Source organism: Pollicipes pollicipes, unplaced genomic scaffold (genome assembly GCF_011947565.3).
Source record: "Pollicipes pollicipes isolate AB1234 unplaced genomic scaffold, Ppol_2.1 Scaffold_3447;HRSCAF=4054_pilon_pilon_pilon, whole genome shotgun sequence".
NCBI classification, from domain to species: Eukaryota; Metazoa; Arthropoda; class Thecostraca; order Pollicipedomorpha; family Pollicipedidae; genus Pollicipes; species Pollicipes pollicipes.
The window spans coordinates 20,642,354-20,713,242 of record NW_023596297.1 but is presented as its reverse complement, the minus strand read 5'-3'; the positions used below and the strand labels follow the sequence as shown (position 1 = coordinate 20,713,242).

The 70,889-nt window shown below is 56.3% G+C and overlaps 2 protein-coding genes across 2 annotated transcripts; one reads left to right on the top strand and one right to left on the bottom strand.

Moving 5' to 3' along the window:
* The first annotated feature begins 10,335 nt into the window (after positions 1–10,335).
* LOC119092270 (uncharacterized) lies at positions 10,336–35,169 on the top strand. Its single transcript, XM_037215241.1, has 12 exons — positions 10,336–10,348; positions 10,776–10,932; positions 11,425–11,615; positions 14,747–14,938; positions 15,725–15,834; positions 21,394–21,707; positions 21,950–22,017; positions 25,544–25,624; positions 28,575–28,742; positions 33,632–33,835; positions 34,575–34,621; positions 35,107–35,169. The coding sequence occupies exons 1-12, from the start codon at positions 10,336–10,338 to the stop codon at positions 35,167–35,169; spliced, it is 1,608 nt and encodes a 535-aa protein (XP_037071136.1).
* A 2,395-nt stretch (positions 35,170–37,564) lies between these two features.
* On the bottom strand, positions 37,565–42,275 carry LOC119092269 (suppressor of hairless protein-like). The gene is made up of 9 exons (XM_037215240.1): positions 42,189–42,275; positions 41,574–41,862; positions 40,988–41,162; positions 40,579–40,716; positions 39,842–40,095; positions 38,947–39,102; positions 38,404–38,589; positions 37,970–38,052; positions 37,565–37,583 (listed from the first exon to the last, which is right to left on the bottom strand). Exons 1-9 carry the CDS (start codon positions 42,191–42,193, stop codon positions 37,565–37,567), a joined length of 1,305 nt encoding a protein of 434 aa, XP_037071135.1. The 5' UTR covers positions 42,194–42,275.
* Between the last annotated feature and the right edge of the window lie 28,614 nt (positions 42,276–70,889).

Here is a 70,889-nt window from a genome sequence, read left to right as displayed (position 1 = left end):
CGTTTCATCATAAAAGCTTGTTGCTCATCTGTGAGGGTGACAGGTGGCGACGGCTCCCCATACCCATTACTTGGTGATGCTGAGCCTATGTCAACATGACCTGCTTTTCACACGCCTCCCGTTCGTTTGAGAGTACCGCCCTGTTGCAGCTCACTGCCACTGCCCGTCGCGCATATATACGAACGTCTCGCATTCCTTCACGTGATGGTGGGACCAGGGTTACCGGAAGTCAAGTACCTTCTTCTGATGGAAGTGTGCCATTATGTCCATGTTGATCGGTGGTGAGATGCAATACTTAATTTCGAGATGAACGTCCTTTGGACGTATGTCACGACCGTTTCCAATGTCTTTTCGGACGTTTGTCACGACCGTTTCCAATGTGAAGGCTCGTCAACCAACGAACAAAGGTCATACAACGGGGACTCGTCTAACATGTTAACTGCGCTCTGCCCCTCCCCATTTTACCGTCAGCGTTTCTTCCCCCCCGCCCCAACCCACCCCCACCCACCCCAACCACCCCAACCACCCAACCGAGGCAAGCATTGCTCAAATCTGGTCCCTGATTGGGGGGAGGGGGGAGGGGGAGCAAGCAAAGCCGCATAGCAGCAATTGATTACGTAGCGATTTACATAGTCACCCAAAGTGCGATTTCCTTAGATGAGTCACCGCTGCCCAATTACCCGATAAAGCAGCGTGGGAAAGACGAGTGCACGCTGCTAACAGCCTCAACGATCGCCCTTCCGCCCGCCGTTAGTCAGAACCGCTGTATCATTTGCCTATCATTACCGTTGCCCGTACCATCTGTTGTTGAATGTAGCAATGATGCACTTGAGGCGATTTCAGTTGCTGAGAGGATCCAGCCTGGCAAGTCAGTTCCACCGCGCTGAACCATGTGCATATCATTGAAGCCACGTGCGAACGCTCTCCGAGCACAGCCCGCGAGTAGCGACCGCTCAAAGTCGTTTAGTAATTTTGGATATTTTTTGCCGCTCGGATATCTTTTGCCGCTTGTGACGATGGGTCAGCTGATCATAAATGATCTCATCGCAAAAATTGATAGTTAGTGCTAGCGGGGTCTCGGCCAGTGAAAGGAGGCCCTTGTGTATATATTAGTCTAACAAATATAAAACGCCATGGCAATCGTATTTTGTGAAGCACGTTGTGCGAGTTGCGGCATCTTCATAAAGAGGCATTCGCGCAAGAGAGGGTGGAGGCGGCGCTGCGAACTTTTTGAGGTAAGCTGGTCAGTCTCCTCCGTGACCCCGATATGACCTACATCTCCTGCCGATCAGGACATGGCCTCCTCGTGAATGCCATTGTCATTAGTTGTTCTTTCAGTTGCGACGGAAGCCTGCTCCTAGTTATAAAGGGGGTGTTTTGGCAGTCCGAAGAGTGCCTCCTGCCCTACCGCTCTAGGACCACACTCGACATGGCGGGGATGGGTCTCCTCTTGTGTCACGGACCTCTAGACCAGGACATGTTTAGGGCTCCCCTCGGTCGTGACACAGGCCCCGTACCGTACTTGGCTCTCCATCGCACCAGATCCTTGCCGTACCGGGTCCCTCCCGTTGCTCGTGACCCGTCCGGTCCCCTTCTGGATAGTAATGGTACGTCAGCTTTTCGTCAAAACAGGGGTACATTGGTTGTGCAGGGGATTGACACCATTATGTTTATGTGCATGACTGAGCCGTTTACTCTGCTAGGTTGTAGCCTCCCCGTGGTCACGGCATCGGCCGTACATTGGCTGTCAGCCAAATACGATCCTTGTGTTATTGGGGCCCGCTCGTTCATGGCAGGGACCTCTTACAGTACGTCCACTCCCGACGAGACTGGACCCATTCGTGGCTGACGCTTCCTCTTGATCATTACAGCGTTACGTTGTTGCTCATGGCCATTGGCCAGACCTGATCCCATGGTTGCCGCCGATCATGCACATTATTAGACCTATCATGGCTTTCGGGGTCTCCCTAAAATTTAAGGGTGGGCGAGAAGATATGCTCGCGCATCCGGTAGTGTTGCTCCTGATCACTAAAGGATGTTTACCTGACAGAGCGGCGCTCGAATAAGCGATCAAAAGTGTCGTAGAAGTCGCCTTCTAAACGTCGACTGATCTCGTTAACTGGGTCAGCTTGTCGCTCCTGCCGTCGTCTTGGAAGATGATTATATTGACCGTAGCGTGTCCCGCTGCCCTCCTAACAGGCAGCTGGCGGCAGCGGATCTAGATGCCTCCGGCTCCTAGCTGGCATCGCGGCACCTTGACGTTAATGTGCACGACCATATGAGACCCAGCCTTGCATGCTGGCATGTAGACCACGCGACCCCGGGCCTCACGCTGGCGCTGCGGCGGATTGGGCGCCCCGCCACAGGCCAGGACTGGTTGCCTTGGCTTCCACGCAGACACGGCACCGAACCACCCCCATTTCGTCTTTCATCAGTAGCGTAGCCAAGGTGGTAGATTTTGGGTCATGTCCCCACCCCTGGAGGTGGCGGGAGGCCCTGGTTCTGGAGCCATCAGCACTTTTGGCAGATTGATAACACCCGAAGGCTTCTAAAATCGCAAAATGGCCATCAAAATAGAATGCCGAGCCTGAAAGCCCGGGTTTGATACGTAGTTCGTGGTGACCGTGGACCGTGGGCTCCACAACTGGGCCACATACCGCCAGATGACACACCCGGGCTGACGTTTTGCAGGCCCATTTAGAACGGGACCTGTTTCCTGCTTCGCGCTGTGTTGCAGGGCGCGCTTCAATGGCGCGCAGGGCGTCATTGACCAGCGGGGCATTCAGCGCTCGCCCTGCGAATTTCCTGACCCCGCTCTGTATGCTGAATACTAATGACCAATCAGATAAAAACTGCGAGCGTGAAGTATGCGCTGATGTGTGATCCGCCGGGGCTGGAGGAAATTAGCCCCTGAATTAATTTATCTTGGTCGGTGCATTCGATCGATCAGTAGGTATTAGGTACAACTCGCGCTTGGCAGAACACCAGGCCACCAGACCAGGAGTGCAGCCTTCTATTCAGCTGGGATTTGGCACCTCTTAATTACATAAGAAAGTGCTCGAGATAGGAGATATAGGATATAGATAAGAGATAGGAGATAGATAGGAGAAGTTCTTTGGTGCGTATTTTGCGAGTAGGTTCAGTTATGTTGCCATGCTTAATCCCCCTTGACGTGTCTTGCGAAATGACGCTCCATGCACCAGACGTCACGATTCCACCGCGCACCTTTTTCAGGGTTTAGTGTCCCGCCGTTGGTCGTTGCAGTTGCAGATCAATGTTCTAAAGAATCTGGATAATGGCCGACGTTTATCTCGTAGCAGAATAGCTGGCAAACACATTCCTACGGCAGGAAGTAAGAGCCTTCCATCCTCTCGTGTGATACATACTCCAGTCGTACTAGGAGATCACCGACTTCAGCATCCTGCTGGTTTCCATTCCATTAGGTTTCAGTTTGCCTGCACATTTCCAAGTTGTGCCCCGTTCAGTCCCGTCACCAATCTAGGTGCGGTCCAGGCTAGGCTCTTGACGTCTCTGGGCAGGCAAGCCCTGAATCAAGTAATTCAGCAGCTTCAGTGAAGACACGAATTGCTGCGGATATAGTTGGGCCATGTCCGCCGCTTGTGCAGAACAGGCCAGGAAATTGTAGCCCTCTCCCGCCCTTATATGGATCGTTTGCACCCCAGCGTAGGGTTATGTGAGTTGTCGCTGCTCACCGCGCGGTCACTCTGGAGGCGCCAAAAGATCTACACTGTTTGATGGTATTGAATCGGCGTCTTCAGACCTAGCCGCATGCATTTCCCTTGCATTTCGCAACAGCTTCGAGATGCGCTTTCGCGAACCGCTGGCCACTAGGAAGTCTGGCCGCACTGGATTGCTTTATTAGCGTGTGAATTTGTCTTTAAAGAGAATGTTTCACACTTGAGGACATTAAAGCAAGCATCATATATGATGAAACAAGCTCATTTATAACTATTGGTACCATTTTTAAGTGGAGAAGACTGCCCTAGATAGCACAATTCTCTGTTTAGTAAATGTGCTCTTCACTTCGTCATGGTTTGATCACGTCATCACTTTGCACAACATTGGTTGAAAGCCTATTGACGGCCGTTGTATTTGAAAACCGTGCTCACGGACGCCAGCTATGGATGCCTCGATTATTATATTTTGTTTGGCCTTGATCGACGCATGGCTTATGGAATGGCACGATTTGAATGACGTTATCATGAGATCAACAATGTCAAGGTGACTTGAAATACTCTCCCCGAAATAATCTCCCCATTTTTGCGGGCGTGTAGCTCAGAAACTAGACAGGCTTAGGTATTAAGAAGGGCAGTGTTGTTAACAGCACCGTAAGGCCTTCAAGATGACTATTTCATTTCAAAACCCCATATAAGTGTGGAATACTCCCTTTCAGATTTCTGTGAATATTCAAATTCATGTTTTGAAGAAAAAAAAACATCTGTAAGCATGCATCTAAACGTAACTCGCTTGTTTGTGGCCAATTGTACGTGTCCAAGATAAAATTCAGATTTACATGTGAACCACGCCACCATAGATTTTTTTCCCCAAAGGTTTCCGTATAGCAGAACCGCGACAACCCTGCTTAACCGACCAGGTCAGCAGCTGGACGTTGATATTTCCCCAAGTTTCTATAAATGAAACTCACGGCCACAAGCCCTGCACCCGACTTGGGACAGATGTAAAATTAGAACGATGCGATGTGGCAACGCCTGGAACAAAACGAACTCACTCGCCACGAGACACCCCTAGCAGAATGTGGCAGAAAAGTCAGGGCCCTACACCCTTAAACCTGAGTGCTTATATAGTCCCCTCAGCCGACGGTCTCAATGTCTCGCCACAAATTAGAAAATAACAATAGATCCGCCACGCAAACCTCTCATGGTAGGATTGCATAACCGGCGTGAACCTCTGGCGATGTGCACCCTCGACGAAGGATTCTCTTGCGGTGTCAGCTTTAGTGTCGCCGTGTGAAGTTCCGATGATGTGGAACGCGGCTACGCTTCGTAAAACTCTGATGATGCGTAACTCAACCACCCAGTGGGAATCTCTTGCGGTGCGAGCTTTAGTCTCTCTGCGTAAATTTCTGGTGCGGAACTCAGCCACGCTGCGAGAAATTCTGATGGTGTGACTCAGCATCGTGTGAATTTTTGGTGGTGTGAACCTTAGTCTCGTCATGCGAACCTCTAGTGATGCGGACTTCGGCCTCGTCGTGTGAACCTCTGGTGATCCGACCCTCAGCCTTGTCAAGCCTTGTCATGCAAACCTCTGATGATCCGAGCCCTAGCATCGTCATGTGAACCTCTGGTGATGCGGGCCTCAGCCTCGTCGTGTGAACCTCTGGCGATGCGGGCCTCAGCCTCTTCATATGAACCTCTGGTGATGCGGGCCTCAGCCTCGTCATATGAACCCCTGGTGATGCGGGCCTCAGCCTCGTCATATGAACCTCTGGTGATGCAGGCCTCAGCCTCGTCATATGAACCTCTGGTGATGTGGGCCTCAGCCTCGTCATATGAACCTCTGGTGATGCAGGCCTCAGCCTCGTCATATGAACCCCTGGTGATGCGGGCCTCAGCCTCGTCATATGAACCCCTGGTGATGCGGGCCTCAGCCTCGTCGTGTGAACCCCTGATGATGCGGGCCTCAGCCTCGTCGTGTGAACCTCTGGCGATGCGGGCCTCAGCCTCTTCATATGAACCTCTGGTGATGCGGGCCTCAGCCTCGTCATATGACCCCTGGTGATGCGGGCCTCAGCCTCGTCATATGAACCTCTGGTGATGCAGGCCTCAGCCTCGTCATATGAACCTCCGGTGATGCGGGCCTCAGCCTCGTCGGTCTTGTGAACCTCCGGGCGATGCGGGCCTCAGCCTCTTCATATGAACCTCTGGTGATGTGGGCCTCAGCCTCGTCGTGTGAACCTCCGGCGATGCGGGCCTCAGCCTCTTCATATGAACCTCTGGTGATGTGGGCCTCAGCCTCGGTCGTGTGAAACCTCCGGCGATGCGGGGCTCAGCCTCGTCATATGAACCCCTGATGATGCGGGCCTCAAGCCTCGTCGTGTAACCCCTGATGATGCGGGCCTCAGCCTCGTCGTGTGAACCTCTGGTGATGCGGGCCTCAGCCTCGTCATATGAACCCCTGATGATGCGGGCCTCAGCCTCGTCGTGTGAACCCCTGATGATGCAGGCCTCAGCCTCGTCGTGTGAACCTCCGGTGATGCGGGCCTCAGCCTCGTCGTGTGAACCTCCGGCGATGCGGGCCTCAGCCTCTTCATATGAACCCCTGGTGATGTGGGCCTCAGCCTCGTCGTGTGAACCTCCGGCGATGCGGGCCTCAGCCTCGTCATATGAACCCCTGATGATGCGGGCCTCAGCCTCGTCGTGTGAACCCCTGATGATGTGGGCCTCAGCCTCGTCGTGTGAACCTCCGGCGATGCGGGCCTCAGCCTCGTCATATGAACCCCTGATGATGCGGACCTCAGCCTCGTCGTGTGAACCTCTGGTGATGCGGGCCTCAGCCTCGTCGCGCGAGCCTCTGGTGATGCGGGCCTCAGCCTCGTCGTGTGAACCCCTGATGATGCGGGCCTCAGCCTCGTCGTGTGAACCTCCGGTGATGTGGGCCTCAGCCTCGTCGTGTGAACCTCTGGCGATGCGGACCTCAGCCTCGTCGTGTGAACCCCTGATGATGCGGGCCTCAGCCTCGTCGTGTGAACCTCTGGTGATGCGGGCCTCAGCCTCGTCATATGAACCCCTGGTGATGTGGGCCTCAGCCTCGTCGTGTGAACCTCTGGCGATGCGGGCCTCAGCCTCGTCGTGTGAACCTCTGATGATGCGGGCCTCAGCCTCTTCATATGAACCCCTGATGATGCGGGCCTCAGCCTCGTCGTGTGAACCTCTGGTGATGCGGGCCTCAGCCTCTGGTGATGCGGACGTTTGTCTCGTCGGTGCCTCCGGCGGCGGCCAAGATTCGCCGGAGCGTGGTCTGGTCGCGCCTGGCGTCCATTTCAGCCGACGTCCAATCTGTCAGGCCATTGGGCCGTAATGGACGGGCGCCGGGGCCGCCAGAGTTCAGGCTTCGGTCAGATGACGGCCACGGCTCGGCCCCAGCAGTGGACGGAGCGCTGCGCGCGCCGGTCCGCAGCGGCTGACAGGGCAGGCTCTGTGTCCGCCCAGCGATCCAGCAGGTCTCGATGTCTTACCGACTGACCCAACGGGCGGGACGGCACGTCCATCAGCCAGTCCGGCCGGGCATTTTCCGAGTATTTCGAGATCCAAGACCATGTAGTTGGTTTGGACTTCAGTTGGGCCGAATCTGTTTGTACTCAAGTTAATATTGGCTGGCTGTCAGGAATTACACCGTGTGTCATCTTCTGCGGCACTGCAATGGAATTGACGGGCGGCGAAGGCTTTAGAAATAGCGGACTTCCTGCGGTAAAAGGGTGGTCGCGAATGACTGGGGCCATGAGCAACGCGACCGTTGCGCGTTAGGCTTCCTCAACGCCGGGGGACTTTTTGTGGACTTACGGATGTCTGCTTGACCAGCAGAGAGTAACGTTTCAAAACGTGCTGGTGAAGGAAGCCCCTAGGTGTTATTCAACACCCGACACCCCTGCTGTCCGCCGGGTGGATAATCTGCACGAAGTTTAGGGGCGAAATCTGCACTCGTGTGTTTTAACCTTGTTCGGCTGGAAATGGCTTCATCAACACCATATCCTCTTTTTGCTACTGAAAGTTTAGTCCGAGATTGAATATGCCTGCGAGCTTGGCTTCAAGGGTATGAGAAGATAACGGTTTTTATCGCGTGTTCTCTGTCCAGGACGGTATTGCAGTAAAAACGCTTGATAACATTTAATACCATATTGATGTTAGGACGCACTTAAAGCCGCGTCCCTTTAATTGAATAGAAATACATAGATCTGTGAAATCTGCCCGAATAGACCCCCGCAACCTCACACATACACAACCTCACGTTTAGCGCACATACACGCCCTGGCCACAACAGTTCGAGTTCCCCGCCGTGGGCTCTGGCCGGCTGGGCGAGGGAGCAGCACGCACCCGCACCGCGGCGACACCGGCCGGTGAGCGAGGGCCCGTGAGCGTGCCGGGCGCCGGGCCCGCTGCCACCTGACACGGTCGGGCCGTCACCGGTCGCGCCCCGGCACCGGACGCGGCGCAGCAGCCGGCCCGGCCGCCGCCGGCCGCCCACCTGACGATTGAATCAGTGGCCGCCGATATGTACGGGCCAGCCATTGTTCGGTCGCGAAGGACTGTAATCTCCGGCTCATTACCGCGCTGGTGCGGCTGAACAATGATGATGTCCGCCCGGTGGCGGCGGTCGCCAGCCCGTAGGTGTGATACAGCACTCCCATGGAGGCCGGCCCGGCTCCGATGGGGGTGCGCTGGACGGGGCCGGAGACGATCCCGGCACGCCGCGGCGCGGGGCGGCTGCACACGCGCGGGTGACCTCCCTTGGTCCTGGTCAGGTCAGGCGAGCTGTTGCGGGATCCGCTACCGCCCGGGGCCGGGAAATGCTCCGAACTGGCTGTCAGATGGGTGGCGACGGCGAATGTCCGCTGACTTGTTTAGATCGTTTCTGGTAGTCACTTCGTAATTTAGTGCGACGATTACCACCCCGAGGTCTGGACGAACGACTCGGGCGGCCAGAAACAGACAACCTGATGGCATTGACTGGTGTGTGACAGATGGCGATAGTCAGGGTCCAATAGCTGTGATGGTTGCCGCTGATGTAAACTGTCACGTTAGACTGTAACGGCTCGGTCTGTCGGACGGACGGGCTGTCCTCGCGCGGCACCGCCGCTGCCGCCGCCGCCGGCCCGGCTCGCGCCGACCGCCAGCTGGCCAGTGGGGCGGCGTCATTAGAGGTCGGCCTTCCGGTCGGCCGCCGCCGCCGTCGGCCCGGAACAAAAACGGGCCGCATCCGCTGATCGGTCATCGCCGGCGCGGGCGCCCGGCAAATTGTGGCGCCACGGTGCGGCGCCGGGGGCGCGTGAGGCGCGCGCCCCGGCGACAGGGGAGGGGAGGGGCGGGTCTCCCGCTGACCGCTACGGTGGCCTCTGAGGGCAGGTGGCGGACAAAGGGTACCGTTGGCCCGGATCGGCCGGCCGTGGTGCGACACTTCTACTGACATGCCAGGAACCTGAGGTTATGGTCAGCCCAGCGTGTTTTGGGAAGCTCAAAAGACGATCCGGCGAAATCGGCCTCGGCTCTCGAGATGTGTGCGCCAGCTGTAGCTAAATTTAATCTGAGTGTACCAGAATCTAACACGTATGCTCCCAAAACAAACCTTGTTAGACAATGTTGCTCTCATCGTGACATTTCTGTAAACTCCGTACCTTTACGAAGGAGCACACCTACCTGTCGGAAAGCTCTGATTGTTATGCTTGTCATGTTTATCTTATCACGCACCGCGTCGATTCCGCACACCGCCGGAACACTGAACCGGTGGCGAGAACGCACGTCGAGTCGGCGCGTCTGGCGGTAAGATGACCCGTCCAGCGGCCGGAGATGGTCGGCGGCCGCGATGACAACTCCGCGGGGCCGTGCTGAGCACCTGCATCATGCTGACGGGCGAGCGGACGCACCCCTCCCCCCCCTTCCCTTTCCGGCGGCCGGCAACCGTATGGACGTGACGTGGGCGTGACGTGACGCACGCTGTTGGTAAGCGGGCGAACGCTTGTGGCGAGGGCGACACCACCACTAATCATGTTCTGATGATGCGTGCCACCAGCTAATGAGCCGCCTGGTGTCCGCGCCGCCGCCGCGCAAGCGTTTACAGCCGCGATGTGGCTGCCGCCGCGGGCGTAAGACAGGTGGCCGGGAGAGGCCCTTATCGAGACGGCAAGGCCGCGGTGCAGCCGATGATCCGTGACCTGCGTGACCCTTCCGTCTCGGGCCTAGCTGGTCGGGAGGTCCGCTTAGTGGCCCGGCGAGCAGAGGACGGGCCATGTCGCGGTGTACCGTGCTGGTGCCGCGCGTAACTGTGACACGGCGAGCAGAGGACGGGTCCATGCCGCGGTGTATCGTGCTTGTGCCGCGGATGACCGTGACACGGCGAGCAGAGCACGGGTCCATGCCGCGGTGTACTGTGCTGGTGCCGCGCGTGACCGTGACACGGCGAGTCTCTGGTACAACTGACCCGAACGTCGCTGACCGTCACTGGCGTAGCGGCAGCGGCAGACGGCGCCGGTATTGACGTAGGACTGGCGGGCGCCAATGCTCCAGTATTTAGCGCTTATCCGAAACTCAGCCATGCAAATCATAGCCCTAGTTCAGGGTCACTGCTCCCATGAACGCCGGCATGGCGGCGCCCTGTATGTGCTGTGTGGTAGGCCGAGCTGCAGGTGTAGTGATATATGTGCCGTGTGGTAGGCAGGGCCGCAGGTGTAGTGATATATGTGCTTTGCGGTAGGTGGAACTGCAGGTGTAGTAGTATGTGTGCCGTGTGGTAGGCAGGGCTCCAGCTGTAGTAACATTTCACTACTGGCAAAATTGCTTTGCATCGTATTCTATGCATTTTTAAGAAGCACAATAAGAAGACTGCGATACATTTTTAGTCTTGTCCACGTTCCGCCTTTCGCAAAGGATCGTGTCTCATCGCCAACCTTTCCCAGCTGCCCGAACCCGACGAATTCATGCCTCATGAGGTCCCGCTGGTCCTGGGCGGCCCACAAAAGGCAGGCCCAGCTGCCGCCACTCGTCCTCGTCCGGCTCGCTGTTGTAACTGCTGTTTTGTTACAGGCCTCGGCGAATGCTACTTTCCATTTGAATACCACGGAACTTACGCAGTGCAAAGTGCGCGAAACCAATACTCGGAAGTACTGATAGAAATCAACAGGATTCTGCCTTATGGTGTGTGTCACAGAAGAGTTGGCAACAACCTAATTCTGCGTGATGGGTAAGTCGTGACTATATTTTCTCCGTCCTCGTCCGTACATCGTAACAGGCATCATCAAGGGATTTTCTACGCGACTTACGTTGGTTGCATTTCGCCCCCCCCCCCCCCTCTACCGTTTTACGATTGACAATTCCCCACGTGAATCCAGTTTGGAATCAGTTTTTGGGTATTTTGTCTGCATAACGCTTGCACGGTTGCCTCAGCTGATGCAGTCAAACTGCATCCCTCACCAGCGATGGCGTAGTTGCAATGCCAAGCGTGCCGAAAAAGTCATGCCGGCAACGGGTCTTACTGGACTAACAGCGCGTGTTGGTTAAAAGGGTACCACAGTATCATGCAAATATCGAGTTCGGTCTAGACGATGACCTCTTGTTTGCCATTCCCGCTCTTCGTGACTACTAAACCCCAGCCGGCCGGCCAGTCCGCACCGAGCGCTGCGGAAGCAGGGCCGGGCCGCGCCCCGCTCTGACCTCTGCCCTCCGCGGCCGCCAGGAGTAACGGCTGCCTGCGCTGCTTCCACCTGGCCATCCGCTCCGCCAACGTGCTGCAGCTGCACACGCGGGACCCGCAGAGCAGCTGCGCCACCAACAGCAACGCCACGCTCCGGCTGTGTCCGACGCCGGACGAGCTGCGCTCCGCAGAGCGCATGCAGCGGGGCCGCATCCACGAGCTCATGATGTACAGTAAGTGACGTCATCGCGGGTGAGCAGTGATGTCACAGACAGGTGATGTCTGATACGTGATGTCGCGAGCTGAAAATGTGGCCGGTCGTGACGTGATGGTGTACGGTGAGTGATGTGATCAATGCTCATTATGCGAATTAGTGAGTTGATGACGCGCGGTAATGTGATGCGATGATGCAGTAAGCGGCGGTGGTTCGGCCGCAGCGTGATGTTCTAAGCGTGATAGCATGAGCCAGCTATGCTGAGCAACTGACGTCTCGAACCCATTGCATGCAGTAAATAATGCCGTGAGGTCATAAGGTACGACATGTGACGTGACCAGCTTGCGGATACAGCAGACGACGTCACGTGCAGTGTGGCCGAGTGCACGAGGCGATGATTGGTGGGGACCTCCGTCAGATACGGATCAGTGTCTACTCGCCCGTAAGCTGAGGACGTGCATCGGATGAAATTACCGTTCTAGCGCCCGTGTTCACTCGCTGGTGACGCCTGGAGACCGACTCACAGGCTGCCGGTGTTCAGTGTCTCGAGTGCGGCGCGGTGAAAGGTCTGGTTGCCGGTGTTCGGTGTGTCGAGTCCGGCGCGGTAGAAGGGTCCAGCTGCCGGTGTTCAATGTGTCGATTCCGGAGCAGTGAAAGGTTCGGCTGGCGGCGATCCGGGTCGCCAAAGTAGACCCGGTCGGCCGCATCGCGACGTTTACGACCCGCTGAGTTCGGCGGCGGAAGTGGAGGACGGAGAGCCGGTAATCCCGCCGACAGGCGAGCGCGCGCCAGCGGCCCGACCTCCCGTTAGCCAGACAGTAAAATGTGATTCGTGACTTCCGCTGACCGACCGCCTTTCGGTGTACGCCGCGCCTCTGCTGCGGGCGCCTCTGCTGCGGGAGCCTCAGCTCCGGGCGCCTGCTACTCTGGGCGCCGGCTACTCCTGGCGCCGGCTACTCCCGGCGCCGGCTGCTCCGGGCGCCGGCTGCTCCGGGTGCCGGCTACTCTGGGCGCCGGCTGCTCCGGGTGCCGGCTACTCCGGGCGCCGGCTACTCCGGGCGCCGGCTACTCCGGGCGCCGGCTGCTCCGGGTGCCGGCTACCCTGGGCGCCGGCTGCTCCGGGTGCCGGCCACTCCTGGCGCCAGCTACTCCGGGCGCCGGCGGCTCCGGGCGCCAGTTACTCTGGACGCCCGGGGCAGAGGCAGCCTATGCGGCCCGGTAACTCGTGCTTTCACAACGGCTCACACCAAAGCTGGAGTGTCTAGGAATGTGGCCGAAATGCGTTTCCCTTCGTCGATGATCCGGCCAAAAAGTTGCGGCCGTCTGCAGGCTACTATGGAATCACAACACAACTACTCAACCGGGTTCGCAAAAAAATCGTCGTCTCCTGGGCTAGTCATTAATATGCCCGGCTTCAGATTTGCAGCTGTCTTTGATGCACACTGTTGTATATCATCCTCCTGGACAGAATCGGTAGGTGCATCATTCTCGTTTTTTTATCGCCGGCTGGGTGCCACACTCGGCCCCCGCCCGGTTCCCGCGGTAGGTTCCTGACACGCGTCAACGGTTCCGAAGAGAGAGAGAGAGAGAGAGAGAGAGAGAGAGAGAGATAGAGAGAGAGAGAGAGAGAGAGAGAGAGAGAGAGAGAGAGAGAGAGAGAGAGGGGGGGGGGGAGGAGAGGATAGGAGAGAGGGAGAGAGAGGGAGAGGGAGATTGGAAGAGTAGAGGGAGGGGGGGGGGAGAGGAGGGAGGCGGAGAGATATGAAGAGATAGAGAGAGGAGAGGTGAGAGAGGAGGCGAGATGAGAGAGAGAGCGAGATGGAGAGGGAGGACACAAACACAGACATAGAGGCAAGTGGGAGACGGGGAGGGAGACGGAGAGAGACACCGGAGAGGTGCCGGATAGACCGAAGATACCGGAGAGACCGGAGGAGAGACCGGTGGAGACCAAAGACTTTGGACTACCGCCAGCGCAAGTGACAGCATGGCTCAGAGGGTGTGATGCGAGGCTTCGTGAGGCCCGTCTGTGAAGGTTGTTTTCATTAGTGTCGTCCGCCCAGAGCTGCGGTCGGCTGTCAGGGATGCGTGGAGACCGCCCCAGCCCTCACCGCTGGCAGTTCCGTCCCGCAGCTTCATAGTTAGACAGCAGGAATCTGAGGGTGGTCTCAGCTTCCGCCAGCGTCAGCCCCGTCCTGGAGCTCGAAGCTCGGCTGACTGAGACCTCCAGGGACTGTCTCAGCCCTCACCATCAGAACAGCCTCACCAGTGAAGCCCCGTTAGAGTTGCGGACCGCGGTCGGCTGACTGATACCGAATGCCCAGTGCGAGAACTCGTCACTCCCTGTCGTCATTGAGCTGCGCTGCATCATGTCTGACCAACCCAGTCCTGGTCATAGGGCTGCACTAAAGCCTGCTGGCGGTGAAATGTTGAGGAAGGGACTTGACGTCATAATCAACATGAAGCAATTATTCGCAGCTTGTTGCCGCTGCAAATGATCGCCCGCCGTCCGTTTTACGAGTCATCGCAGCGGGTTTATGAACAGGCCGCTGAATGAGTGGAAGTGCAGGTCGGTCAACAGATGAACACCCGGCCGCTTGGCCACGCCGCACGCACGGCCGTGCCCGCCCGCGCGGTCACGGTGCACGCTGCACGCCGTACGCGGCCGTGCAGCCGTGCGAACCCGGCCGAAGGCGCTCGACCTTCCCGACCGGTCGGCCCGACGTGGGCTGGGCCCGGCCCGCCGAACGCTAGACACCCTTCGGCGGCTACTTAAGCGTCGGGTATTGAGCGCCGCCAGAAGATGGACGAGCGCCTCGAGTCACGCTCTGTCGAGCGGGGTCGGGGGTCACCGATTCAGGCTGCAGCGGTAGCGGATGCGTCTTCGTGAGAACGGAGGATTCCCAGAACGGCGGCAGGAGGAGCGCCGCTGTCAGCCCGGCAACGCGAGAGGATGGCCCCGCGAACAGGCAACGGCCGGCCTGATTTAATGACGGTCATTTAGTATCCTACATTACCGTCTGTCGGCTGCAGGCTACCGGCGTGATACAGTTGGCCGGGTTACCGGTGCTGCTGAGCCCGCCCCACAGCCCGCTCCTGGCGCGCGCGCCGCGCCCCTGACGCGCGCCTCAGCCGTCCCTCGCTCCCTTTCAGAGACGAAGACGCGCACGGCGGAGCCGCACGCCCACCAGGTGTACTGCCCGATCAGCGGCCGCTTCTCCTTCTCGTACGAAGCGGACGAGGCGGGCGGCGCGTGTCGCGGCGCCGCCTCGGAGCTCTCCAACTGTCCGTACGGCTTCGGGCTGCACCTGCACTTCCGAGCCTGCTCGTTTCGGCAGCAGCGCAGTAAGTGGTGTCGGTCGGCGGGGCCGGCGCGGCGGTAACGTGCTGTCGCCGGCCTTCCCGGTAGCCGCCCAGTCAAACTCCACACCTGACTCGATCATCCAGTCCCCGTACAGCTTGCACTCAAGCCCCCAACTCGGGACAGTATGATATCGTTTGGAGCCAGACTGGGTGGCGGCCGGACCGGACGCGGCGCCGCCCCCCCCCCCCCCCCCCCCCACTCCCGGCCGGACGGCGTCTGCCGGCGGCGGCGGGCCGCCATCGAGCCCCGCCGCCGCCGGCAGTGACCTCAGTTCCAGGGACTGGCCGGACGGCAGCTCCCCTTGACGACGCGGCGAGCGCGTTGCATTCCTGCGGCCGGCGGTCGCACGCCGCCCCGCGCGCGCCGGCCGACCGCCGGCCGGCCCGACCGCGGTGGGAAACGCCGGTGCACCTGGTCTGCCAGCCGTCTGCAATGGGCTGTGAACGGGACTATGCTTTTGCGAGTGGCCTGTGTTGTAGCGCCTATCTGCGCCTACCAATTGCAGAACGATGCAAACCCATAACAACTGCAAGACATGTGTTGCTGCTACGTACCAATAACTTAAAACGTCGGCCGAGCAGAACGAAGTTATGCACAGACTGGCGTGTTTTGAGCGACGGCTCCTGCTCGTGTGCGGTACTACCACACCTCCGCCCGCCGTCCGCGAGCCTCAGGTGCGCCCCGCGTGACGACACGGCAGGACGAGCATCACGCGGAGCGTCACGCAGAGCGTCACGTAACACAGGACTCGCCGCCTGCGCCGCCAGACATGACGCTGCAGTGCCTGGCCGACTGGACGGACGCCGACGGCCGACACTTCGTCGCGCTGATGGACGTGACGGCTTCGGAGAGCGATCGGCCCCGGTATCGCTGCGCGGTGAGTCCTGGCCGAGACGCGCTGACGCTGCGCGGTGAGTCCTGGCCGAGCCGTGCTACCGCTGCGCGGTGAGTCCTGGCCGGGCCGTGCTACCGCTGCGCGGTGAGTCCTGGCCGAGACGCGCTGCCGCTGCGCGGTGAGTCCTGGCCGAGCCGTGCTACCGCTGCGCAGTGAGTCCTGGCCGAGCCGTGCTGCCGCTGCGCGGTGAGTCCTGGCCGAGACGCGCTGCCGCTGCGCGGTGAGTCCTGGCCGAGCCGTGCTACCGCTGCGCAGTGAGTCCTGGCCGAGCCGTGCTGCCGCTGCGCAGTGAGTCCTGGCCGAGCCGTGCTGCCGCTGCGCGGTGAGTCCTGGGCGGACCGCGCTGCTGCTGCGCGGTGAGTCCTGGCCGGGCCGTGCTGCCGCTGCGAGCGCGGGTGGCACGCGTGAGCTGCCGAGTTGGTGTGCGGGCGGCGGTTTGTCGAACCAGTGTATCTGTGAGTGGGCGTTGTCGAGGCGGTTTGTGTGCGTGTGGGCTACGAGTCAGCCACGTGCAGACTCGGTGGGGTCGACTCGACAGTGGTGTGTGCGTGAACATTGCCGAGTCGCTGTGGGTGCGTTGGTGGTCAGCATGCGTGCGTGAGTTTGCTTGCATTCATTGTTTGCTTTCGCGAGGTGTACGGTCGGCGTGCCTGCGTGTCACTTACCGAGTGACCGTGTGTGCACGTTAGTGGTGGTGGTGGTGATTTGGTTTTTGAGGGCGCGTCAGCATCGGGGCCATTTTGCGCACGTTAGTGGCCACGTCAACGTGTTTGTACTTGTAACTTACGCGCCATGTGTGTGAGCTCCACGCATGGGCGCGTGGATGAATGCTGTGAGTCGCGTGTGCGTGCGCCGGTGAGCTCCGAGGGCTGCGGCCAGCAGCGAGCCGGCCGGACGACCTGACCGGACGACCCGGCCGGACGCCGCCTGCGCCGCTGATCGGCGCCGTGCCCGGTCCCGGCGTGCACCCCCGGCGGCAGCGGCGTGATTTACTGGCCGGGCCTCAGAACGGCGCGCCGTCCGCCGGCATTCTCGCACGCAGGCCGGCCAGCCGACGGCGCGCCGGTGGGACGGGTCCCCGCGCGCCGGCCGCGCCAGGCTCGCCGCTCGCCGAGCGGCCAGCGGGCCGGTCTCGGGGGGGGGGGGGGGCTGGTGTTGGCTCAGGGAGGAGTACCGACGGACGAGGAACGCTCCGGGCCGCGATGTGCCGCGACACGGCGCCAGTGATGGGCAGGTTTAAGAGAAATAATGTGTTTATATTCGGTAGCTCTGAACAGGTTGTAGTTGTTTACTATTCACGAGCCGTCGGCCAGTGATACTATAGACAGTCACCAGTTTTTTAGCTCATAAAATGTGGTTTTAAATAACTTGTTCAGTTCACAGGACGGCTGTCCAAACTTTGTTTCACTTGACTTAATGTACACCTGATTGGTACTAAAGACGCAGGCACGTACCCTGAATTTTCGTCAGGCCGGGGCTAAATGTCAAATTTTCTCATAGCTCCTACGAATTCCGTCAGAGTTCCTACGAAATCGCTTAGTATCTTCTGTGTGAAACTCTTCACTCAGGGGGGGGGGGGTCATGTCCCCCGGTCGTACGTGGTCCGAAAAAAGCAACTTTCGTGGGTCACTGAGCTATGGCCTGGCAGAATGCCTAAGGGATACTCCAGGCTTGAAACCGTCAGCTGAAACAAAAGGATCACGCACTATCACGCATCAACGGCCGGTGCAGACATGCGCATGTAAATCCTAGAATTGGCAGCGATTAAACACTCACTTCTGACCTGGATATCCCAGCCCAAACGCACAGCGGGGCAGAAACACAACTCCTCTTCCAACTGACTGGTACAGCCTCACCGCAGGGCAGTGAGCCGCTCCGTGCCGCGACGCCTCCAGCCCTGTCCCCACGCCGGCCGGGTGAACGGCCCACGATCACGACACCCCGCCTGCCACAAGAAGCGGCGGTGGCGGCACGCAGTCCGCTACTGCATTCCGCTAATGTAGCGGTCACGGCCGCGGCCGCCGCTGGGACGTCGGCGGCTGCCGCAGGCTGTGATGAGAACCGGCCTGCCAAAGCTGCCGGGTAGCCCCCGTCGAGCGGCCGCAGCATGGCGCGATGCGCCCCTGGCTGGCACCCAGCCCGCCTCGCACGAACTCGCACGCTCCATAAGCCCGTGATGAGTTTGTGACGGCGTGTCTGCTGTGACCATCAGCGTCGCGGTCTGGTGCGCCGGCCGGGCCTGGGTTGGCTGACGTGCCGCTGCTGATGGGCAGTATTTAACAAATAGTTGCGCCTTGCCACTGCGCTGCGCCAAGGACGGGATGACGCGCTCATGGCTGACGATCGGCTGATTGGCTTTATTTGACTGACGAATGCTGTACTCGATTGGCAAAGCTCGCCATGGCTGCGGTAGAAGGCCTCACACTTCAGTGACTACCTTGGCCATAAAATATTGACGGGAGACGCTTTGCCGTGGTCATCCAGGATCATACTCGGTGGAGATACTGAGACGTATTATAGCCACATGTATTTTACCTACGTCCGGGGTAATATTCTGCTGTCTCCTTGGCGTGAACTAGCCGCGACGACGACACAAAGGAACAGGTAGGCGAAAAGGATCGATACTGCGCCCCTGCATGTTGCGTTGAGTGACGCCTGAGAGCGGAGCCATTGGCTCCAAGGCCAGCGTGACGGCCGTCATCGGCGTCACCTGGCGGACCGCCGTCACACACTGCCACAGTGCCGGCGTCAAGCACTGGTCAACATGCGCTACACCGCCACACACCGTCACAGTGCCGGCGTCAGGCCCGGTCAACACGCGCCATACTACCGCATACGGTCACAGTGTCGGCATCAGACCCCGGTCAACACACACCATCACAGTGCGGGCGTCAGACCCTGGTCAGTACGCGTCATACTGCAACACACCATCACAGTGCCCCCGTCAAACGCTGGTTCAGTACGCGTCATACTGCCACCCACCATCACGGTGCCGGCTTCAGACCCTGGTCAACACACTGCTCTCCTGGGCGTCTGCGGGCCAGGGGAGCCGCACCGCCGGTGGCCGACTCTGGCCGTCGCTGTTGACGCCCGGCCGTTTGCTCGGACCCGGGGCCGCGTGCACCGACGTGTCTGCGAGAGGTGCCGCGTCAGCTGGCCGTCACAGGCGCCGAGCACGCTCCCGTCGGCAGACTGGACCCGCCCCTCGGAGCCCGTCACAGGCCACCGACGCCGCCCACTGAATATCAGGACCGGCGGTCGAGCAGCGCGTTTGTGTGTGTGGGGGGGGGGGCGGGGGGGGGGGGGGTGGTGTTTTGTGTGTGGTTGTAACGGGAGGGGGGTGTTTGCACGGGCGTGGCCGACGCGTCGACAGGAAGCCGGCCCTGAAATCCGCCGCGCGGCCCCCAATTACGGCGGCCTGTCCGCGGCATACCGGCGCGGATTGAGGCTGGCAGTGGCGGAAGAAAGGGAGGGGATGGGGGTGAGGTTGGATCTGTGCCGGACCGCCGCACCGCGCCGCCGCCTCTGCCGGCCTAAGCGGCGCCCTCGACAAATGGGGCTGCGCTGTCGTGGGAATGTGGCGTTTCGTTGAGAAGAGACCGTTATGTGCTGGCTTTGCAATGTTGTATTACTTGATGGCCGTGATGTGTATTTTTACTGCATAAAGTGAGCATTTGCAAAAGCTAGACCGGAATGGGCAAATGCAACCGAGTGTAGTGTACTGTGCGCAAATGATCAGGCGGAATAGTTTTTGAAGAGCGTTTCTAAAAGCGGATGAGTCATGTATGATCATGCGGTCGGCTTGTGGTTCACAATCAGCTGCAGGAATTGCAAGTAACTGAAGGCTCGCCGTGCATCCCTGCCACATGGCGTCTCGCGTAAAGAGCAGGTCCAGAATCATTTAAACTATTTCCATTACAGTCGTGCAATCACTTCCATAGCAACTGTACCGGTGCTCTAAAAAAAAGAACGGTTGCTTTGGGTACTGGTAGGAGTTGGACTCACTGTTACCCGCGCTTGCGTCCCCAGATGTACCGAGAGGAGTTGGGTTCACTGTTACCCCGCACGTCCCCAGATGTACCGAGAGGAATTGGGCTCACTGTTACCCCGCGCGTCCCCAGATGTACGGGGAGGAGTTGGGCTCACTGTTACCCGCGCGTCCCCAGATGTACCGGGAGAAGTTGGGCTCACTGTTACCCCGCGCGTCCCCAGATGTACCGGGGGGAGTTGGGCTCACTGTTACCCCGCGCGTCCTCAGATGTACGGGAAGGAGTTGGGCTCACTGTTACCCGCGCGTCCCCAGGTGTACCGGGAGGAGTTGGGCTCACTGTTACCCCGCGCGTCCTCAGATGTACCGGGAGGAGTTGGGCTCACTGTTACCCGCGCGTCCCCAGATGTACGGGGGGGGGGGGGAATTGGGCTCACTGTTACCTTGCGCGTCCCCAGATGTACCGGGAGGAGTTGGGCTCACTGATACCCGCTCGTCCCCAGATGTACCGGGAGGAGTTGGGCTCACTGTTACCCTTGCGTCCCCAGATGTACCGGGAGGAGTTGGGCTCACTGTTACCCTTGCGTCCCCAGATGTACCGGGAGGAGTTGGGCTCACTGTTACCCCCGCGCGTCCTCAGATGTACGGGAAGGAGTTGGGCTCACTGTTACCCGCGCGTCCCCCGATGTACCGGGAGGAGTTGGACTCACTGTTACCCGCGCGTCCCCAGATGTACCGGGAGGAGTTGGGCTCACTGTTACTCCGCGCGTCCCCAGATGTACGGGGGGGGGGGGGGAATTGGGCTCACTGTTACCTTGCGCGTCCCCAGATGTACCGGGAGGAGTTGGGCTCACTGATACCCGCGCGTCCCCAGATGTACCGGGAGGAGTTGGGCTCACTGTTACCCTTGCGTCCCCAGATGTACCGGGAGGAGTTGGGCTCACTGTTACCTGCGCGTCCCCAGGTGTACCGGGAGGAGTTGGGCTCACTGTTACCCCGCGCGTCCTCAGATGTACGGGGAGGAGTTGGGCTCACTGTTACCCGCGCGTCCCCAGGTGTACCGGGAGGAGTTGGGCTCACTGTTACCCGCGCGTCCCCAGATGTACGGGGAGGAGTTGGGCTCACTGTTACCCGCGCGTCCCCAGATGTACCGGGAGAAGTTGGGCTCACTGTTACCCCGCGCGTCCCCAGATGTACCGGGGGGAGTTGGGCTCACTGTTACCCCGCGCGTCCCCAGATGTACCGGGAGGAGTTGGGCTCACTGTTACCCTTGCGTCCCCAGATGTACCGGGAGGAGCTGGGCTCACTGTTACCCGCGCGTCCCCAGATGTGTCGGGAGGAGTTGGGCTCACTGTTACCCCGTGCGTCCCCAGATGTACCGGGGGAGTTGGGCTCACTGTTACCTTGCGCGTCCCCAGATGTACCGGGAGGAGTTGGGCTCACTGTTACCCTTGCGTCCCCAGATGTACCGGGAGGAGCTGGGCTCACTGCTACCCGCGCGTCCCCAAATGTGCCGGGAGGAGTTGGGCTCACTGTTACCCGCGCGTTCTCAGATGTACCGGGAGGAGTTGGGCTCCGGCCGCATCTTCTTGGCGTTCTCGTCGGACTCCTCCTGCCACCGTCAGCTGGTGAACGCCACGCACGGCCACGAACGGCTGGTGCTGTACGCGGCCGTCTCGCACCCGTGGCCTCCTGCCGTGCGCCGCGCCACCTGCACGTTCCCAGACTGGGCGCAGGGACACTGGCAGCACGCGCACGTGGACGGCAACACCATCGTCTACAAGGACGTCGCCAACTTCAAGAGCTACACGGCGCGCTGCATCGGCGGCCAGCACGAGAAGTTCGTCATCTACTCCCGCTCGCACTGGTGGGTGCGGCCTGGCTTCGGTGGAAGTATGCGCGTATGAGGTGTCTCCCCGGTACACGTGCCGTTGACGCCGGGCCGCGCGGCCTGGACCCCTGCCGCGGTGCTGTCCAGCGTTCCGCTGAGCCTCCCACGACGGGAGGGCGATCGTCAGTTCCCATCAGCGCCACCAGGGCTTTGCCTGGCCGAGTAAGTCAGCTTCCGTGCGGTCTTCTGGGCACTGACCTTGCGGTGTGCCTCCGCAGCGGCGAGGAGATGTACAACTGCATCTGGCTGAAGGAGCGGGCGGTGAACGTCATGGAGTTTCAGCTGGGTGAGTGCGGCGCCGGCGGTGGCGATGAAGGCCCATCTGAAGCCGCGATTGGCAACGGTGTTGTGCGGCTGGCCGGCCTCCAGCCTGCATGCCGGACCTCTATAATTGCCGACCGCTGATGGTATCTGGCCGCGCGGAGGTGATTTCTGCACGTGTTGGAGTGGCCTGCCCGGTAATTTCCGGCGCGCCACGTGACCCCGGAGCGGCTTGGAATGTGCGGTTATGGCGGCGCGGGTCAGACCCGGTGGCGTCGCACTGCTGCCAGCCGTGAAACGCTCGCGCTCCGACAGAGCGAGCGCAGCGGGCCTCCCACAGAGCGACTCTCAGGTCATCGACGGCCGAGTTAACGCGGATCGTGTACGCATAAAAAATGAGTGTCTCGTGCAGACGCGGATTTCCTGAGCTGGCCGATCTTCAGGCGTTCAGCTAGATTCCAAGGGAGACAACGTCCATCTGCCCACTGCCAATCGCGCGGCCTATTGCAACAGTTTATCTTAATAACACGGAGATGTTACCTCACGCAAGAACGGAGTGCAGCTCTTGGTCTTGTCCGTGAGTTGTGCCTGCGCAGTGCGAGACTATTAGTATAATTAGTATTAGTTTCACTAGTAGCAGCAGCAACACCGTTTTTTCATCCGTTATGTTAGCATTATTATTATTATATATTTTGTTATTAGGATGTTTCTCATCGGTGGTAGCCGCCGTAAACCAGATTTCCATATGTTAAACGAGTCATTCAACAAACAAAGCGGGTCTCAAGAAAAGATTAACCTTCTTTTGCTCAATCGCCATAAGGTTTTTCCGGGCCGCCGGAATGCCCGAGCCGATGCCGAGCTTTCGGGCTGATATGCCCGAAGTGCTTCTTTTGCGGATCTGCCTTTTGAAAGGTGCTTCTTCGCTGTGAACGAGCAGTAGCACGTGCAAATCTAGATTACCTTCCTCGCGTCGGGATGCGGTGCGGCAGCGGTCACAGAACGTGTGCCGGCGCCCAGGTCGCACAAACATCCGGCCAGAACCGCAGCGTGCCATACCTCAGACCGCCGATACTCGCCGCGCGCGGCGAGCGGCCGGGCCCGCCTCCACCGGCGCACACGGCACGCGCTCGCATCACGGCTGGAGCAGCGCGCCACAGGCACGCCTCTGGACTGGCCGTAGTCGGGGCAGCGTCGCGCGCCGTGGCGCTGGTTTCGTGTAGTCGCCGGAGCCAACACGGCGCCCTTTCCTATCAGACGCAACGGGAGGCACGGCGCTACCATCGTACCGCGTGGCCTTTCACATGGATGCGTATGAAATGCCATGTTGTTTACTGTCTCCTTGGTTTGCATTCCAAAGCTTTGAATGAAGGCGAGGTGAAGGAATCGCTGACCTGTGCTCTTTTGGAGCGTCCGCTGCTCACAGCTTGCACGGCGTGCAATATCACAACCGCAAGATTAGCATCGTTGCAGCGCGGATACCTGTGTCGTTGATACCAACGGCGCAGCCCGCTCGCCTGCGCGGCGGATATCAATCACGAACGCATAAAGCTCCGGTGTGCGACCTTGGCCCGGTAATGACCTGTTGTCGGCGCGCCAATGGCGAGCGGGCCTCCATCAGCGGGCCGGCTGCGCGTGGGACCCGGCCGGCCAGCGGCCCGCCGGTGCCGCGGCACGTCCGGGCGCTGCGGCCGCGGGCGCGCTGTTGTGCCGACTGCGTCCGCCAGCGAGCCCTGTTGCACGCGGGCGGCGCCCCGGAGCGGCGCCCGCGCTGCAGACGGCATCCGGCGGCGGGCTCTGGGCTCTGTTGTGTGTAAACAGCGCGCGCTAGGGGAGGTTTTGCCGTCCCGACGGTGGCCTGGAGCGCTTTCGCACGGGTTCGGAGATCTTTGATGAATGGACTGTGTTGGGCGAGAGGGGCCTGTCGCAGTTCAATGTCCCGGAAAGAGCTGTGTAATGCAGGCCGTGTCTGTACTACTCAGGAAGCCACCGTCGGCTGTCCTGTGTGTGCGGGCATAGAGCGTGCTGTGCAGACCAGTCCGGCGAGAGCTCGCTCTGCTTTGGTGCGCTGTGCTCAAAGCGAGTTTTTGTACAGGCTGTATCCCAGAAAGGTGGTTGTCATACAGATCTTGGGGGATTATCTATCGCCGACACCGTTTCCCTGCGTACTGGGATAATGTATTGAATGACTGCATCTGAGAGGGAATGCCCTTTTTAAGACATCTTCTCAACCAAGGGAGTAACATTCGTGCGACAGTACGCGTGCCCGCCGAGCAGCTACGCCATTTTTTGGAATTTTTCATTTGTAATGGCAAAACCATGCTGAATCAGCTTTCAGCCACGCATGAGTTAACAAGTGGGAAAACGCGGATGCAGCCAGTGATAAATGAGGCCAATGCACCAGCGGATTGGGAAGGCGGTGTAATCGGGTGCGATGATTTGCAGCTTTCTGGCGGCCGGCCTCGGGCTGAGCAGTTTGCCTCTATTTTTTCATCAACGAATTGTAAGCGGATGTCTCCAGTGCAGCAGCGTTGTCCAAACAGTCGTCAGACTTCACAGCCTGGATTTGTTCGACTTTTTGGACTAGAGTAGCTCGTTAGACAAGCCCAGAATTGACGCAGCTTCGTTAGTTCAACTCCCAGCGTTCGCAGCTCTGCTCGGCGGCTAGTACTGTCAAAGCTACGTTTAGTCAGCTCCGAGATGCCACAGTTCCGTGAGATTAGCTTGGGCCCATCACAGGCCCGTTAAACCTGCCACAAATCCTCAAAGCGTTGTTATGTTATCTCCCAGAGGCTACAACAGCGTAAGATCAGCCGCACCTGTCACAAAGTTGTTCCATCAGCTCGGAACTGTTGGAACTTTGTTATGTTAGCTCCGATATGTCACAGTTCGAATGGATCATGTCTGACGTTTCCCATGGCTTCAACTCTCGAAGCTTCGTTGAATCAGTTGGTATCTGTCATACGCTCGTCAGCCCAGCAGCGGGGTGTCCAAGCTCCGCTAGATCAGATCCGATGTCTGAGTCCCGTCACATCAGTCCCGAGAGGTCGAGGTTCAGCTCGATCGGCTCGTAGATGACGAGCCCCGTCACATCAGTCCCGAGAGGTCGAGGTTCAGCTCAATCGGATCCGATGTCTGAGTCCCGTCACATCAGTCCCGAGAGGTCGAGGTTCAGCTCGATCGGCTCGTAGATGACGAGCCCCGTCACATCAGTCCCGAGAGGTCGAGGTTCAGCTCAATCGGATCCGATGTCTGAGCCCCGTCACATCAGTCCCGAGAGGTCAAGGTTCAGCTCGATCGGCTCGTAGATGACGAGCCCCGTCACATCAGTCCCGAGAGGTCAAGGTTCAGCTCAATCGGATCCGATGTCTGAGTCCCGTCACATCAGTCCCGAGAGGTCGAGGTTCAGCTCGATCGGCTCGTAGATGACGAGCCCCGTCACATCAGTCCCGAGAGGTCAGGGCTCAGCTCGATCGGCTCCCAGATGACGAAGTCCGGTTTATTAACTACAACATGTCACAGCTCCAGCTCATGGGTGGCGTTCGATGTTGCAGGTCTGATGCCGAGCAGACGGATTTCCAACAGCTTATGCGGACCCCACCGTTTCCTGGACACCGGCTGGATCACGCAGGGCCGTAAGTACACTGGTTGGTGGAGGCTTGCCTTTTCAATGCCGTTTCTGATTTATTGATTTTGTATGCTATATTTACCGTTATGAATAAAAAGGGATGTTTGGAACCGGCATGCATATATTTTAAATTGCTGGCAAGCACTGATTCCTGTCATAACGGTAAAGTCCTTCTCTGCGATGGGTTGTAGTTAGAAAGGCCAAAGACGGCTCTTCGCAAAATGGAAATATTTCTTTGAACCAACACATTCATCGCACACTGACCTGCTACTCCCACTTTCTTCATGTACGGTGTCAGCAAACTGATTGGTGGACACAGCATGTCTCTGAGCTTAGAGCTTTATGACACCCGCCGTCTCCGTCGTCGGACGGGTATCTTGTAAATTGTTAGCCTGTGTTGTCCGTGCCTAAAATAGAAGAAAAGATAGGTGGTACGTTGTCTAACGTTAAGCTTCTCGCTCTTTTCTCACTTTTCACACAAGACGCGCTGAAAAACTGTCACCTCAATTGGAAAGCTGTATTTCTCTCAAGTTGATGTGTTACGAGAGCCGTTCAGGAGGAAAATTGCCGCGTTGTTCAAATAAGGCACGCTGGGTATGGGCGTCGTTCGTAATCAGGGGAGTTCTTTCGCTGCTTAACTCCTCATGTACGATGGATATTGACGCATTGACGGGACCAACTTTTATGGGCTGCCAAAGCCATTTGGATCTATTCGCACAGGTTTTTATGATTTTAGGTATACTCTGCAAGACAACATCACTCACACCCTTTCCCACCGCCCTGTTCCCATGCCGCACAGGGCCTTTTGCAGATATTGCATAGAGGTACTCATAATGGAAACTCGGACGGCTGTGCAAAGGACCTGCGTGCAACAGAGAACAGGCCTTTGTTGTAAGGCCAGCAGTACTGAGCTCTATTTGGCTAAGTTGTTTTACTGAGTGCAGTGAGCTCTGACGTCAATGTCTGCCGGGGCGCGGCGGTGGCCGTGATGGGCCCTGATAGCCACATTACAGCCCCCAATGTCTGGGTGGCGGGCGACCCACGGTCGCAGCGAAGTGACGGCGTATTCGAATTGTCGTGTTATCTCGTTGCGAGCAATTACCTGCGATGTCCTTGTTCATGTGCATCGTCCAACTTACACGCGGGGTTAATGTACCGGACACAATAGCATGTAACCTTTTTACTTACCAAACACCTTGAATTATAAAAGGCCGTTTTCGCCCGAGGCCTTCAACTCTGCATGGGACTGCGGGAAGGGCGTCAGTGAGTGGTGACGTGCCGTCTGACCTACTTTCACGCCACGGACCCGTGTGGTGCTGTAAAGATGGCCGGAAACTTTCATCGCCGACTTCTTCGTGAATGCAACTACTTTTGTGAAATCAGCTGCTATTTTCCCGTCCAGCGCGCCATCATTGTGTTTTTGCTCTCGAACGGTGACTGCGACTGTGTCCAGGCAGAAAAATGCGAGCCACTTATACCAGAACGTGCGCGGACCAGTGGTGCACCTCCTGCATTTTGTTCATTTCCTCTCGTTCCGTTCCCCTCCCCTCCACCCAGACTTTGTCCTCCTACCCAAGCCCACCGCCCTCAGTTGTGTAGCCAATCAGCAAGCGGTCCCCCCCCCCCCCCCCAAGGGCACAAAGTCGTTGGCGGACGTGCGCTGCGCCGTGAGCATGCTTCTATCAGCTAACGTGGTGATGCGCATGCGCACTTCGACGAGTAGTGACACGCCGCGCATGCGTCGGACATGCGCGTGACATGTGGCAGATGACGTGGTCGGCACAAGTTTCACATGGTCGCGAAATGAAACTGAAGATGCCAAAATCTATTCCGTGCGAGAACAAACAGCTTGTGCGGGATCCATCAGTGGATGCGCCCAGTTGGGTTTTAAATGCTCGAAAACAGTACGGAATTGGTCGGCTTTCTGTTTTCCTTCCACTTATCGTTGTGAACCATGCAGTTTCAAATTTAAAAGGTTATATTAGATCGCGCGCGCTAGAAGACATCGAGTTGGTAGTGCTGCCATGAGTCGTTTAAATTTTAATGGCATTGATAGGCGCCAGTTAGAATTAATCGTAATGTGATAACCCGGACGTCACCACGTTGTTCAGTTCTGTGCGCCACGCCTCTGTCTTTGTCACGTCCCTATCGGGATGCGCTCGCCGGCTCGCCTACCCGCCCTATGCCTGTGTCACCCTCCGCCCCCCCCCCCCCCCCCCCACATACCCATGCATCCGCTCGGCGATGCATGACTGCACCAGAGCCGTCCGCGGCCGCCGCCGGCTAGCCGCACGGGGCTGCGTCACCACTGCGAGCCGGACGTGCCCGGCCGGCCCTCCGGGCTCCAGGGCCGGCCTGCGTGCAGGCCCCCAGTGCACGGCCGCCAGAGGTCGGAGGAACAGCTAACCTGTACCCGAAGTTCGAGTTTCCAGATCTCAGCCACCGTATTCTGGGCTTTTGGGAAAGCTGGCCAGCAATTCGTCTTCATTCTTGCTTCTGTGTTCTCATGCTTAAGAGGTGGAAGGTCGCGCTACGGAAGTGCACTACGAACACAATCATCTCAAATGCTAAGGGTCTTCCAAGGCTTCACGGTTCTCGGACCACCGCCCCGGCGTCTTCCGATGACGCTGACCCTGATGCAGTGCCTCAGTCCCACTACGTTGCTGACTCCACTGCTTCCGTCTTCGCCCTCATGCGCGCCTGACTCCCTGTTCTCCATTCTCCTGAGAGTCGGGGTTCCCTGCTGCCGTGACTCGGCCTCCTGTGAGTCGTTCTCCCCTGGTCCCCTGACGTCGTGGCTCGTCCTCAAGTGAGGAAGACTTCGCCGCCACCTCACCCTCCAGAGACCTATGTCTCACCCTCCAGAGGGCTGCGCCTCGCTCTCCAGAGAGTGCACTCCCGTTCTACGGTGTCGCGGCGTCCTCCGGCGAGGCTGACCCTGCCACCGCGCCGCGCAGGGAGCCGGATCGAGCACGAGGCGCGGTGCCCGGTGTCGGGCTCGTACAGCGGCGTTATCCCCGACACGGACGGCCAGCTGTGCGCGAGGCTCAGCTCCGACTGCACCAGCTCGCAGAGCATGTTCTACACGGTGACCAGCTGCGCCAACGCCTCGCACATCTTCGAAAGTAAGTTACCGGGCTGGAGGGATGCAAGTTCGCGGGGCTGGGGCTGCGTTTTGTCGAGAGGAGGGTGGCCGGCCGGTGGGGCTTCACGACTGGTCGGGACCGCGCCACTGTGATGACAACTAACAAGATGACTTCGAGGAGTGTCTGCTGTCCGAGCTCTGTGGCGGTAACTGTTCTCTTTTTCGGGCCAGTTGGAGTCAGTCTTGTGTCAACTGCTGCTGCAAACACGATGACGGGATCCAGTACGCTCCAGAATCAGATATCTCGGACATATTGGGCCTCATGACATCGCTGGTCTGATTACACATCAACGCTGCGCTCAAGTGCAACCGATTCAGGGGACTGGAACCGCGCCCCAAACCGCAGGCTAAACTCAGCAGTTGTATCCATTGGAACCGAACCCAACGGCGTACATTCAAACCCGTCTTTGAACTGTTATTCATCCTACCCTTCTGTTCGACATTTAACCCACGACTTCACCGGCGTCCCCCGGATGGCCGCCGATGGGCGCCGCACGTGGCGGGACGTTCACGGCGCCGCCGTTTCCAGGAGGGCGTCCCTCCGCGCCCCGCCCCGCCGTCATCCCCATCGGCTCGGGCCCCGTGCGCACCGTGTCGCGCGCCGACCTGCAGCCGGCGGCCTGGCCGGGCGCGCCGTCCGGCGGCCGGCGACGTGGTGGCCGGCAGCGGCGCGACAGCGCGCGCTACCACGTCTCGCAGCCGCGCACGACCCGCATCAGCTACGCCCTGCCGCCGGGCCGCGCGTCGGTCACGTCCAGCACGACCGACGCCTACGGCGACGACGCCTACGACCCGTGGACGTACCCGGAGCGGTTCGGCGGCGGGGGTGACGAGGGAGCGGGAGGGGCTGACGGAGAGGAGCGGGAGCCGGCGGACGGCGGGCCGGCGCCGGGCGAGGAGCGCGGGCTGGGTGAGGACTCCGGCGACGACGACACGACCGGTCGCCGCACGGATCAGCCAGGCGGAGACGTAGTACCGAACCGGGGTGACGGAGCGGAACGGGGGCTTGGATTGAATCGGGAATATGGATCGAATCGAGGACATGGATCTGATCGAGGATATGGATCGAATCGAGAGCATGGATCGGGTCGAAGATATGGGTCAGATCGAGGTCATGGATTGGATCAAGGTTATGGATCGGATCGAGGCTATGGATTCGATCGAGACCATAAATCGGGTCAAGGTCACGAATCAGACCGCAGTCATGGATCGAATCGAGGTTATGGGTCGGACCGAGGCCATGGATCGGAGCAACGGCATGGGTCGGATCAACACCATGGATCGGATCAAGGCTATGGATCCAATCGAGACCATAAATCGGGTCAGGGTCACGAACCCGATCGCAGCTATGGGTCGAATCGAGGCTATGGGTCGGATCGAAACCATGAATCAGGTGATAAAAGTCATGAAATGGATCGAAGTTATGGATTGGATCAAAGTTATGGGTCGGGTCAGGACTTTGAACCGGGTGAAGGCGACAGACCGAACCTTGGCTACGCACCGGACCGAAGTCATGGACTAAACAGGGACTTCAGACCGGACGGGGGATATGGAAAGGCTCAGGGTTACAGGCCAGACGAAGCCATCAGACCGCATCAGGGCTATGGATCGAACCAAAGCTACAGACCGGGCCAGGTCTTTGCACCGGACCAAAGCTACAAGCCAGACCAGGGCTATGGACCGAACCAGAGCTACAGACCGGACCAGGACCGAATGCCGGACCAAGACTGGAGACCGAATCAAAGCCGGAGGCCTGACAAGGGCAGGTCGCCTGACCCGGAGCGCGGGCCGGGCCGCGGCTGGCGGCCGGACATCGCCCGGGGCTCTGGACAGTCGCCCCCGGGACCACAGCAGACGCCGGTATGGTGGCTGCAGGAAGGCGACCCAGGCCGGAGTCCGGGCCGCGGATCGGACCCCGCCGACGACCCGATGGGCAGCTTCAGCGGCGGTCGGCCGATCCAGCCGGTCCGGCCCGCGCCAGATCCGATCCAACCGGCGTCAGGTCAGATCCGGCCAGATCAGATCCGGCCTGCGCCAGATCCGATCCGACCAGACCAGATCCGGCCGGCGCTAGATCCGGTGCGGCCGGCGCGGCCCCCGTTCGATCCGACGCGGACGCCGCACTTCGGGGGCCCGGAGCTGCCGGTGCCAGACCCCGTCACAGTCGCCCCCGCGCCGGAGAAGAAGCGCCGATTGCCGCCGGCCGCTTACCACGAAGGTACGACTGCACCAGCACTGCACGGCTCGACGCGGGACTGCACCAACTGCACCCGTGATTGCCCGCAGTGGCGTTATGACCGGCACTTGTGAAGGTCCACAGTGCCTTCATTACTAGCACCCGTGACGGCACACAGAGGCTTCATCAACGGCACTTGTCACGGCCCACAGAACCTTTATCATCGGCACCTGTCACGGACCACTGAAGTTTCATCACCGGCACTTGTGACGGCCTACAGTGGCTTCATCACCGGCACTTGTGACGGCCTACAGTACCTTTATCACCGGCACCTGTCACTGTCTACCGTGGCTTCATCACCAGCACTTGTGACGGCCCACAGTGCCTTTATCACCGGCACCTGTCACTGCTTACCGTGGCTTCATCACCGGCACTTCTGACGGCCCACAGTGCCTTTATCACCGGCACCTGTCACTACCTACCGTGGCTTCATCACCAGCACTTGTGACGGCCCACAGTGCCTTTATCACCGACACCTGTCACTGCTTACCGTGGCTTCATCACCGGCACTTGTGACGGCCCACAGTGCCTTTATCACCGGCACCTGTGACGGCCTACAGTGGCTTCATCACCGGCACTTGTGACGGCCCACAGTGCCTTTATCACCGGCACCTGTGACGGCCTACAGTGGCTTCATCACCGGCACTTGTGACGGCCCACAGTGCCTGTTACCTGTCACGAACCACAGAAGCCTCCCCACCGGCACCTTTGACGGTCCATGGTGTCTTCACCATGCGAGACCTTTGTCTGCAGTCTTTTTCTGCGGCGTGTCGTCCCTTGGTTACGCGTTATGTAGAATGTGCTCCTGCCTGCACTGGACTCAAGTTCAGCTGAGCAGCTGAATTCCAGGTCATTTCGATTACCGACCCTTTGCATTTTGTGTCCATGCCCGGTTTAAACACACAAGGTAATCATTCCACGATAGTGTTGCAATTGTAACGCTTCGAAACGTCCCAGTGGCGACTTGAAACCTTACAAGCCGGTTGTGTCTGCCTCAGATTGCGGACCATGTGTTTGTTTCTCATCTTTCCACGCCCAATGGAGCGCCTTTGATGGATAATTGGGAGCATACTGCATGCGTGCCCTGTGCTCCGCCCCGCCCCGTCCCGCTCCCACGTTACCGTCGATCTGCCATGGTTGGGAGCTGCTCTCGTCCCGGGCTCGGTCGGCGAGCCGCGCCGGCCCTCCACGCCGGTCAGACCACAGCGGGCCGGAGGTCCGGCTCGGCGCTGGGATGGCCGGGCTCGCCCTTCCTGTGCCCGGTCGCCACTTCCGGGGCGGGGCGTCGTGCGCGGCCACCGCCCCCCCCCCCCCTCCCTGCCCCTCCCCTACACCTGGCGCGCGGCGGCCGCGCCCCGTGCCGCGCGCGTGTGGTGCGTGCTCGGTGGAGCGTTACAGGACGGACGCCGTGCCTCCACGCTAAGAGAGGAACAACCGTACCAAAATGTGTGCCATCGGTGCCGGACACTGCAGGCATTTATTGCTGCTACTCCGGATGTACATTTGCGGGTTGTTATAGGTTTTGTCTTTGAAGGTCTCTTTGGAGACTTTCTACCTATGGCAGGATGCAGTTGATCGACAGAATTAATTGTCTTTAGCAAAAAGTTAGAAAATAGCGTGATTTCTGATGAGACTTGAAGGATAAAACGCTAAGGAGTAAATGTGCCGTCCACCTCCGTGGGCGGGTCAGGCCATTTCGTTTGGAGCTCGTCTCGGCGGGTAATGGGTCTGCAGCGGTGTGGCAGGAGTGCTGCAAAACGACTGGCGTGAAGCTTCACTGGATAAACGTGCCGGAACCTGGCAGGGCTGTAAACAGACGCGGGTCTCTGCCTCAACGAGAACTACGTGAGGGACTTACATGGGTTCATGGAGGGACAATTCCCCCCACTTTGCTCCAAGTGTCTCAGACGGAAGGCTTAATTGCCTAAAAATTGTTCACTTGCAAACTACGTTTTGCACTGAAGAATTTCCATTGTCCTCGCATGGCGTAATGTGCACATTTTGCATTGCATTGTTTGCACTGCGCTATTGTAGCTCGCTGCACCCTGGGGTTTGAAGTGTGTTGTTAGCTTTTTCCCACACAATGCTGCCGTTTTGTCAGAGTCTTTGTCCTCCCGTAGGCCTTTTTACAAGGTCTGTTAGCATTCGCCCATCTCAGAGCACAGTGGCTGCCCTTTATGCCGCGAGCTTATGTGACTTGACGTTCTGAAGCGCATCACCACTGGCGGCTTTGTGTAGCAGCCTGGCTGCGACTGAAAACGTGTGGACAGAACTCTGGGAACCAGCGCGCCCTCTTGCTTGGGCATTCTTCCGCTAGTGAACTATCATTTAAATCATCGGCGTGAATGCAGATTCTCTGGCCTCGCCCTTTGAGTCTGAGTGGCTGCAAGTTGCAAAGTCTCTTGAGGTATCAAATGGGCCTGTTTGTTCTGCTTGTGCATATTCTGCGCGTGGTGTGGCAGCCATCTGGGAACAACAACGCAAGACATGAGGCAATTCCCTCTCTTCTTTTCCTGCCAGGAACCACTGAAGCGCCGCCGGTGTCCACGCCGGGAGCGTAGACGCCGTGCCTTTCCGCCCGAGAGGGAGCTGTGAGCGTGCCTGCCTGACCCCGGCGCCTCCGGTGTCCGCAGAGCGCGAGTACCGCTGCCTGGGCTCGTGGACGGAGGGCGACGTGCTGTACACGTACACGCAGCGGCGCGACGCGCTCTCCTACGAGTGCTTCGTCGGCCGCGTCATGGCTGACGGCCGCGTCTTCATCGGCGAGGCCGGCACCGACGAGGGCTGCCGTCGACGCGTCGACCCCACGCGCACGGGGATGCTGATCACGCAGACGGGTGAGTCCCGCACCGCGCGGCGACACGGGTCCTAGCCGGGGGAGACGGCCAAGGACATGGCAGTCATTTCTCGCAAGGATGGAACAAGGATGCACTCACCGGTTCTGTGCCAAATGTCAAGCAGCACAGAGCCGGTGAGTGGCAAGTAGCAAGTGGCAAATATCACCAAGGGCTTTAGACTTGAAAAAAACTTGTGGAAAGTCTGTGCCATGTCGCCCTGCCGCGTGGTATATCCCGGCTTCAAGCATATTTAAGGAATAACTGTTTACTCACCTTGGAGTGATTAGCAAACTTCTCAGACCATGCCTTCCTTTCTGACTTTTAGGGATAGCATTAGTCTTGGCCAATCACTCTGCAATATCTTAGCTTTGTCGAAGGTGTATGCAGCGCGCGGCGCAAATTTTCGTCAGGGCTAATTTACAGATTCCGTTCATTGGTCAAGTGCCGGCACTTACAGCCCGTCGTGCTTTTACGTCATCTGCTGACATTGCGCAGCTGCAGCTGCTAACAAGTACCTTTCCATCTTCAAGACATATCACGGAAGCTAATTAACAGTTTGGCACAAAGGGCATCAAAAAGACGCGATTCACATTGTAAGGACAAGTTGATGAGTGTGTGTCCCGGTCGTTACTTATGTAAGCGACGTGCTCGCATGGACGCCTCGCGCTAAACTGTGTCCCTGTCCCTGGAATGTGCCTTGGTCGTCTCTCTAGCTGACCGTGCTGCGCTCGCACGGCAGCACCCTGCCGTGACGGTGCCGAGACGTCGGAGCCGCCGCCGCCGACGGCGCCGCGGCCGTCCGACGGCCGGCGGACCCGCCCAGCGGCGCCGCCCACCCGGGCGCCGCCGGCGCGGGGGCGGCCCGCCGGCGACAGCGGGCGGCGCCGGCCGACGAGGCCGAGCCGGCCCAACCGGACCACCACCCGCGGCTGGAGGCCGATCACAGGTCAGTCGGATGGTCAGGGGTCACCTTCGTCTCAGGTTCGTCGTGGCCGTTTGCCCGTCCTAGGTCAGTGACTGTCACGTATCTGAGGTCAGTGATGAGGATTGCCCATCGTTGTGCGGTGTTGAACACCTTCCGGATATAGAGGGCCAATTTAATCGCGCCCCACCCATCACCATGCGGAAATACATTGGCGTCTCCGTTAACGTGGAAGTGCTCTATTGCCCTGGTAGCCGATTGACGCCTTGCAGCTGTCGTTTGGCGTCACCAGATGGCTCTGGTTGTTTCAGCACGACCGGGCCGGCGCAGTTCAGCCGCCCGCCGCCAGGTGTCAGCACCGACGCTGGCGAGCCTGGTGGCGGCGCTGCTGCTGGCGAGCTGCTTCCGCTAGCCGTCCGGCACCGTCCGAGCTTCTGTCACGTTGTCTGCGCTTGCGTTCCGGACCTCCTCAGGGTCCGGAGTCCTCGTCCGGACTGCTGGTCCGGGCCTCCCCAGGGTCCGGAGTCCTCGTCCGGACTGCTGGTCCGGGCCTCCCCAGGGTCCGGAGTCCTTGTCCGGACTGCTGGTCCGGGCCTCCCCAGGGTCCGGAGTCCTCGTCCGGACTGCTGGTCCGGGCCTCCCCAGGGTCCGGAGTCCTCGTCCGGACTGCTGGTCCGGGCCTCCTCAGGGGCGGAGCCTCCGTCTGAACCGCTGGCCCGGACCTCAAGGGTTGTGCCTCCGTCCGAGTCTCTGGCCGGGGCCTCTCAGACGTCGTGTCCTCCGCCGAGGCCTCGCACAGCGCCCGGGAGAGGACGTCTTGGCCACGTTGTCATGTACAAGTCAGCACATCGCCCGTAGCCAACTGTGATATTCCGTTCAGCCGCTATTGGTTGCGATTGCTAGCCGCAGCGTCGCAACAGTGTCTTGTATGTCGGTGCATGTAAGCGGCGCTGTTTGCATGAGTCCTGCGCTTGACTGTAGATGGTTGAATATTGAACAGATGTGTATGTTGCACTTAATTCGTTGGTGACGTCACGGAAGAGGAGTCCGGTAATGTAACGTGCGTGCGAATGTGCGTCCACGTGTAAGCGCACGTGCGTATGTAACGCACGTGCGAATGTAAGAATGCGGCCGCTGTGTGGTCCTCACGTTGGGTAGTGTTGCCATGTGACCTGGTACTGACGTGGCGCCGGTGGGTTTTCACAGGCGCGAGATGCGTTTTATATGCCTATATACTGACGTGATGTGCCACTACATTTGTACTGACCCTAACGAACAGATACAATGAATGGTTATCGTGACCCACGAGCATGAAATCAACAAATATATGACAGCCTTACGGCTACTATGCTTAACGCGTCGCGTTTGAATGTTAGTATATTTGGTTGACAAAGACGGTATTTGATCAGCCCATGGTACTTGGATCATCAAAGGCAACAAGCTGGCGAAGAGGAAGCCGGGTCGGCCAAGAGCTCACGGACCCCGGGGTTTTGTGATGGCGGCAGTCTCTTGCGCTGCCGTCCGGCAAGCAGGCCAATGCAAAAACTTCCGCTGGTCTCGGACGTCTCTTCGGCGGTGGGGGGAGGGGAGGGGCTGTGATCGGGGGCATCGCAACAGGCTGCGCTTGCCGCAATTTACGGTCCCAACCCCTTTCATGCAAGACAACCAATGTAATTTCTTATTTCGACCACAGCCGAAGCGCAGGCTTTCAGCGGCTTGGCAGCTTTTAAAACGCGACAGACGGGCGGGTGAGGCCGCGAACAGATGTCTCCCAATCTTTGTGGGACGCATGACTGCGATGACGCTGTGATTACGAACTGTCGTCGTGGTCAATAAGCGTGAATCGGCGAGGCGAATGATGGTAAAAACACGCTTACTTCACAAACGGATGCACAAACATGCCACGCTGTCGCATTCTATATTTTATTTGATACGTCTTGTGACGAAGGGTGTCTTTCGCAGGAAGTCACATAGGTCCGTTTCAAAACCACAGTAATGTGTCACTGCATTTCAGCTAGCATCCACAGGCCCCTTATTTGCAACAGGTACTCTGGAAAACGACAAAAACACCCACTGACTCAACAAAACCCCGTTTGCACCTCGTCGCACCCATGGCGCACGAGGGCGGACGCAAAGCAGCCAAACTAACGCATACGCACACACCAAGCGTCTGCTCGACATTTCAACATGCGTATCTCTCGCAAGCACGCATCTTTGCCCGCAGCATTCTCAATAGTACTCATTCGGCGAAAAAGAGCTAGGAATACGCCACGACTGAATGAATCCCGGGGAGCAGACGTATATGCAGCTCGAGAGCGAGCACTGTGAAGGACCCGAGATGCGCAGAGACGTTCACACCGAGGCTGGACCTTGGTTCGGTCTAGGCCTCGCTAGTTGGCTTTGGTTGTTAGCTGTCTTTCTTTACAGGTACTCTCTCCGCTCTGAGCCCATCCCACCCCTCGTGTGTCGCACCCACACCCCTTCTCGCATCCCACCCCTCGCCACCCCCACCGCTTCTCGAGCCTCATGGATGGAGATCGCGAACATGATAACAACGTTTTGTACACACGAAACAGGCGGCAACAGGACGCGATTCACAAAAACCTCAGCGCGGCCCAGCACTTGCGCGGGCAGCCGGTCTCCACGCGGCCGTGGGAGCGGGCGGCGCGTGTCGCCACCGTGCCCCTCCCACCAGCTCACGCGCTGTCAGCGGACCTCACTCCCCGGGCGACCTCGGCGTGTCCTGGCACGAGGCACTGCCCACCCTATCACAGGCTGTCGCGGCCACGCCCCGGTGGGCGGTCCCATCAATCGAACACACCGCTCCTGGCGGCGTGTGGGTCTCCAAGGTCATGTCCTCCCAGGCCAGGACCCCTCCACGGTCACCGTGGCCGCCTGCTCGACACACATCGCCAGCGATCCCGCCGTCGGCGTCCCGCCGCCACGACGGCGGCCGCTGGAGGGCGCGCAGGCGGCGCTGGTGTCGCCACATCGCGCGCGCGCCGGACGCCGCGTGGAGCGGCGTAACAGCACGGCGTGCAGCGTTATCTCGCAAGGCACCGGCCGCACCAGGCGGCATGCGGGCGACGGCGACGGCAGCGCCCGCAGCGCCATCTCACATGCCGGCGGGCGCGTCGAACGGCATGCCGGGGTCGGCGGGCGGCAGCGTCATGGCGGGGCGCATGACCTCGGCCACGCCCAGCGGCGCTGGCCGCGGCCCCGGCTCCGGCGTGTAGGTGAACGTCAGGCCCGTCGAGTAGATGACGCCGTCGTTACGCACGAGACACACCGGCACCTGCACGAGGCGAGAGAAGTTAGCGCGCCGTCGTCACGCCGGTCGAGATGGGACAGCACGACAGTGACCAGGCGGGACCCACTGAACAGGGGGGGGGGGACTGCGAATAAACGGGGCATGGTCATGGGCCATCAGCCTTTTTTAGCAACTGCTGTAGCCGTCTCATTGAAAAGAAAGCACCACGTCATCAAAACGAATTTCGGCCAAATCTTACTGACCGACGCATGCAGGTTTCTAATCGTACTCGACACAAAGCTCACTACAATCGGACATGAATGGCGCCGTAAGCACGACGGCATCCTGGCAACGTGCGAGACAGCAAAGCGGCCGCTCGGCTGGAGCGGTACTCACGTTGGTGGGCTGACGCACCCACTGCCAGTTGCCCCTGAAGGCCGAGATGTCGGGCACCACGCACAGCATGGACTCGCCGCAGCGGAACATGGTCTCGGCCTCCACTTCGCCGAACCAGACGCGCAGCGTCGGCACGAAGTTCTCCCCCGTCAGCTCCAGCATGGCCACCTCGCCTCCACCGTTCAGCTGCCGGGCAGACCCGCGCCGGGTCAGAGCGGGTTGGCCACGTCCTCTGGCGCCCGTACAGCAACACCGCACATCGGCACCGACGTGCCCACCATCACTCCGGGAAACAACAGATCTGGTGAACGGGGTGCCACTCGTCGGCTTCGTCACACCGTGCATTGGGCACCGGCATACCCACACCGCGCATCAGTGCCGGCATACCACGCGTCAAAAACCTCCATCAGCATACAGCCCGGTCATCGCGCACGTATCATACATGGGCATCTTTAGATCGGAGGTAACAGCACCCGTATTCTCTCGCCCGTCCCACATCAGCAAGCGGCGTCGCGGCCAGGGCGGCGCCGGCCGATCACTCACGTGGAGGCTGTGCACGTTGGGGACGGGCGTGACGGGCGCGCGGACCGGGCCCATGCCCTCGTGAAAGCTGTACTCGGCGCGGCTGGTCGAGATGATGGTCCAGCAGGCGCCGTCGTTGATCATCTGCTTGTTGGTCTCCTTGGGACACGGCGTCGCCTGGCGGGCAGGGTGGCGTCACGCTCGGCGCCGCAGAAAAGCACTAGATACCTCGAAGGACAGCACGCTTTCGGCGGGCACGTCGAGGAAGGTTGAGCTGGGGGCTTCGTGATGAATTAGCCCAGCGCGGCAGCTGGGGCTGCGCGCTCACAAGTTGCTGGATGGAGAAATGAATGTGTAGGACGGCAAGCTGTGTACGATTATGAAGAACCAAAGGCGATTCCTGGACGTGCGGTAACGAAGTGTGATGAAATTTCACAGCTCTAATCAACTAGACAGTTCGTTGGAAAAAGATACGAGCAGAATAAGATTTTATGTTGAAGTCTTAAGTTTTATAAGGCTTTGAATGTAACTTTTGTACGCGTGGCTGCGTCGCCGGCGGGCGAGACGTGCAGCCAAGCGTTTCCCGTAAAACTGATTTCAGAAACCTGCCTACGTTCATCCACACGCAACAGTGAGCAAACTTAGAGATTGGCATCAAACCAACGGAGATTGCATCGGAATACAAGCAACGCGCGGCCACCGACCGAAACAAAAATGGTCAAGACCTCCGCGCAGCGATGTAATCTGAGCACTTGTGCCACCAGATGCGCCGGCAGTCCTTGCAACCCATCCTGTTCATCGGTGCGGTGGCCTGATCCGGGCGTCCTTGCAGTGAGCCCGTGTCATCGGCCGCACAGTGACTCGGTCCGGCCACTTGCGCGTGACCTGGCGCGCTTAGGTCACCGGTTACGCTCACCTGAAACTGAATGATGCGCTCCTGGCTGAGGCAGAGGTACATGCGCTCCGTGTCCTTCATGTAGAAGGCCACCTTGTGCAGCTGCGAGACGGGGTCGTCGCCGTCCAGCAGCGCCATCTGCTTGTCCACCTTGCGGATGACGAGGCGCGGCAGGGCCATGCCCGTCTCTGAGCAGACCAGCTTGACGGTGGCGCCGTAGTGGATGTAGCCGTCGCGCACGGTGAACTCCTCCGACTCCGACTCGCCCTCGTCCACTGAAGCGAGACCAGAGCCGTGGTGTCCATGGCAGGAGAGGGGGAGCAAGACGGATTCAGTCCCGTCCGTTGCGGAGAAGAACCGAACTGTTGTCCGGAATAGAAAACGAACGCCGGTGACCCGTTGTTTTCTAGTGCGCGTTTGTCAGAGCTGGAGATCTGTCGCACGGGGATATCTCTGACTCAGTTCCGTGCCCCGCCAGACGGGGCTGAGACGCGGCTCCTGCGAGAGAAGGAGCGGGCCGGCTCCAACTCGCTCCACCAGTCACCGGCGGACCAGGCGCTGGTCAAGCCCGGGTGTTCTCGTACGCTAATCACGCAGATGGTCCCGAATTCGTTTCTCTGTCCCGTCTGCGCTGTCGTGACGCGGGGGTGGAGGATCAGCCCTAACGCGACGAATCTGCTCTAGACCTCACGCTGACTAAGACGCGTGGCCTCCATGGGCACACAAATCCTGCGTACAGCTGGCACGCGGCTGCTTACCAAGGTGGATGGTGAAGGCTCCCCACTGCGCCGACGATGCGTGGAAGTTGCCGTTCTCCACGTGCAGGTAGCGCGTGCTGACCGTCTGTGACCTCAGTCGGTTGAACAGCGCGATCTTGGAGCCGCTGGCTATGCACACTGGGGCGGCAGGGCGAGACTCGTGTAAACACATGCAACACAGTAACACAATACCGCATACTCGTTACAGTAGAGTGCCGATGCGCTTGCAATAGAATCACACCGCGAAACGCACGGAGCTGAGAACGAAGTAGGACCGAATCAGGCTGCACCCTTTGTAGTGTGGTCGCCGCAGTTATCGCATTTCGTCCATGTATCAATGAAAATACTTCGCAGACACGTTTGGTACGATCGCACGCCAGACAGGCGCACACAGCAATAAGGTACTGACGTTCGGCGTTCTTCAGCGATTGTTTCTTCTTGCTGGGCTTCGAAATCACTTTGATTTTCTTGCTGTGGAACACCCCAATGTCCATTCCATTTCCGTAGAACATCTTTGTGCTGAGCATGAAATGTTTCCGCTTGTCCGAGTCGGATATGAACAGGGTCTTGGCCGCGCAGAAGTGCTGTGGGTCAAGGACAAGGCATTGAAGAGACGCCATTCTGCAGACGGGTTCAGCCAGAGTATCGTTGGAGCGATAACAAAACATTGCAATTTTTATTATTTGAAGCATTAGAAGCAAATAAAAAATGCAGGGTGAACAGATCAGCGGTTTCGCACGGCATCACAAACACAAGCGGAGAATGTCGAGTGCCGAGACAAGCTTGCGCGGCAGAACTAGTAGAGTAAAAACTTTTCCGACGGGAAAATGATAAAACCACGCTTTCCGATGGGAAAATGATAAAACTACGCTAACTTCTATGAAAGGCTGTGGGGCCGCCGCCACACCTTCCACCCGCATTCTCCACCTGTCCAGTTAGTCAAACTTCCGCATGTTTCAGCGCCTGGTGCACCTCGGACAGGTCACAGGTCCCACCTTGCCGTTGAGGTCGAGCTGCTGCATGTCCTGATCCGCACTGCCGATGCCGATGAAGGCGCACAGCTGGGCACCCTGCTCCGACTCGCCCTCCTTCAGCATCTGCTCCCTCTTTCGCCGCCAGCCGTCGCCGTACAGGTAGATGCAGGGCGGCGGGCAGAAGAAGCGCTTCTCGTTGCCGTACGACTTCTGCGCCACCTTGGCATGTAGCACCACCACCACCTGGTCGCTGTGACCGCCCTCCAGGTACCTCTTCATCGCGTCCCGACTTAGGCGCTGGTCCTTCATACTGGTGGACAGCGCGTCGAGCGTCAGCTGGCAGCCCTTGCTGTAGAGGCTGACAGCAGCGGCACTAGCGGACGCAAATGCCGCTCTTAAGCTAGCGTCAGTGTAGAAGAACCCAAAGTAATCGCGCTCGAATATGATCAATTGGCTAAGAGAACATCTGCCAATTTGACAAGCGCGTTGTAGCGGGGACGTCATCTAGCAGAGATCAGCAGCGCTGTGCGAGACATCCTTCTGCAAAGCATACACTAGCTTTATCACCAGACTGCATTGCGCGAACTGCGTTGCCGTAGCCGGTCGATTTCGCCACTGCGGCGCGGGGCTACTCACACCATGGGGTAAGGCACGGGCGGACTGGGCGTGGGCAGCGGGCTGGGGGGCGCGTGCGGCGCCAGCAGGCCGCCGCCGCCCAGCAGCTGGCCCGGGTGGCCAACCGGCGTCAGCCGGTCCGGTGGCGTGTCTGAAACGGCCGGCACGGTGTGACGACCGAGCGGTCACCAGGCGACGGCGTGACAACGAGCGACGGCGTGACGATCAAGCGGTCACCAGGCGACGGCGTGACGACCGAGCGGTCACCAGGCGACGGCGGGACGACCGAGCGGTCACCAGGCGACGGCGGGACGACCGAGCGGTACGACTCGGTGAGGTTAGATAGCGGTGAGGCGATTTAAGGATGTAATATCGTCGGGGAGTGGGAACAGCGTAGGGTCAAGTGTCAAGCGTGGGGTACGGGAGGAACAGTGTAAGGTGAAGCGTCAAGTGTGGGGTGCCGGAGGAACAGCATGGGGTGCGGGAGAAGCAGCGTGGGATGAAGCGTCAAGCATGGGGCGCGGGAGGAACAGTGTAAGGTGAAGAGTCAAGTGTGGGTGCCGGAGGAACAGCCAGTGGTGCGGGAGAAACAGCATGGGGTCCGGGAGGAACAGTACGGGATGAAGCGTCAAGCATGGGGTGCGGGAGGAACAGTGTAGGGGTGAATGACGCACCAAGCGTGGAGTGCGGGAGCCAGGGCATCCGCTTGTTTAAAGTCGAAAGTTAACTTTGCGATGGTGCATGGAAAGGACCGACTTTTAAAAACGGGCAGGGAGGGGGCTGGCCCAACCGCTTTTGGAACCTTCCCACGCTCCTGCGCGACAGGACAACGCTATGATGAGGCTGTGACGTCATGAGACAATGAGGCGATGTGGCGGTGTGACGCGTCGGTGGGACGGCGAGTGCGACAGAACGACGTGACGGCGTCACGCTGAACGCGCTGCAAAAACAAAGCAACATGGTGGTGAGCGCTGGGAAGATTCCACGATGTAACGGTGATCCGAAGCAGCAATGAGACGGTGTGGCCGTGCAGTAGTGAGTTTATGTAACGATGTGGTGACGTGAACAATGTCAATATGGATCGGAACAGGTGAAAGGTGGGACACACCCGACTCAAAGAGATGCCTGGATTGAAGAGATGGCAGTCAAGGTTTAGTGGTGCAAGGGATGAAGGCGTACATGCAAACGCCATGAAACCTATTCCTGGTATGTGTGTATTCTTGTCGAGCTCATCGAATTATGAAAAGGCAGTAGTATCAGCCTTATTCCTCGGAGAGAACCAAGAAAATGGAGATATAGTTGGGTTCAAAGAGATCAAAGTAGGAAACCCAACTATATCTCCATTCTCTTGGTTTTCTCCGAGGAATACGGCTAATACTACTGCCGTATCTATGCGAATAGTGTTCCTCGCTAATGCACTGAACAACTTGCGAATTATGTCAACATGCATCGACAGCTTTATGCTAGTAAGAGCACCGTATTAAAATTTTCAATGTCCGTTTACAGTCGCCTCGGACAGGCGGGTTAAGCGTGAAGACAAAAGTATTTGCATTGTGCTGATTTTTTTATTATGGAAAAGGGAATACCCACCAATGGATACGTCGTCTGGCTATCAATACCCCAGCGTTCCACTACTGGCCGCTCTATTTGCCCCTATTCTCGCAGAGGAGCAGCCACAGCCCAATGGATTCCCTCCATGTCACCTATGTACTGCAATCCGTACGTGCCCCGGAGGCAGCCGGCTAGCTGCCGCAGCAGCAGTCATACTGACGGCATCACTTCGTCAGCGACAAAGAAGTGACTGTCTCCACGCATACTCACATCTGTGGTAGGCTTCGCTATACTTGGCGTCGTGCGCTCCCCATCCTGCGGAAGCGACACAGTGAGTGCGTCAGATCAGGCGCGTAAGCCAACAGCGGGCGCTGCTTAGTATACACAGACTCAGTGAGCACACACTACCAATGCCTGCGTCAACAACGTTATCAGATAGCATTGCTGGTTAAAGCCGCACACAGCCGTTGTGTCCTTTTGGTGGCGCCTGAAGTGCGAATGAGGGCAAACATCCCGTCAGGCATAGCGAGGAGCGGGGGAACACATGGGGAAGACCAACAGCTGGCGGACATCACCGATACGCGCCGGATAGCATAACCGCGAGGGCGACGAATGTGGAAAGGTATGAAGAACGGACCGACAGTCGCTTCGTGTCCAAATGCGTGCAACAGAGGGGGATACGCTCCCACTCAGGGATGCGTCTGACTAGCCAGCAATCCGGTACATCATGTCCGTGAGCAATCAAGGCATCAATTACTCTACTCCTCTTTGCGGGTATGCATCAACAGGAATTTCGTCATTGGCTCGTCAAATGTCGAGCCACCCCTAATAATCCGTATTCGCCGTCCGTTTGATTGATGTGATTGACGTTAGTCTTACGGCGAGGTTGTCAAGGCCACTGGTATTTGAAAACGATTTCCGCACAGATCGCGGGGCAGTTATGGAGCGAACATGTTATTAAACGGAGGAAGTGGCTAGCTTTCAAACAGCCTCCGTTCCCGAAGTGAATCGTTGCCGTAGAAAATGAAACAGACCATCGGGCTCAAATTGGCACGGCATCCTGAGCAAACCTCTCACTTAGTTCATCATCACGCCGCAGGCAGGCACATCCCTGCTGAGAAGACTCGTGCAGCCGTGCGACCCAGCACACGGCAGCGGGTCGGGCGGCCTCCGTCTGGGTCAGACGCTGCCTTCGCGGTTCCCACCCCGAGATGGCGGGGATGGCGGGCTGCCAGGAGCGGTACGTCTACCACACAGATTAGCAGACGAGGCCTTGGACGGCTGGCTCCCCGTTCGTTCAGTAGGACTTTAAATGCGTGCAGTCCGCCGATATCGTGACTTCGTTAGATAGGCTCGATGACTGGATACGGACTTACAGAACGAAAAAGGACTTTTCAGACAGGTGTGACGTAACGCAAACCAAAACACTCTCAACAAGAAGGCGGGGCAGGACTGAGGACAGGCCACGACCTGTGCTCGATAAGGAGCGCATTCCAGCTCGTGTCCAGCACTTTTCCGTCCAGCCCCCTCCCCAAGCCCAGCCCTAGGCGGACAAATCCTCGTCCAGGCAGGCACCAGCCGAGCGGCGGCCGCGGCGACCGCAGCCTCCGCGCCGCTCCCGGGCCGGGGCCGTTCCCAGGGCCGGGTCGGGTCGGGTCGCGGGAACCGAGCCGCCGCCGGAACCGGCCACCCGCGGGTCAGGGGTCACCACTCTCCATTTCGGAGCGGCCGCCTCCGTAACGACTTCACTGCCCGGCACGTCACACCGCGCGCCCTCTTTGAATGCCGTGATGTATGCCTTCCTGCGCCGATTTCGCCGCGGGGGCGCCATAATCAGGCGGCCGTTGTCAGTGAGAGGATGGGAACGGCGGGCGGCGGGCGGCGCGGCCCGCCACCGACGCCGACCGCACGCCGGTAACGACACTTGCGCTGATTGCAGTTGCCAAATGTTCGCAAACGCCAGCATTTGTCTCGAGGTGAAAGTAAATTGGCCGCCGCTGCTTAATGAAACGCCGCCAGACGCGAGCGGCGGGCGTCGTCGCCGGCTCGGTGGGTGAACGAGACCGCGAGTCGGCGCTCCAGGCGGCCGCCAGTCCCACCCGGAGTCGGTGCGCGCGCCGACTCCGAGAGCGGACCGAGCGTCAGACGCTGGGGCTCCATCACCATCAGCAGGTGTCGGATGGCTCGTGATCGCACCGTCGCGCAGCGATCCGTCCAAATCGATCAGCCACACGTCGCCAGGGCGTGGAGAGTCGAAATGAGGCAACCGGTCTCGACGGCCAGAGGCTGCCGGCGCGGCGGCCGGACGCCGCGTTCACGACACTCACCGTCCTGCACGCCCAGGCCCAGGCCGTTGGGCTTGTACGGGTCGCGGCGGAAGTCGAGCTCGGGTCGCGGTGAGCTCAGGTCCACCGGGTGGTTGTCCGGGTAGCCGGGCAGGTAGCCGCCGGCGCCGGCCTGGTTCAGGTCGGCGGCCAGGTCCGCCAGGCTGCCCTCGCCCTGCGGAGGTCAGAGCGGCGGCGGTCAGCGCGGGCCCCGGTTCGGGCCAGCCAGCAGGGCGACGCAGAGGCGTGGGGACGGAGGAGACCCACCTGAGCGGCCACTGAGCGCGTCCGTGCCGGCACGCAGTGCGCCGGTGCTCTGACTGTCACTCCGACATAACCGTGGCGTCACCAACACACCAAGGCATAAAAGGGAACCTTGTTTAAAATTCAGTAGAGGCATGTTATTAAAAACGGTCGAAAAAGATAAAGATGAGAAGAGGGAGAAAAGGTGAGTGGAAACAAGGCGGAGGGAGAATGAGATGGAGAGGGTCTCGACAGAGAAACAGAGAAAGGAAGGGAGAGAGTGAGAGACGAGACAAGAAAGAGGAAGGGAATGGAGGCACAGAGAAAAGCCAATGGTAGCTTCGACGACGCCGATTTCGATGATCCCTGACCTCGGGGTAAAAGTTGCTTCCGTGCTGCTGGGGAATCGGCGCAGCAGAGGAGTAGGGTACTTCCGATCCCGGAGATGGCCACATTTCTTCAGACCTGTCGTCGTACTGGTGATAGCTGTATGCACCCTGAAAAAGACATAAACATCACTGAAACACGGAATATTTGAAGCACGATTCATACAAGGCAGATTCTCGTTTAAAGTATACATGTACCGCAACGTATGATTGCATATGATATAAGATTACGCACAATAAGCTCGCATGATACTATATATCACAGATATTACACCATGCTCTCATGCTCAGGCCGCTCGGTTCTTGCCAAAATCACGTGACATAGACATGGGTGTTCCTTCGTGAAGAGAGATATTTCACGGGAGAGAGGGTGACTGGGTACACACACACACAGAACAGTGGGGTGGAAGCGGGGAGTGGAGTGGGCAGACATCACCATACCTATCTCTTAATGCATTCACACCGACCTCGCACGGCAAGAAACGCAGCAAACATCCCGCCTGCCCCACCCTTTCTTCCCCGCTGCCTCGATATCGCTGGAACAGAGCGGCGACACTCGGGAACACCTGGCTGTGCCTCCACACAGGCCAGGGAGCAGTCGCTGCTGCTGCAGCCTCAGCACGGCGGCCAGGGGCGTACCAAAGTCCCTGTTTCGGTGCCCGGCCGCAATAGCACGGGCCGACAGGGTACGTAGTGACGGGTTCGGCCATCACATACCGCGGGGCGGCTGACCGGCACCGAAAACATCCCCCGTCGGCTGTCGTCAACGCGCTGTTTCAACGAGCTTGGGCTTGTCGCAAGTTGTGCAGCAATGATAGTGACAGGTGTCGCGTGCGAAGTAGAGCCAGCCTTTGTCTCGTGCGTCGCGCCATGAGAAAGAGCAGATGTGTCTGGTTGATAAGATATCAGCCAGTTCTCCGATGTTTCGACAGAGCCGCTGCGCATGGAGGCGTGCCCCCGGACATGTCGGCACGTCGGTATACACATGGAGCCGACAAGCCTGTCCGAGTTCGTCATCCGGGAACACATTCAACCTGCTGTCGGGGGCTCCCAGCGTGCTGCATGGCAGTAAAACGATAGGTTAAGTGTATACGTTCATAAGAAATCTGCATTGGTGCTGCGATATGCAGCAATGCTCTTTAAGAGTTCATCAACCGGGGCGATACAAAATATTGCGCATGTCCCGTGAAATCAGGAGGTATTTTCTTGGATCGGAATCCCAGGATTGAAATCAGTACCGATACCGGATTCATATTTTCCGACGCCGGGTTTTTCTATCTTATAAAAACACATTTTTAGGGATCTCCCATTTTGGTTAAGTAAACACGCAACATGGAAACACCGAACTAGAGGAGAGTCAGCCAAACAATCACCTAACTAGCCGCGGGGCAATGGACCTAAATTCACCCCATCTTGATCAACTGCCACGACCGAGTTATTTGGCCAGTGAATACCGTTCAGCTGGATTTGGGCTTTTGTAGAGCTTTGTTGCAGGCGCACAGCGGGCTGGGGAGGTTATGCGCACGTGACTCATCAAGGTCTAAGTACCGCCGCTTCGACAATAATAACATTGGAAAGTGTTCTCGCTGTGGGGAGAATCGTAGCGAGCCTTATCTGCCGTTTACCGGACATATCAATGAATTACCTGAAGTACTTTATGCGTCACAGCAAAATGAGTATTTCGCAACCATGAGCTTAGCAGACTGATTTAGGGTTTAACAATGCTGTGCAAATACCACCTAAACGAAACAGGGGCACGTCGGAAATGGCAGAAACTGCGGATTTTTACATGCAAAACAGCATGTAGATAAATGCGAGCACGAATTAAACAATTCTCACTAGATTATTCACGCAATGGGACCGCTTTGTTTTGTTTTTTGTTTTTTGCTTTGGATTTATCCATTTTACGAATGCTGCTAGCTTGACTTCTATACGTGTGCAGCCATGAACAAAATTATAACCCTAATATAACACAGCCTGCATAACGCAGTTTTAACAGCGGGGCATTCCAGGCTGCTGAGCATGGTGCTTTTACGCACCCCGGACCCGGGGATGGGCGATTTGTACCTGAATTGGCAACCATAACAGAAACCTCATATGATGCACCTTGATGCATCGGTTTTCAGGATAGCAACATGTTCACTGCATTTACGCCGGTCGATCCGACCCACGGGATTACGCGTACAGGGGCGCTGGAACGAAAGGGGGAGGGGCTGAGCCCCCACTCAACTCCCTGGGAATGTAACATAGGCCCTCTCATGGAAGTGGACAGGAAAAAGCCAAAAACGTCCAACCCCTTTGTGAACCGTACATGGTGCAATTCGGGCCCTCGGTGCGTGCCACTGTATCCGAGAGCGAATCGATGAGTCAGCGCGGGCGATAGTCTGGGGCAGACACGGCGGGTCCTGGGACCATGCGTAAGATTATTCACAGCCAGGGACAAACCGTAGTCCGGTTCCCACTGCCAGCTGTCCAGACCACGCGCCTGCGTCTGACCTTGTCGGCCGTGACCTCGCCTCCTCGCTCTCCCTCGTTTGTTTCCCGCATCCAATTTTGTTCAATGTTGAAGTATACCAATGCAAAGCAAAATAGCGGGTGTGGGGGGGGGGGGAGAGAGGAAGAGATCAGACACAACTCTAGAGTGAAGTACAGTGAAGATCGAAAAAGATAGAGGGGGGGAGGGGAGCTTACGCGAAGCGGTGATCTAAGGATCATCCATGCACGGTATCACACAGCACAGGTACAGCAGAGAAAGCATTGCTCCAGGACGAGTGACGACCTATTACGGGCAAGCTCGGACGGTTGCCGGCCTGTTCCCCACGCAAAGTACCAGCTCCGATCCGGGCTTCGAGGCCCGTCCTGCCCGCGGAGCAGGGCCGGTCGGCGGCCCAGCGGTCGGCCGTGGCCAGCTGCCGACTCACGCCGGCCGCCAGCGCCTCCGCCCCGACCCGATCAGCTGACGGCGTGGCACGCCGACGCCGCGTCGACGGCGGCGGCGGCGGGCAGGTGCCGCGCCACATTCCACGGGGGACACATCCCCTGGGACAAACCCGTGCAGCCCGCCGCCGCCCGACGCGCCGGAGCGGCCCTATAGAAGGACACCTGCCGCGGCCCGGCCAGCCGACTGCCGTCAGGGGTTCGCTCCCCTGAGACGCGTCCCGACCCCGACCCCCTACACCGGCACCTGCCGCGGGGCCGAGGGCCGGTCTCGCTGCTGCAGACTGGGCGACGACGCCGGCTGGCGGCCGCTGCTGGGGCGGCATCGGTATGCGGTGGCATGCGCGCAGAGGGTCGGTGTGTACACGGTCGGAAGTGAGAGGAAACTGAATGACGTAGTAGTGTCTGTGCAAAACGAGAAATGGATGGTATCAGATCAGTGCGCCGTAGCGACACGAACAATGTGCCGAAGAATGGTCCACTGCGGACCAAGAGCACAGTGCCTGACCAACGTCCCGCTAAGATAAGGAGCGCAGCCCACGGAGCACAGTCTTTCCGCCGGACGGGACCACACCGGAAACAAACTGCCGCACCAACCCGTACCAACTGCCGCACAATCCGTACAAACTGCCGCACCAACCCGTACAAGCTGCCGCGCCAGCCCGTACAAACTGCCGCACAATCCGTACAAAATGCCGCACCAACCCGTGTGCGCACGGATCGCTCCACTCGCACGGCTGCGTGCCCTTAAGCAGCGACGAACCCCGCCAGCGCAGCCTACGTCAGTACGGAGTCGCCCGCCAGCGCAGCCTACGTCAGTACGGAGTCGCCCGCCAGCGCAGCCTACGTCAGAACGGAGTCGCCCGCCAGCGCAGCCTACGTCAGTACGGAGTCGTCCGCCAGCGCAGCCTATGTCAGTACGGAGTCGCCCGCCGGCGCAGCCTACGTCGGTACGGAGTCGCCCGCCAGCGCAGCCTACGCCAGTATGGAGTCGCCCGCCAGCGCAGCCTACGTCAGTACGGAGTCGTCCGCCAGTGCAGCCTATGTCAGTACGGAGTCGCCCGCCGGCGCAGCCTACGTCGGTACGGAGTCGCCCGCCAGCGCAGCCTACGCCAGTATGGAGTCGCCCGCCAGCGCAGCCTGCGTCAGTATGGAGTCGCCCGCCAGCGCAGCCTACGCCAGTATGGAGTCGCTCGCCAGCGCAGCCTACGTCAGTACGGAGTCGCCCCGACGCGCAAACAATGCGCCGGGTTGTCCGCTAATCGCCGCTGCATTGTGAGCGTGATGGGTTTCTCAGGCGGCGCGTCAGTGGACACTGCACGGCCAGCCGGTCGGTGGCCGGCCTGGGAACGCAGCGCCGGTCCCACGATCCAGAGCAGTTCCTCCACCTTTCCCAGGCCACATCCGGCGGTGGCCGACTAATGACAGTCGCCGCCGGCCGCGCCGACGCTGCTGCCGGCCGCGTCGCTTCCGCCTGCCGAAGACTACGCTTCAGCGGTGGCTCGGGCAGGCTCTGGTCCTTCGCGGCGCCAGATGGTGCTGACGCGTGGAGGGGTGGCTCCCAGTCCTCCGCGTCGGCGGACGACCCTGAGAGAGTGGCGGAGCCCAGTACCACTCGGGAGGCGGGGCCCAGTACGACTCGGGACCTCCGTTCCGGAGTTTCCGAGTCAGAAACCCCGACTTCCACAGCACGGCACTCCGGAGTTCTCGCGCCTGGTGCGCAGGAGTTCCACCCGGCTCAGGAGGGCGGCTGCAGAGGACGCCGCCGCCGGCCGCACCGCGCCGGCGTGGTCGTGCGAACCGGCCGGCCGCCGCTGGCCGCCTTTCACACGGCGGCCTGAGAAGCGCCGGCGGCGGCCGGGCCGGCCGGCCGGCGTCACGCGCCTCCCGCCGTGTGACCGAGCCCCGGACCGCTGGCCGGCCCGGCGCCCGACGGCACGCGACGCGGCCAGCCTGGCGTCAGCTACCGGCCGCAGCCGCCGCCCCGGCGAGGGATGTCAGAACCCGCCGAGTGACGTCAGAACCCGCCCAGTGACGTCAGACGACGTCCTTTGAGCCCGTCACGAAATGAGGCAGTGCAGACGGAACACCGCGTATGTCGGTGTTTTGTTTTGTGGCACGATTCGCCGCGTCCTTAGCATTGCCAATGGTCCAACAAATATACAACAGGAGAGATTCTTCAAATAGTATTTACCGTTCTCTGGGTGCTTATGGAAGATATCGTTATGCACGGACATGGCCGTAGGGCCCCAAGGATATGGTGGATTTCGACGGGCGATTGCAAAGCAGAAAAAGTCGTTGAGAGAAGTAACTAGTTCAATTGCTGAGCAGCAAATGCCGTTGAGAAGAGTAACTAGTTCAAACACATTTTGGCAAACTTCATGGCACCGTTGTGCGCATTTTACTGCGTCCCTGAGGCTTTATCGAGGTCGCAGACACCATATCTCCCGCCGCAGAGGCACGAAGGGAAAAACGCTTGCGTCACTCCCCGACGAGGCACTTTCTAGAGGCCAGACGGAGGCCCGGAACGCTGCCATAGCTCATCCCAGGGTCGCACAAGACGTCCACCACAACCGAGGCGTTTGCATGCGACGCTAGCTCTCTCCGCCGCAAACGATTACCACAGGACGGTTATAATCGAGGGTTTTAACCCGATTTACTGCATAGCAGTAGCAAGCAGACAGCAACAATCATCATCGCCGTGACGGCCGTGGAGATGTGTCAGCTGGACGTAGGACATGTTACTTGTCTGCAATACAAGATGTGCGACAAACCATATACCCTGAAAGCTGGCACCTTAACAGCGTCATATTCCGCAGAAGTGCATGCTCCACAGCAGTGGCGTAGCCAAGGGGGGCTTCTGGGGCCATGCCCCCAAAACCTGAAGTTGGCGGGGCCCCTGGAACCGAAGGTGCTAGCATTTAAGCGGCTTAAGATACCCGTAGCGCTTCTAAAGCACAAAACGAGCCCTTGATGCATCAAAATAGGATTCCGAGCCTACAAGGGTACGACGAATCCAAAACAGCCCCCCCCCCCTTTACCAGGAAAGTGGGCCATTTAGCTGAAATACCGCGATTTGGCACTTCGGTCGACATCCTGACCAAGCCCATGCCTCTCGCCGCGAATGACAGCGATGTCTGAAGACGTCCTAACCCGTATTGTTCAATGTTCAGGTATGTTCAGGTGAGTTACACATCCCTTGAACCCTAAAGCTCTCGGGTGACATGAGACATGCATGTCCTACGACAATTGCCTACGATCGTCCTATCAATCCAGCGTCAGTGTACCTGCAGTCCACAGATATGGGTACGTGCCGATCATACTTGATCCCAGACCGATCCACGCTGTGAGACCGATCGACCCGGGGGAGCGGTCCGACAGGACCGCACTGCACATCCAGAGATGCTGGAGAATGCGGGGAACAAATGGTGAGATCTGGTGACGTCGCGCGCGTGGAGATGGCAAGCTCCTCAGCAAGGGCCTTTTTCTACTCAGCTACGCATAACTGGCACGTGTCTTGGTCAGAATTTGGGTGCCAGCAGTGCCCTTTCGCTACTTGTCACGTCTGTACGCAGGCACGCGAACAGCGGAGGCAAAGATTCTAACATGCAGAACATTTCAGAGAGCCAAGGCCCCAGTCAATGCTCATGAGCACACTTGGAGTACAATCAAGAGGAGGTGTCATGGCACCCACGGACCTATGCCCAACCCCGTTCCTATGCCCGCGCCTATGGTAGAAGCCTTGGGCACTTCTCGGAGCCGGCGCTGTGATCAGTGACCACTTCCACAGACATCGGGGGCTGGCGCAAATTCGTGACGTCTGCAGGGCGTGGGCCAATCACGGGCGGTGTGGAGCCGGACGGCGGTCCGAAGACGGCTGACTCCGACCAATCACAGCGGAGCGTCGGCGGCCACCGACCGGCCACGACAAACAAACATGGCGCCCGGCCGGCCGCGGCCAGCGCCAGCCTTGTGATCAGCCTTGGGCGACTGACATTCGCGTCGGTATTCTCTGCGCACATGAGCGGGCTGCTGCTGACGAATGACGATGCTTGGAATATTCTGTAGCGCCGCCACGGTAAGAAGCCTATCGAATAGAATACAGCATCGCGGCTGAGCCAGCCAGGCCCGTTGCTAGATTTCATCAGCGTTACCGTTCGTCAACAGAGCGCGCGACAGCGCACACTGACCAGGGAGTTCTCTGCTATACAAGCACGGATCGTCCTCTGATGTTCTAGAGGAACCGGACGTCAGCTGGCTAGCGTCAGCTTCGTGACAACAGCTCAAATGCGCGAAGAGCAGTTGCCTTCATGCAAACCAGATGCTTATCACAATGCGTAGAATAATTTCGAAAAAAACTATGGACGAAGCTGTGTGCCTTTTTGAGTGTCTTTGATGCTCCTTCCTCTCATCCCCTTCCCCTCCTTCCCAGTCCCGAACGTTCGTTTCCGTCCCGTTAACATTTGACCGTCGCCATCCAAGCGCGTCAAAAGCCTGAAACGGCAAACTAGTAAGAAGCACAAGTCAAACACTTGGCCCCCAGTTCGTTTGATGGCACTCTTATGACGAGCAGCAGGTGATAGACAGCAAAAAGGGAAGCGTGAGATGCCACATGGGGCTATCACAAGGTAGTTGTGGTCAGGGATGTTTTTTTTTTAAAGCTGATCCTCGGTGCTGGGATCAAAAAGGAAATTATCAACCGGAGGCTTTCGTCAATATGGACCTGCGTGTAACCCGCACCCTTGCGCAAGTGAACGGACAGGACGTAATAGGAAGTGGGGTGCCAAAAACGAGTCCGGGGTCAATTCTTTCCTTTCACCACCATAGGGTTTATCTCCAACATTCTAGGAATGTAGTGATACACAAAGGTCATGAGCATGATTTTCGTTTATGGCTTTCGCCCCCGTCCCCTACCCTCTGTTGCTCTCTTTCGCTGCTTCCGCTGGTAGTTTGATAGTATTTTCGTGTATGTCGAAGGCTTCATGGCAATCAACGGAAGGATTAACGCTGCGCCTGACCATCGTGCACTTGTTGGAAATTGTTGTTGGGCAATGTTTCACGTCTCGTTTCAGGCTTCTTAACACGGCTCATGACACCCTGAAGCAAGCAGCAACATCTTTTGGCACCTTTGATCAATGTTTTCCAACGACTTACGTACAAATAATTCACGTACGCGATAGGAATGACAATTGCCTTTTCCACACCTCGGGTTCAATACCACGCACTAAACCCACCGACTGGCGGGTCCACGCTGCGAGAGCGGCACGGCGCCGGTCTCGTCTCCCAGGGCGCCCACCGAGCCTGCTGCAGTTCATTCACAGCATCCATTGTTGTCAGGGATACAACTCACGACCGTGGCAGAGAGCGTAGTCTACAAAAGTCGGGCGGCAATTGGTGCCCACCGCCCGGGTAAACGGCCGCTGACCGTTTCATTCGACGGGCCGTTCAGGGGGGCTGCGCTCATGTCCCGGTCAGACGGCCTACCCCTGTCTCGCGTTTCTGGAGCCAGCCGGCGGCCCGCGTGACACAAGATACGGCGGGACATGCGATGGTAACCCGTGCTCACTTCCCGGGTAAGCGGTGCTTCGTGCGTCTGGTTAAGCAGGTCGTCTGCCGGTAAACCGTGCTCACCGCCCGAGTAAGCGGCCCCTCGTACGTCTGGTTAAGCGGGCCGTCAGCCGGTAACCCGTGCTCACCGCTCGGGTAAGCCGCCCCTCGTACGTCTGGTTAAGCGGGCCGTCAGCCGGTAACCCGTGCTCACCGCTCGGGTAAGCCGCCCCTCAGACGTCTGATTAAGCGGGCCGTCAGCCGCCAACCCGTGCTCACCGCCCGGCTAAGCGGCGGTGCCGGTCGGCAGGCCGCGCGGAACGTGGACGGCTGGATCAGACACCGAGCCGAGGCGTGAGAAACAACGCACCGCTGGTATGTGGAAAGGCTATTGGCAACAGAACATGAGAAAGGGAGCAAAGAAATTCCCGCAAATGAGGGAAGCACACACACTCGCGACATCTAAGACTGGCATCTTCTATGCTTTCATCAATGGGTTATGGGCGAAACCACAACTGGAGTCAGTGCGGCACGGACGACAGACCCGTTCTGGGCCTGATTGTTGTGTTTTGGGGATATCGCACAGATAAAAGCGGACCGGTCTCTGTAGCCTGGACCACATAGTCGTAGCCCTACAGCACAGCAATGTGGCGCGAGAACTGGTCTGTAGTGGCATCCACTCCCTTCTCTTTAGCGAAGGATTCTATCTTTGCTAAGGAATACCTGGTCGACTCGCACTACCGTTTCCTTTCGACGACAACGGCAGCCTTTTCGGCGGTTTCCGCATGGGACTGAAGGTCAGTATAGGGAGTCCAAGGACGGCTGGGTCTGTGACTCACCCAAGACCATTGCGGACTGAGTGGTCAATAAGGAGATAAAAGCAACCAACCTTCCTGACCACGTCCCATATCACAGACGGCTCTGCCTAATACAACTGGGCCACTGGCATGTGCTTAAGCTCCTAACGCTTACGTTATGGGCTTAATAAGTTTTTTTTGCAAGAGCCATCGAGATTCCGGTCAAACTTGCTGCGCAGTTACCAGCTATCCGGAAGTCTGTCCAACTACCGTCCTTCGTCGCCTGGGTCAGGTGAGTATGAGGCCCCTTACTACTTTGCTGTTTTTACCTCCGTGGAAACGTTGCCACCATGGCGTGTTTGGAATATGCAAAACGGCAGCACACTCCAAATGGCAGCTATTGGCGGATGTAAAGGGTTTGGTCAGGGCTATGACTATTTTTCTTTACTGTCGTTAGAAAAACAACCTCCTTGAAATGTCCCTGCATTGTGAATGGAATGACTCACGTGTAAGAACAGGTGTGATGACAGATGAAATGCCGGGGAACAAAACATTGTTCTGTGATGATCGGCAATGCCTTTTATTTTTTGGGACGCTCCTAGGGGGCGTATTCCCCCAGTTCAGCCGCCCTTCTGTTCTGAAATACAGTGGCCTCATCCATGCGGGACTGACCCATAGGCGTGGCTTCACTGTTCATGGAGGATACAGTAGCATCGCTCACATTTTAGCAACATAACATTAGATCTGCGGTGTTGAATGGAGAACATAGACTCGAAATGATATTTAAATGCCCACCATGTTGCGCGGAAAGTCTTAGCACTGGACTAACCTGGCCTGTCATGGCGCCGAACACGTCGTTCATCATCAGCAACACCTCAAGTCGACCCGCGTGCACAACCCGACGGCAGCAGCCCTGGGCCGCGCGCTCTTCGAATCTACCAACCGCTCAGACGTCACTCATCTAACGTCCGACCGCACAGACTCGTCGCTTCCACATCGGAGGCGCAGGCCGAGCAGCCGTCCCACGCGCCTGCTTACAGGTGCAATCACGGCAGCTGTCTCCGCCGCAAGAGTCTTCGTCGCACTCGCCGGCCCGGCCTCCGCCGCACGCTCCACGGTAGCCGTGGCGGCACGCGACCAACGTCGGCCAATCAGCGAACGCCAGGAGACTGACGTCACGCTGAGGACGGCGGCCGGAGAGCCCGCGAATCGGTTTCGCCGAAGTAGCACCCCAGGCGCATGCCCGCAAATCATTGCTTATAATTCCCGTTTACGTGATAAATCTTGGCCTACTTCCAGTTGCTGGCGGGGCGGGACGGAGCGGGCGGGTAGAGGGGGGGGGGGGGGGGGGGGGAGGATGAGTCAGGACGGTGGGCGTGCATAGAAAGCTTTTTAAGTCATTTCTCCTAGAAGTTGTCCTATTCTTATTCCAAAAGACAGTTTTACAGCCCAACGAACCCTGGACACCCGGGATGTGGACACTGCGCTGCTTTTAGCGCTGATGTCATAGACTAAAATGTCGCCATGTTCGAGGTGCCAACACGTTGGAGCCGCCTCCCACTGGGCCCCTGTCGATGGCGACACTGGCAGAATTCTTACGGCATAGAGAACTCCTAGCGGAAACACAAAGTGGGTCGAGAGAACATGTCATAGCTTTCTGTGCAATTACAGTCGGTAAGCTCAACTCTCCTTTAGATCATTACTAAACACCATCGGTCCAATCGCGCTGACAAAAAGGGATAAATATGCTCTTGAATCACATGAACCCATCTCAATGGACTTTAAACTGATAACTACATGTTGACCTGCCGTGAGCTTGTGATACAAGCGGCAACCGATCTACAAGATAAAACCCTCAAACGCACAAATTTAAAAGATGCTTGGAAACCGATTGTATCCCAGGAGGCTCACTCATCACGGTGTAATTTTGGCGCCACCTATACTAAATCGGCGGAGTAGCATGTACTAATATATATATATATATATATATATATATATATATATATATATGAAAACAGGCTCGGAAGCCAAAGATATACACCGTCGGCCCACTTCAACACGTCATTATGCGTGTTTTTTTTTAGGATGTCATTTTCTCAGGAGGACCCGACTTACCTTTCTGACACAAGGTGCATTGAGCACCTGTTGACACGTACTGAAAATTTCAGACTACTAACTCCGTTCGTTACGGGGTCACGGAAGTAAAACTGAATAAGCGACATCCAACGCTCCACTCCAGCAAATGGGTTATCTATTTGCGTGCTCGCTCCTTTAGAGCCGCCTTGTGCCACCTTCCCATGCAGAGCAGCGGAGCGTGCCGTCGTTTGCCGCGATTACCGTCAGCCGTCAGAGGCGCAAATGATGCTGACAGCTCCCAGAGTTCTGGGCTTGGATCCGGTTCGTACTGGCTGGGAAAGCCGGGGAGCTCCTCAGCCAGCGTGTCTGAAGTGTTTAGCTCCCCAGACTGTCAAAAATACGTGAGAAAGTCTGCTTGGTTTGATGAATATATCGCCGTGATACGATTCTAGTGTGGACGGCAAGCACGATTCTTTTTTATATCTGCGCTTTCGCCTTAAGCCCCCATGCTTCTTCTGTCCCTTAGAAAACAAGAACCCCAAATTACGAAAAAGAATTATTCGAAGAGGTAAAAACTGCAAGTGCTTCAGGAATAGCTGGGCTTCCTCACCCCATTAAACTCTGCGAGGCTCCGACTCCTTGCTGACCCGTGATTGTGAATGACTCGGCGCTCTAAGCTGTACTATGAATAAGCCTTGAAACATCGAGCATTGATAGTATGACCATCGTTGCGTGGTAATGTTATGTGTCCAGTACCTGTTGGTACATTGAAGATCGATTACTGTCAGGAAAGAAACTGGAGCTCAAAATGCATACATGGCACCCCGCAGTTGCTTTTTATCTTCACCTCTTCTGGTTGCAAAGCACATTGACTGTCGTGCATTGATTAACTGCAATAGCATTTTGTTTCTGCATATAAAGCACGAGAAACGTCTCCCCAGAGACGAGTTGGCAAACCCAGTAGGTTCCTCTCTGTTTTCCCGCACCTAGGGAGACCTCGGAGCCACTCGGAGCCACTCGGAGACAGCGTCTCCGAAAGCTTCCCCTCAACTGTGCCGCACGAACCACGACAAAACGTCACGAAGAGGTCGCACCAGACCTGTGTACCGAGCTGGAGATCCATGCAAGATGTCGTTCAGCGCAAAGACGGCATAATGGCATACACATCACACGATCCCCTCGCCGTCTGCGTCTCCGGCGCTGGTGACGCTGCTTACATCAGGACGTGAGAAATCATCAGGTGTGAGAAGCGGGTGAGAAATCAACAACCAAGGGTTCAGCGCAAAGCGTTTGATCTACCCAAGGCAAAAATAAGAGCCAGGCGATCACCGCAATACCATTCCTTCGTGCTGCGAAATACCTACCTGGTCCGAGCACATCGAGGACGCATCACAGAAACGCCTGTCTCGGATGAGTCTGCCAAGCAGTCCCATAGTTCTCACTTCCGCTTTCCTCTATTGTGTGATGTGTGTGCTTTTTATCGCATGTGTTTGTGGCTCGCTCTTGCTGTTCGTCTCCGGTGCTCGTTTTACCTGGTTTACGTCTGTCTGCCCATGAACCGACTTTACATAAAATAGTGTGATGATCTGTGATGATGATTATGATACCAAAGCAATAACGTTAGCATTAATAACAACGTCACAAATAGTAATAAAAAGTACTCATAGTAATAGGAATCAATCAAACAGATGACATTCATAATAATAATGATGATGATAACAATAACAATTATACAATAATACCAGTAATGACGTACATCATGGTGATGATCACGACGACGATGACGGTGACGACTATGATGAGAATGAAAAACTATTCGAAACAATATTTCAAAGCACCCACAACGCGACGTAGCAACATCTTGAACCCCAGTGCACGCGACCGGTTGTGTGGATATACCCACATCTTTGTCAGTACAATCAGGGGCGGATCCATAATTTTTTTTTGGGGGGGGCAAGTCGTTCTTGCAGGATGTCATTTAAAACGCCTAGTGTCTGTCACATTCACGCTCAGACATGCTTTTACATATGCATGTAGGCGTCGCTGCGTTGCGCGTGGAACGACTGTAGGGGTGAAAAAGCCTCTGATTTACCGGATATAGTCGGTCACAAAAGCTGAGACTTTTGCGAACCAATTGATGACAGAATTGCGAAAATGAATCAAATTAAACAAATTTAACATACCGTAATATATTACAACAGCCTCTCCCAGCTAGCTAGATGAAACTCAAAGCTTAATATTGGTCTGTACTCGCTAACGCTTGCGGTGTAAACATGTGTAGAGCAAATGCGGAAACGCTAACTTTTTGCTATATGAAGAAGTTGAGCCGTACGATGCTGCCAAACATAGTGGCTTCAATCAGGATAGTTTTTATCTGGTGACAAAAATTTACCACAGCTTATACTATATCTGCGCTGACGTCACAGATCAGTGGTGGCACAATGCTTTTCCAATGCCCCTCAAATCATTACTTTTTGCAGATTTTTCAGCCAAGATTCACTCTACATACTAAACAGTAAAATACCAGATAACTAGGCTTATTACTAGTCGTAAGAATCGCAGTTGGCCGCAGCATCTTGCGACGAATGTGATCAGTTTGCCACGCAGCGTTTTAAAGCGTCGTGCCATTTGAAGCAGATGGGCGCGGATGCTCGCCACGCAGTGATGCATTGGGTTCAGCGCGAGGTTGTGGGCTGCTGCTGGTTGTGTACATGTCGTGAGAAGCTGACTGGCCAGAAGAAGGTAGCTAATCGTCAGTTTTTTTAAAGATAACAGCGTTAATCTCGTGATTTAGGGGGATTGTTGTTTATGGATACCCAAGCTGTAGCTTCAGAGGTAAACGGAGGACATTGGAGCGACACGTGTCAAGGATCCATCAGGGGCTTCCTGCTGCTGAGAGGGATAGCGGCTTTGAGGTAAGACGCCGAGCATCGCTGGCGCAGGCCTCTCACATTGCTCGTTGCACCTCAGAGTTAGCGTACTGATCGGTGGACAGGCGTGAGATAAAATGCTTTTAATTTTCATCAGATTATATATAAAGCTAAATCAAGGTGCCAGAGGTGTTCGGTAATGTTTGCATCCGTCCATAATACCAACGTTGCATGGGTTTTGCCCTAAATAGTTGGGATTATGTTAGGAAGGACAAGTTCGGCACTGGTAACGATTATGCAGAAATAGTGAGGGTCGCCCACGTTTCCAGCTGATTATACGATGACGTCACAAAACCAAAAGTGATGTTGTTCCAGGTGAATGTAGGGCCACAGAGGTGCAGTTTTTCAAAATACATGGGGGTGAGGCAGGGAGCGGAGGAATGCGCAGAGGAAATGCATGGCTAAGCCTTCCTCCGAAATGCACTTAAATCAGCTTTCTCCCCAGATTTGACGCGGCTCCTTTTCACAGTTGGGAACTGTGGTGTCCTTTCTCAAAATTAGTTTTGTGGTCTGAACCCTAAAAATCATGAATAACGAAACATAACGGATAAAAATGATACCTTAAAATAGTAAACTTCATCCCTGCTTAGGAGGCATAATCCCTCTCACCTAAACTGAAAAGGATACTATACGCCTCTAGGCTGGTTATGTTAAGCATGCCTTTATCTGGTAATTTTATTAGTTTAGCCTCGACCATCATTCAGTGTTTCATAGCCATTAAATAATACTGCAAATGAACTTCTGAAACAAAACTGTTGGATGGCTATGCCGCATTCCATTTGAACTGTCTTTGTTTTTGTGGTTTATCGCATTTAGAGTTCTATTGCGACGGTTTCCGAAAGATTTGGCCCCAGATGATAATTCAGACGGCGCCAAATTTCGACGGTGACAGAAAAGGCACTTTTTCACCCCTGGTTTGTGGGGTGCAGGTTAATCTGTGACCGGTAGGCTGGGTGTGATGATGATATTAACGGATTACTGAGGCACCCGGTCAACAGAACAGCGGGCTAAGTCACTTTCCGAAATGTCAATGTGATGACGTGTTAACTATCCACCAAAAATACACTATGAGTTGAAAGTGTTTATGTTGGGTTAACGGCCTTCAACATACCAGAAGGTACTGGCTAAGCGACGTTGTAATGCTACGTAACGATTCATTGACGGCAACCAATATTTCGAGCTGTGCTCATCCGTAAGAGTGGATGAGCACATTAAAGGCAGTTAACCCAACATAGGAACTTTGAACTCATAGTGACGCAAAACCAGGAGCTCAAGGTCTTTCCTTCCCTTAATAAGAGCAATGAACTACTCACGTTTGACCCGCAACCATCGTGGGCTGCGAGTACGTGTTACAACAATTCTTACCAGGCTTTAGAACAGGTGACTTAGCTCGGCCTTCCGCGCCCCAGACTGGGTGAATGTCTGCTGTTTCGGGCAGGAGCTCACGGCGCGCTTGGCACATCACCGCAGCCACTAACCGTTCCCCTGCTATGGCAGCTTGGAGTCCGGTCAGCGTCCCCTCGGCCTTGCCGAATGTGCGTTTAGACTTAGAGCTTCCGACGCGGACAAGACTGCTGGGACCTGACTGATCAGAGGTCGGAGAGGAGAGACGTGTGAAACGCTACCCAAAGTAACAACACGATGAAGGATCCACAAAGGAGGAATATTATGATAAGAACAATTTATTAACTACACGGTATCACTTTATCTACAATATAGCTATAGTCACCGAACAATTGATCAATGCCAACACGTTATCGTCCAAATGCATGCAGAGATATACGGAGCAGAGGATATCAAACACATTAAACATTGCAGATATAGATCAAGGTATTACCAAAACGCGATCAACATTTCCCTATGGAATATAATCGTAACGCAACCGAATTCGAAAAACCTGAAACAGTGACTTATTCATCCAAGAAGTTTCGCCACCGCCGCAAGAAAATGTAATTCGATCGGGCCGCAAATAATGTGAGGGATTCATCAAACCGCACGTTCCCTGCGTTTATATTTCAATGGCTTAGACGTATTTAGCATATGCCAACGACCTTGATATCAATAAATAGTAGGCATGAACCTAGAATCCCTAGTGCGCCCGTACCAGGCCATCTCATAGTACCCACCCCTACGCATACGCTCATCACACAATATATCGCACCGGCTTTGTTAATGTTAAGCACACGTTGTTGTAATTTCACTTTTGTTATCCGGCTGATAAATAAAAATCACAAGGGGTAGTCGCCAATCTCTATTTAAAAATGCTTTCTAATGTCCGCCATTATCGAACGAAAGCCAATACTATAGTCTCAAAACTGGTGGATGTCAGCCACATATTTTCAACACTCTAGCTTTAGTCACATTACGTCTATAAATTCCACCAATAGCATGACAGGCGAGAGACGGAAGCGGGGCTTCGTGACCCGCGTCCATTTCTGGGATACTGGGATACCGTTCGTACCGGAAGTATATGACGTCATGCCATTCACTTTTGCGCCGGACGCGTCTACCTTTATCGAGGGCGTGGCGGCTTGCCATGGAACATCGCGGGCGTGAAACAACAAACGAGATCCGCTGATCAAGCTGCATTGACAACGCGTGCCTTCGCGATGGCGGAGTTTTGTCGCGTTACGCCGGGTTATCGCGTGCCTTCGCGATGGCGGAGTTTTGTCGTGTAACGCCGGGTTATCGCGTGCCTCCGCGATGGCACACGTTGTCAAGGCTGCGTGATCAACGTCTTCGCAGCGGCGTAGGCTGTGTCCTCGCGGCGCGGTGCATTGCACCATTTTGCCCTCGCGAATCTTCCACAAATAAAGGGAAAATCTTCCACACCTGACTGCCCCAACAAAACCAAAACTAGTAATCTACCCGATTATCACAAAAAAATGTATGACCTAGCATCCACGCAAATGTAAGTCATACGCAGCATACGTCCCACCGTTTGGGGGGGGGGCAAATCAAGGTTTCAGGAACTCTGGGGGAGGGGGGACGGCACAGTCCCTTTGCCCCCTCCCCCGGATTCTCTCTCCAGTGCGATTGTCCGTTTTCTCCTCAATCAATTGGTGTCGGCCTCGTGTCGTGGTCACGTCGGATCTCCGGGACTAGAGCCCTGCTCCGATCCCTGCTCTTCAGTTTCTTCGACAATAGTTACTTGCGCTTATCTACCGGCGACCAAAACATTTGTTCAGTACACTTTATGACCAAACAATTTTACCTGTCGAATAGAAACCTCAAGGGAGTGTTCCGCATTCATTTGGTGCTTTGAGCTGAAATATCCATCTTGAAGACCTTTCGGTGCTGTTCATAATCCTGCTCTTCTTAAGAATTAAGCCTCCCTGGTTTCTCAGCTGCACGCCCGTGAAAATGGGACGAGGTATATCGGGGAGTGTATTTCAAAGTCACCCTGGCATTCGTGACGTCATGATAACGTCTTTCAAGTCCTGCCATTCCATAAGCCATGCGGCGATCAAGGTCAAGAAAGATGTCATTGCCGAGGCGTTCACATCTGGCGTTTGTGAGCATGATTTCCGGCTACAACGGCCGTCAATTAGCTCTCAATCAATACTGTGCAAGGTGCGATGACGTAATAAAACAATGACGCATCGAGGAAAATATTTACTGAAGAGAAGAATTGCCGTGTCTAGAGCAATTCTTTTCTACTCAAAACTATACCAATAGTTACAAATGCGTTTTTTCCATCAAATGTGATGCCTACTTCAATATCTTCAAACGTAAAACATTCCCTTTAATATGAAGATGTCGATGGGAAAATGTAAATCAAAATGCTCGACGACTTGGCTCTCACCCGTGAGACAGACACCGCCTGACGTCATCCGCGCCAAGGCCTCGCCGCCATCCCCGCAGCAAGTTAGTTGTTTTATAGCGATTGGTTCACCGCCAACGAGCCTGCGGGCGCACCATTTTTACGACAAAGCTTGACGATGCTTTGCTGTTTGAGCTTTGGGCACCCGACTGCATTGGTAGTATGGCGCCAATAATGTCCTTGCTGTTTAATTGATGAATGATAGAAGAAGTCAAGGTTACGCCACACACATAGCTGACCCAGCATGACCCAGCAAGTATCAAGTGAGGTGCAATCTGCATTATGTCATTTCCCTTAATTTTAGACCTGTGCATAACGTGCGCGTGAAATGGCATGCCAGTGTCATCTAACGCACAATGTGATTTGACTTACACCAGTGGTGATGCTTAAATAGCAGTGATCAAAGAACCTGGACTATGAAACTTCCATGGCAACAAAGGACATCTTTAACATTGTGAATCCAGTATTCGATGATGATGCAAAGGTTGATTGTGCAGTGGTGTCTTTGTCTTCCCGACCAGTAACTTTATCGCCGACCGGTATCTTGATATAACATCAAAGAGCGCGCCACAGACAATACGCCAGAGGTGGGCCGGGCGTCTGCAGTCCTTAGACTGCAGCCCTCTGCAGCCTTAGTTTTCAGTCCTCTACAGTCCTTAGTCTGCACTCATCTGCAGTCCTTAGTTTGCAGTCCTTGCCAGGCCTCTACTGACAATAGCTTTGCAGAAGTCCTTATTGCAGCGTAAATGTCAAACGAATAAAAACAAGACAGGTGCAGCACGAATGGGCAGGACCAGCAAACTGTCCATGTGTGTGACTCAAACTTATTTTTTTTTCGTTGCTGCTGGCCTATCAGTGCATTGTCATGCAGCGTCGAAATCATGAGGAGCATTTGCATTTGCTTCAAAATATGAATGACAAAAACATGCACAGGAGAGATTTAAACATACAGTGTCATCACTGACTAAACCGTTAACACGCGAGTAGCTGTAACCTGTAATCCCAAATGACATGTGAAGGCATGCGCGAACAGAACTCCTTTTGACACCTTGTTCGGTCATATTTACCTTACGAATTGTTCATAAAAGGAGGTAATTTTACGCCGAAGTTGAAAATCACTCCAGTGACGACCTTCCTGACCTCAGGCCAACAAACAAACATCAAGTGATGTTGCTGGTTATTTTACTAAGGGTAGTTCTTATTTGGGCTTGTTTACTACGCACTGCATCCCGGAAAAATAATAATAAAAAAGCAGGCAAGTGTCAATTTCCCCGTGCAATGCCGAGAGATCTCATTGAAAGCTATTCTTAACGCTATTGAGGGAAGGGTTGTGACTCTAATAAAGGGCGTTCCAATTGTGATACACTGCTTACCACGACAATCTGAATGACGCATTTCTAAATCCAATTTAAATGCGATGCCATTTCCTCATGTGCCGACAAGTAGTTTTCTTTTTGTTTTCGTTTTACATTTAATCAAGAGCTGCCGAGGGGTCTTCCCTCCGATTTTGGGCACTGCCGTCCCATGCAGTACTGACCATCACAATGGCCAGCTGTCAGTTGCCAGCTGACTCCACCATACATATTTGATATGCACGTTTTCATGTTTGCATGTGCTTTCATTTGTGACATGTTTTCACCTCCACGCATTCTATGATGCCAGCGTAGTCTGTGCCACACAGCCTACAATCAACGAACCTTCAAATATAATCGATTAACTGCTTTGGTGCAATTAAAAATTATGTTTGCCGTCATACTGTATTTGGCGAAAAGGTTGCCTGCTTTTTTTCTTCTTGTACTAGGCGGCGAGTTGATAGTGATATGTCCCGCTGGCGCGCGACACGTTGTCTCGAATGATTTCCTGAGCGATGCGCTCGCTTGTTTTGAAAGATGATGCAATGTCCATCGAATAGTCCAGCTCGGTCACGTGTTTCTGCCCGTTTCGTTGAAGCTGTTGTCACTTTTTCTCCTTTTGCATGCGTTTTGATTTCGTCGTCAACGCAGTGGACAACCCACCGTTAATCAAAATATGTTGGATTTATACCTAGATTGACTTACGCTCTTACCGTTTTAAACCTCCCGCGAATTTGTAGGTTTCTGTTTCTGTCAATGTATATATATATATATATATATATATATATATATATATATATATATATATATTGTGCGTGCGTGCATGTGTGCGTGCGTGCGTGCTTGTGTGTGTTGCGTGGCAAGAAAAAACATGGAAATCCCGACAATCGAAACTCTTCTCGCATTGAAGGACACAAACGAAATAACACGTTATGAATTTTTGAACATGCCATTTCCCCGGTATGTCACTGAAATGGGTTGGGTGTATCGCTGGTGATACACCAGCTCAATTGAGTGTTCTAGCACTGGAGATCGCGTAGTGAGCACGATAATACGGCCTGGCGCTATACTTCATGAATGCACCGAAAGTTTTGATGAAAAAACACTAACACGCTCTATCGGAAATGTCGTCATTCCACCACATTCAAATTATCAACACGTACGCCAAGAACGCTTCTGGAAGACCTAACAAGAGCTGACCGCCGGCTCATTTCGGAAACTACGAATAATTAGCGTGATCGCATAATACGATAATAAGGACGCTCCTACATGACCATTTCCCTTCTCACGGCCCGCCCTGCACTGCGCGTCTTCTCTATCTTGCTTCTGGTTCTGCCACCCATCAGTGTTTAGTTTGCATCGCATAATGTAAAACCAATATCACTTCCGTTTCCTCGCCTTGATACCTGTCCCCGGGCAACCACTGAGTGATGGCTTGCCCTGTGGCGTCCGGACGACCTCCGGTAGCGCTAATCGGCCCATCCCATCTGTGCTTAGGACCGACCGGCGCGCCGTCTCGGACCCCTCCGTCATTTCGCCGGGCCAGCATCCTTCCGGTGCGCCTCTCAACGGGGTGAGACCACACGACGCACAGGATGTTTGCAATTACAGCCGGCGAGACGCCCGGCGTTCCCACGCTCCCGACGGCGAGCGGAGTCGGTGGTGCCATCTATCCACCGCCGGCCGAAGCTGGCACCGTGGGAACGGGCCGCGGCCGCGGCGCAGACCGGTCGGCGCGACGACGGCCGCTGATCCGGCGCCGCCACACTGTTTTTGTAATCAGGCCGCTCTGCGAAATCGGACCGGCCCCGCTGCGGGCTGTCGACGCAGAGGACTCGGGTGCAGGGCCGACCCCGGTCCTCGCCTCCGCGGGACTCCTCGGCAGGTATGGGAGCCGTGCTTTGGATGAAAGCGGGCTGGACGGGGCTACCGGCTTTAAAAGGTAAACCACGATACAGTTTGATTTCCTTTTCGTAGAACGCGCGAGAAATTCTGATTAACAACGGATATTTTATCACCTTAGATAAGCAATGCGTCGTGCCTTTGCGGCCGCACCGTCAAGTCTATCATGACAAAATTAAGCCTAGATTTTCCTAAAACCATGGCTGGAGATCCAGTGGTGGCGGTGGCGGCCTGGGCCCACGCAGTTTGACAAAATCTAACATTAGGCTACAGTGCAAGCCAGATGTTTTGGAACTTAAAATGTTCACAGAGTTGTCACCCCTGTTCCGAAGACAAATTGTCATCGCTTCTAAAAATACGAGGTCTGTTTACTTCGAAGTGGTTTTAACGATGTTTTGGTGATTTGGGACGAAGGGCGTGCGGCGCCGAGACAAACATCGTGTAAGAAAGGAATAGGGGAGACTTCCACAAAGATCTGCAACGCTTTAACCATGGACGTAACGCTTCGGACTCAAACGTTGTCATAATGTGCAGAGACCAAAACTTCACAAATCTATTGCAACGTAAAGGGATTACTGAGTGCTTGCAAAATACAGCTCCATCGATCAGTGACGTATGCCGTGACAATTGGCATATTTCATGCAGAAATAACTTGTTGCTGGCAGCCCCTGTTCGCGCACTGTCGTGAAACTGCATCTATCAGCAGCCAAGGCACAAAGCACACGCCGAGATTGGTAATGGGAAGCACGCGTACATACGATATCAGCACCATGGGAGTACTTTGAAATTCGTGACGGGCATAACAGTGCAATACAAGAGTATTCCAGGCCATGTGTAGGCATTCCTGGGGCCATCATAGGTCCTCTTCCCTGCAGGTCACACTAGCCGTTCACGAAGCATAGGTGTGTATCGCGTACATATTCTAGCTATTTTGACACCCTATGCTGTTCATTACCAGGTGGCGCACTCACGGGTGGTACTTTTGTATAATTTTGAGAGCTCGAGCCCCCAGAACCAGTAATCTATGGCATTTAGACCACGTGCGGGCACTGCGGCAAATTTACAGGGGCGCATGGAGCGTGTGCCCCCCGCCCGCGAACTCACACAGCCGCAGCCCAGAAGCATGAGGATGTCTGATAAGAACATGACCGCCTAAAGAAGCACATAACCAGAAACATAACGGGTCGTCTTAAATAGAAGAGACTTAAAGATGACATAATTATCAAAGCTCTAGAGAAACGATACATACCGTGACAGTGAGCAGGCTATGTGACGTCGGCAAATAAAAAAGCTAGGCAAATGAGAAATATTTAGGTATATATACACATCATAATATCATCACATCATTTGATCGTCATATGTCGATGACCCCGGAAGGATCCGAATTGCTGACAAAGAAGTTACATATCTAGAACGTTGCGGCACGTCTGATCTCAAGGACCGTTTTGCCGGCGCTAACACGGTCACTGTGTGACATCAGGATGTCATACCGACACAAACAATGACAGTAATAGGCCGAGGTTTGAAATCCCCACCACTGAAAAAAGTGGGGTTTACAGTTTGTTTAGGGAAAATATTTGCTAAGCACGGCGGGCATTTCGTTGTGAATGGTAGGGAGAGTCCGGGGCACTCCCCTGGATCCCCAACCACCCGTGCTTTCTGCCACAGCGCTACGGGGCTTTGGCGGGGGCATGGCGTCTAACAGAGCCAGCAGTCAAATTTTCTGCGCTGGTTTGGGTTGGAAAAGCTGTTCATTCCAAGCAAAAGTTGTCCTCGTTCCAGAAAAATAGGGGTGTGTTAAAAAGGCGTGTTAGGTCCAGTTTCATTACAATTGAGTAAAATACGCTATCTTAAAGTATCTGCCCTGAAATGCGCGCATGCCTAAAATTCGTAGGCACCCTTTTGCTTACTTAAGTGCGTAAGCACCTTACAGCTCTTATAAAAGCAACCGGAGAAGCTTCTGAACAGGTCTGAACGCGTTTTGCAGCTTTTTGAGACAATACATTTATTTCGACTGGTGAACGTGCAAGGGATATCACAAATCATGCACCAGTCTTATTAGAACATTTGCGCTTCGTTATGTCATCCTGCTCCGAATCGATTTCACATCGAAACAAGCATTAGCTAAATCAGAGCTTGATCTAACCTTTCCAAATAAAGCTTATAGTTACCTCATGATTTAGCCAATCGGCATGACTGATTCCGACTTCGTCGAAGTCGGATCGACGGGATTTGAATTCAAGGAATGCCGCTAACATGAAGCACTTAAAAGCGCGTAATTTCGCAAAACAGATAATCCCATCGAAACCACCAAGTGGTTTCACTGGCAGAAGGTTCAGGACAGATGAGAACCGTCTGCATTGCATGGATACGTAGAAAGCATTGCAGGGTTCGAAGTGTAAATAGTGCAAATAGTGCAAACACTGCAAGCAGCGCAAACGTTGTTGCATAACAGCTCGAGAACATAGTAACACAGCAAAGAAGCCAGCTTAACTTGATCAAACGGTGCGTAATATTTTCACCGATGCGATTCGATATGATGGGCTATTACCTCGTTTTTTGCCCATCTTCAGAACGTGACTGCAATATCCAGAAAAGCGGCTGCTACGCCATCAACATCTCACGTTCCCTCCTGAGCGAAGGAGCCTGACAATAATCTCAGCTGCAGTCAAGTTAAAAATATTAATCCATTACCAACACTAATCGCAAAGAAAGATTGATTCAAATCTTGAATCAAGCCATCAGATTCAAATCAGACTCGGGCGAGTGTGGGAACGACATGGCACATGTGGGGGTCAGGTTAAATCCCACAAGTCCTCCGCCGGAGTCTGGACGGTGACACCACCAGCGCACT

Excerpts from the sequence above, each read along its gene's own strand:
- LOC119092270 (XM_037215241.1), top strand. Across the intron at positions 11,616-14,746 it reads CCACGAGCTCATGATGTACA|AGACGAAGACGCGCACGGCG; the intron begins GTAAGTGACGTC and ends GCTCCCTTTCAG. Across the intron at positions 34,622-35,106 it reads CGGAGCCGCCGCCGCCGACG|GTGTCAGCACCGACGCTGGC; the intron begins GCGCCGCGGCCG and ends GCCCGCCGCCAG.
- LOC119092269 (XM_037215240.1), bottom strand. Across the intron at positions 40,096-40,578 it reads AGCCTTCACCATCCACCTTG|TGGACGAGGGCGAGTCGGAG; the intron begins GTAAGCAGCCGC and ends GTCTCGCTTCAG. Across the intron at positions 39,103-39,841 it reads AGCGCATCATTCAGTTTCAG|GCGACGCCGTGTCCCAAGGA; the intron begins GTGAGCGTAACC and ends CCTGCCCGCCAG.